The 71,596-nt window shown below is 44.1% G+C and overlaps 4 protein-coding genes and 3 long non-coding RNA genes across 11 annotated transcripts; 3 read left to right on the plus strand and 4 right to left on the minus strand.

Moving 5' to 3' along the window:
- Positions 1-405: 405 nt before the first annotated feature.
- LOC120677475 lies at positions 406-3,544 on the minus strand. The gene is made up of 3 exons (XM_039958630.1): positions 2,969-3,544; positions 892-1,362; positions 406-788 (listed from the first exon to the last, which is right to left on the minus strand). The coding sequence occupies exons 1-3, from the start codon at positions 3,048-3,050 to the stop codon at positions 772-774; spliced, it is 570 nt and encodes a 189-aa protein (XP_039814564.1). The 5' UTR covers positions 3,051-3,544; the 3' UTR covers positions 406-771.
- Positions 3,545-6,961: 3,417 nt separating this feature from the next.
- On the plus strand, positions 6,962-7,402 carry LOC120677992 (cysteine proteinase inhibitor 8-like). Its single transcript, XM_039959162.1, has one exon. It carries the CDS (start codon positions 6,962-6,964, stop codon positions 7,304-7,306), a length of 345 nt encoding a protein of 114 aa, XP_039815096.1. The 3' UTR covers positions 7,307-7,402.
- Positions 7,403-22,101: 14,699 nt separating this feature from the next.
- On the minus strand, positions 22,102-24,791 carry LOC120677721. Of its 2 annotated transcripts, XR_005676433.1 has the most exons (6): positions 24,555-24,791; positions 24,081-24,190; positions 23,832-23,978; positions 23,662-23,721; positions 23,156-23,253; positions 22,102-22,420 (listed from the first exon to the last, which is right to left on the minus strand). It is a non-coding gene; the product is annotated as an uncharacterized LOC120677721 (long non-coding RNA). The 2 variants fall into 2 exon arrangements; XR_005676432.1 differs by lacking the exon at positions 24,555-24,791 and having other exon boundaries at positions 24,081-24,270.
- LOC120677720 (glutamate-rich protein 2-like) lies at positions 24,126-35,028 on the plus strand. Of its 4 annotated transcripts, XM_039958889.1 has the most exons (3): positions 27,955-28,103; positions 28,194-28,288; positions 33,842-35,028. In XM_039958889.1, the coding sequence occupies exon 3, from the start codon at positions 34,119-34,121 to the stop codon at positions 34,599-34,601; it is 483 nt and encodes a 160-aa protein (XP_039814823.1). In that variant the 5' UTR covers positions 27,955-28,103; positions 28,194-28,288; positions 33,842-34,118; the 3' UTR covers positions 34,602-35,028. The 4 variants fall into 4 exon arrangements, with proteins under 4 accessions (XP_039814822.1, XP_039814825.1, XP_039814824.1 ...); XM_039958888.1 differs by lacking the exons at positions 27,955-28,103; positions 28,194-28,288 and adding an exon at positions 24,126-24,270 and having other exon boundaries at positions 34,087-35,012; XM_039958891.1 differs by lacking the exons at positions 27,955-28,103; positions 28,194-28,288 and adding an exon at positions 24,145-24,270 and having other exon boundaries at positions 34,103-35,012.
- Positions 29,168-31,538, plus strand: LOC120677723. Its single transcript, XR_005676434.1, has 6 exons — positions 29,168-29,337; positions 29,453-29,539; positions 29,755-29,823; positions 30,159-30,199; positions 30,280-30,425; positions 31,118-31,538. It is a non-coding gene; the product is annotated as an uncharacterized LOC120677723 (long non-coding RNA).
- Positions 35,029-38,821: 3,793 nt separating the features above from the next.
- LOC120677226 lies at positions 38,822-41,369 on the minus strand. The gene is made up of 2 exons (XR_005676228.1): positions 39,722-41,369; positions 38,822-39,630 (listed from the first exon to the last, which is right to left on the minus strand). It is a non-coding gene; the product is annotated as an uncharacterized LOC120677226 (long non-coding RNA).
- A 5,292-nt stretch (positions 41,370-46,661) lies between these two features.
- On the minus strand, positions 46,662-48,932 carry LOC120678647. Its single transcript, XM_039959898.1, has one exon. The coding sequence runs from the start codon at positions 48,804-48,806 to the stop codon at positions 46,887-46,889; it is 1,920 nt and encodes a 639-aa protein (XP_039815832.1). The 5' UTR covers positions 48,807-48,932; the 3' UTR covers positions 46,662-46,886.
- Positions 48,933-71,596: the final 22,664 nt, after the last annotated feature.

Consider the following 71,596-nt stretch of genomic DNA (forward strand, 5'->3'; position numbering starts at 1 on the left):
AGTCATTAGTGATGGCTATTCCCGCGTCACCAATGTGGTTCACATTAGTGACGAAAATTTAGTGACGCGCATTTCAGCCGTCACTAATGTGGGTCTACAACCGTCACTAATATGGAATTCTGACGCAGTGAAGTATAATAGTTTATCTAGATGGAAGAGATAGAAAGAAGAGCTATCTTTTAATTAAGAGATAGTCCCATACAGCTAGGGGCTAGTACGTGGATCTGTCTATATTTTAAGCTATGTGCGAAGAGTTATTAGATAATTAAAGAAGTTATATGCAAAGAGCTATATGCGAAGAGAGAGAAAGAATTGCTGTAACTCTAGCTCTTATGCTCCAATAATCTCTTTCCAAATGATGTTGAACAGTCCACCTTATTGTCAAATGGAATGTCATAGTACGCCATTAGCCACAAATGTTGGATCTGTCTTTCCCATTGCTTCCTAATCCCATTTGGAGTCTCTCTATATTGCCTTTCAAGAAACATGCATACATGAAGCAATGACCAACGTGCTGCGCTTGTTTGCATACAGGGGCGAAGCCAGGAAAAAATTTTGGAGGGGCTGAAAAAAAATGCTACAAAAGACATAACACCACTACGACATCTCAGAAAAGACAAATATAATAGTTTGAAGTAGTCTCATATTAAAACATCGATGGACAATGAAAATCACAAAATAAATCATGAAAATAAAGGATGCGGTTTATCCATACCGAAAAGCCAAATTACGAAACTAATAGACGCCACGCGTGACAGTGACACCCATTATTCATCTGAAGAAGCAATCTGCATAAATAAACATAATTGATTAGTCAAACATATATGAACCTTCAAGTTATGATTTAGAATAGAACAGAGCTTATCATCAATTTTTTAGGCAATAACATACGACGATTTTTCATCTCTTCAAATCTCTTTTTGATCTGCTCATTACCAATCTTTCTAAATATCTCCTTCTCATTATAGCAAATCATCAAGTCATTGAGCCATTCATCACCCATTTTACTACGCAAATCTGTATTTATGATGGACATGGCTGAAAATATTCTCTCAACTGAAGCTGTTGCCACCGGTAGTATCAAGGTTAGCTCAATGAGACGATAAACCAATCGATAAGATGTGTTCATATTAGTCTTGACCATAATTTCAGCAACTTTTCCAAGTTCATTATATCCAAGTAAATCTGGAGTTCTTCTAGCACGGTTGACGAAGGATTTAAGTTCAGTTGGCAAAACAGTAAGTTCACCAATATCAAAATTCTCAGAATAGATTTCAGCAAGTCTCACAAGTTTATCCACATCGAAATTAGAGAATGACTTTCTTGGGTTAAAACAAGCCATACATACTAATAACTCTGAACCAGGGTTTACATTTTCATTGATAAGCACTTTATCAGTCACCACCGGTAACGATAATCGCTGATAAATCGCCAATACCAGCTAATAAGGATGTCCGAATTCAAAAAATGATTATCGATTATTTATCAGTGATTATCGACAAAAACTGATGATAAATCAGTGATGTGTGCTGATAAACATGTTTTTTGGAGGAAAATAAGAAAACTAGATATTAATATTTTGCACTTGGGGTCTATACAAATATGAGTACATTAATTAAGCGGATACATGATACTCCATGTAAAGTTTCCTACATATCCATACAAATTAATAAAATAAGAGTCCATACAAATATGAGTACATTAATTAAGCGGATATATGATACTCCATGCAAAGTTTCCTACGTATCCATACAAATTCATGAAGTCTGAACACATTGCAATTTTCATTCTTCATCCTCTGCCTCATGGTGTTCATAATATTGTTCCTACATTTATTAGATGGAGTGAATATGATAGGTGAACAAAAGATTGAATAAACACACTTAAACAGATACACACCTGCAATCCATACGCACTTGGTAACTAAAAGGTAAGATGAATAGGTTGTTGCGGTAGCGGTGGTGGTGGCAACCTTCCCCTATACGGTGGGGAGAGTTGCAGATGCGGTGCGTACTTTGGAGTAGATCTAGCTCGTCTACCGCTTCTCATTTGTCGTTGTGAGGTGGGTGCACCATGATCTTGATCCTGTGTGGCATGGGTGAAATTTGTCTCCCCAGTAAACTGAAGGGGTGACACCTGACCACTACTCCCTCCAGCACCACCACTCCCTCTAACCCAACCACTCCCTCCAGCATCACCATCATCACTCCCTCCAGTGTCGTCCTCATCATCATCGTCGCCGTCGAAGCCGCGGCCTCCATCATCACCGCTAGGCTCAGGTGTTGTGTCGTCGCTCCTAAATTCTTCCTCTTCACGATCTAGGAACATGTAATTTGTACCAAACCTTGTTGCATTCCACTTCACCAATTCACCCCCAATAGCTTTTTTCATCATACGGTGCAAAGAGTTAGAGTTGTATAACCAACTGCAGATCCTCTTTGCATTCTCAATACATGCTTTGTGATCTGGCCACTCTCCAATGTCCTTGAGCATAAGATTAATACATGCTTTGTGATCTGTCACTATTTGGACAACATTCTCGGCGCTGACATGTTTGATGATTTTTTCGATGAGCTGCATTTATGTAAAAATCCATTAGCATGCTCCAAGTAATGGAATACAAAAATCGACCTTGCACAACTTTGACATATCTTGACAATAAAATTAGCATCTTGTGAGTGACCAGTTACATCAAATGACTTCCAAAAGTACATTGTACCTTGACAATATTTTTTTGACTAATTAAATGGAGGCTATTTTCATGGAGTGATACCATTCTAGGCCATGGAGAAGCTCTAGTTTTTTATAGAATTTTTCCTTCACTTTTATAAATTTTTTTAAAATTTTTGAATTTTGGACTGATTTCTTTTGAAAACTCAACTGAAAACCGATTTCAGTCTATGTCGGTAACAGTAAAAATCACTAATAATCATGAATATCGACCGATTTTTAAAACCCTACTCTGAACTAGTTTCACTAAACCGATGATTCAGCCCAGTCAAGATGGCATCAATGGCCACAAGAAAAATCTCAACATGATAGTAATGCATGTTTGTTAGCTTTTGCTTTCTACATCTGGATGTCCCTCTAACATTTATTTATTTATCCATATCTGGCACTTCAATCCCTCTAACATTTATGTCCTTCTCATTAGTATGTGGAGTTGAAGCACTTGAACTTGAAAAATATTTGTGTATAGTTTTTTCGACATTCTAAAGGCTGTCATACTAATTAAATATCAAATCATTGAAAATAGACATTGAATCATAGATTCATGGACAATGAGACAATAAACTAAATAAGCATTTAACCTCTCCTTGCTATCTTCTGCCTCGGAGTCCCGAACTGCTGCTCCTGCTCGGCCGCCCTGCTGCTGCTGCCCTGCATGGCTGCACCACCGGTTCACCGTGCCGCGGGGGCGTGCGGTGGCGCAGGCAGCAGCCTGCAGGCCGGCAGGCGCACTGGCCGCTTGCCACTGCCTGCCGCTGCCGACTGCTGTCGCCCCGAGGCCCGTGCCCCTTGTCGCGCTCGCGTGAGGTGTGCCGCAGCCGCCGCCCCTGGGCAGGAGCCCCTGTTGCCGATGGACGATGGATGGATTGGGATAATGGAGCTCGGGGATAGGGTTGAGTGGTTGACTATTTGTGCAATTGGGCCTTGGCGTCTTGGGCTTCAGATTTTGGTGGGCTGCCATATAACATTTAAAGGCCCAACTCGTGGCTTCGTGAGCAGCCCGACGCCATGTCGTCTTCAACCTCCATCCAGCCTACCCTACACTTGTATCTTGCATCTAAAATCCATGGAGGGGCTCTAGGGGGCTCCATGGCTTCCGTGGTGGTAGGGGGGCTCAAGTTCCCCTGACCCACTGCTAGCTTCGCCACTGTTTGCATATATATAAACCATTAACAATGTTACACCTCGATCGGGAGCCGGGAGGTACCTAGGTGGTGAGAAGCAATGACCAACTTGCTGTGCTTGTTTGCATATATATAAAACCATGTTACACCTCGCGAGCTACCGAACTGCTCAAAGTACCTGGGTGGTGAGAAGAATTCATTCTAGGGTTGATTTTTTTATAAAGCATGTTACGCCTCGGGAGGTACATACACCTCTCTTAGATGAGTGGCTGCTCAGCATTTATTAGGCCTGTCTGGCATTCGGGTAATACTGGAATTTTGGGTGGGTAATTCGGGCAATTAAAAATTTGAATTTTCTAAATTGTTACCTGAGATTCATCTGGGAAAGATGAAACCTGAAATTTTGGGTACCTATAAATTTGAGTTCGGCTATCGGGTAATTCTGATTACCTGAGTTTCCATCACAGCTCCCACCTCAGACTTCTGAGGCACAACACAAACACTAGATTCAGCGGCGCGGGAGCAGATAGGTGGTGAGCCGGCAATGGCGCGATGTTACTGGGGCCTAGGGGTGCCGGCTGCGAGCTTGGGTAGTCAGGCTGGGTGTGGAGGTAGGAGTGCATATGCCAGTATGCCACACGATGCGGTAGGCGGCGACATTGCACTGGCCTACAGTGCGACAGGTGGTCGTGAGCGCGGGCGGGATGGTTGGCGCGGATGCACAATAGGTGATTGGGTGCACCAGCGTCTGGCAGCAGCCCATGATAGGGGAAGATCAAGAGTCGGGTGGAACGAGAATCAAGAGGTGGTAACGGGACTAAGGAACAGAGAGTTTAGCTAGGGTTAGGTGATTTTGGACTGCCGGCCTGGAATGGACCAGGCTAGCTTAGGCTAATACTGAGCCTCATGTTGGATTTCGGGTATTTCAGGATTTTCAGGTACCAGGGATGTATATAGGAATTTTCAAAACTAAATTTGGGTTTCTCAACATCATACCTGAGATAGAGATTGGGTATATCGGGTTTGGTTATTCAGGAGCAGGTTCGGAAATTATGCTCGGTCCTAGCATTTATTTAATCAGTGCACATGAACGTAAAAAACGAAGCTAGTTTTGGTGGCCTTTGCTATGGTACACCCAAATAACTGTGGACCGTTGATCTACTGCCATATTACCTCTTAGAAGGTAATAGTTTTAATATTTATTCTATATATTTTAAATTAGAAAATAGAAGATTAGATCTAACATGCATGCATGATTAGTTGAGATCTCATATTTCTATTTTTTTTTCACATGATGTGCCGGCCATTAAATTGAGACAAGAATTATTTTTTATCCTCCGTGCACATGACATATATACCCAGCAGATTGTATGTAACGTTTTTTTTGCCATCACGGGTTTTAACATAAATACATGATGTATAGGCACAATTTAGATCTAACATGATTGATACGTCGATGGAGCATGTGTACATGTGTGAGTGTAACTTCTTTGTTTTTCTTGGGGAATGACACGAACATGATTGGAGCCTTTGCATACTTGAGTTTGCATCATTTTTTGTGACATATAAAGGAACCACCGTGAGTTTATAATGTTATTTTGTAATGATATGAGATGCATACCTTCAAGATCTAACTTGAGATGTGTATGACAAACTTGAAAAAAATATTTTTCCAAACAAGAGAGATCGACATGTAACAAATGTGTCTAGCTACCAACATGTAATTAAGAAACGTGCACACAATTGAATCCTAACAAAATAAGGGAGGTTATCGAGATTTTCATGCATGCGTACATGCAAATTTGCAAGCCTCTGCTAGATCCACGGAAGCAGCATGCAGGTAGTTAGGATAGCCGGCAGATTTTTCCTTAATTAATTAGTTATTTAGTTTTCCTCCTAGTATTCAAGGGCTAAGATTTATTTGAACTCTTACCTCCTAAAAGGTAATTGGAGTACCGTAGCAAAGCCCAGTTTTGGTGAAAGCAAAGCTCTACTTCTTCCTTCTCAACATGCACATCTAGAATTTACAATACAAGTGAAGTATGCTTAATTACCCAAAAGATGACCAACTTGATCATGGCAGCGGTAGAGGATAGTGATGCCAAACTTGTTGAAATCACTGCCAAATCGCTGGGCGCTAAAACCACTGACTGTTCATGTTGCGCATGGAGGAAGACACACGATCCCACTTGTGGCCAAAAAGGTATACCATCCCTCATTGACCATGTGCTCAGGCACACCATCTATAGATATTGAGTGCTGTCTATATGAGCAGCAAGGAAGCCATGGTCAAACCAGCAGGTACCATCTCTCTCACCATATTACAGAAGATATTTTACATAAAAAATCTGCAATATATTTTAGATAGTTTTTGAATAATAAAACCCATATACAATGGCCATACATGTGAAAATCTATGCATATAACGTCTGTTTAAAATTTTAAGAATATCATAGTAATATTATACTGTCACATATAGATTTTTGCCTACATGGAGTTTAATCTAGAGTTGTAGTCCCTAAACATGTCTGCTATACTTTTATGGCTGTTGACAGATTATATCGTCTAACTATAAACCTTTTTGTTTTGGTACCTTTTGATTGTGGAATGCAGAGGAGTAATTTGGCCTTTCTTCTTATATCCTCAATATTCCATTTGTGTCTATGATAAAAAAAATTACCACGCTATACTAAAAAAATTATCCTCAATCTCAATACTTCCCCTAGAGTTTTGGTACCTTTTAAATATTTCCCCTAGAGTTTGATTGCTAATGAAGAAGAAAATCTGAAAAGGAATTATTGTATGTATGAATAATTAATACGTGCATTAACATCCTGTTAACTTATGCTAAATCTTACCATTCATTTCTATCCTTTTTTTGTGAGGATTGAGCTAGGCATTTTAACTAGATGTTTATCCTATCAATTTACTCCAAAACTTCATTCATTATTTGCCCTGGTGCCAATAAATTTATCCTATCAATAACTAGATGTTCATCATTTCTATCCATTTATGCTGGTGACCCGCTGCTATTTAAATGCCCGGCCATCTCCATCTCAGGCTCGCAAATAAACGCCACAGATCATAGCAGGCCATACATCCCAGCCATGAGGGCCAATCTCCTCCTCGTCGCTGCTGTCGTCTGCACCGTTGCCACCACACCCACCACGGCAATCCTAGCTGGTGAATGGGCACCCATTACCGATATCAACGCCCCCTTTATCCAGGAGCTCGGTGGGTGGGCGGTGGCAGAGCACGTCAAGGAAGCCAACGACGGGCTCAAGTTCAGCAAGGTTGTGAGCGGCGATCAACAGGTTGTGTCTGGAATGAAGTACCGGCTCGTCATCGACGCATTGAGCCGGGATGGTAGAGGCACCAGCTTCAAGGCTCTTGTGTACGACCAGGAGTGGAGCAAAACACGCAGGCTCCTCTCCTTCGACCCTGCCAACTGATCGATCAGCGAGGACAGGCAGGAATATTTCATTTTAAGTTATTCGATCGCCTCCTTCCGATGTAATAAGAAGCAATAACGCCACCAATCTTTCAACTGGCCTTTGCTCTAATTAAAAAAAAAACTTTCATCTGGCCTTTCTCAGATATCAGGCTTGGTGATGATGCACGCACAGAAAAGGGAAAACAATGATTTGGATCAATCTCACCATATATGCACCCCACAGCTTGACCTCATGCACCCGTAAGGTTAGTGGTGGACCTAGGTAGCGAATGGTGCCTGGGCAAAGTCTAATACAATTCTCTTCCTATCTCTAACCGAAGAGGATTACAACTGTGGTAAATTAATTTGAACACTAGATGTTAGAACTGATTCTAGACTGATTTGGTCTCTATTCTTTTAATCAAATACATATATTTACAATAGAACGACGTACACACCTTTGGCATGGCAACATTAGCAGCTGTTAGAACTGATTCTAGCCTCTTGCAGGTTTGGCGATGGAGCCCGGGCCAGTGCCTAGGGTCGCTGGGCCCTGGGTCCGCCTATGCACAAGGCAGATGTACCCCCTCTAGACCCTGTATGAATGCAATTATAAGGCGATTCTTTATTGAGAGAAGCCAAAACTACACCCAAAAGTCTTGTTCAATTTTCAATTATTGGGATCCCGCTTACTTGGAAATCATCGAAACAACGTGAAGCCCGATTCCCCCCAACACATCCCCGAGCCCGCGTACCTAGTAAGCGAGGGGGTTTTTCCTCGCCTGCCCTCCGCCCCTCCCTCCAACGCTCCTCTCCCCGACGCCCCTCCATAAACCCCTCCCCGCTGTCCCTCTCCCTGTGCCGCCTCCTGCTCGGGCTTCGGCGCCCCCTATATACCCGCTGCCTCCTCCCCGACCCTACTGTGCATGTGGGCTGCCGCCCCTTCAATTTTACTCCTGATCCACAACGACTGCACCTGCCCTCCCCCAAGCAAAGCTGCACTGCCGCCCCTACCTTCACCCCCCCCCCCCCCCCCGCACCCCCAACACCGGAGCAATGGCGCTGCTAGTCCTAATGCAGAACAAAATCTCAAAAACAATTGTATATGCTTGAATAATTAATTCATGCATTAACATCCTGTTAATTCATGGTACATCTTACCATTAATTTTTCTTCTGTGATGTTTGAGCCAGCCATTTTCTATATCTGGTACATCTTACCAAATATGCATCCATTTATATATGCTGGAGGCACGCTGCTATTTAAATGCCCTCCTACCAGTCACCTTAGCGAAGAACAACCATCCCATCTCAGGCTCTCAAATAAATGCCACACATCATAGCCGGCCATACCATCCCAGCCATGTGGACGAGTCTCTACTGCCAGAAAGAGGGGTATTCGTCAATGGCGGTAATACCGGTCGGATATTGGTCTGGTACCAAATCCTCGATTTAGTACTTTTCTTTGCTACATACAAATACGAATGCTAGATACTAATACGAATATGTACATAGCTACGAATACAAATATGAATTAATTAAAACTAAAAAGGAAAAGAAAGGAAACATAAGCAAACACAAAGTAAAAAAAATAGAGCCGGTTGGTAACACCAACCGGTATTAAAATGCCGCACCAGACGCTCCTGCATGGTGATTAGTACCGGTTACCACCCGGAACTAAACTCGCTATTTAGTATCGGTCAGCCTGACCAGTACAAATACACACAGGGGCGAAACCACGTTCATCTACCATGGTGCTCTGGCACCAGAGTAAAGAAAATGTTACCACTAACCAAACTTAAATTCACCATGGTCAATTCTCAGCTAGCTTCGCCCCTAAATACACATGCATTTAGTACCAATTAGATAGTACCGGACGGGGAACCGGAACTGACCGGGTTCCCGCCCGGTACTAGTGTACATATTTCTAGCGAGAAGTGCTCTTCATGTTACCACCGTCGTCTACACCGTTGCCTCGCTCCACACCGGGCTTGGTGTATAGAATCAATTTGTATCTTCCATACTATGAATTTAGAATAGGCTTATATCTAAACTTGGGAAAGTGGTGGAATGTCAAATTCTAAACCAAATAGCCTAGTTTATTAAGTAGTTTTCAGTTCCTGTAAAATGAGAGGATCCAAACTGGCCCTCATTGTAATATTAGCATGACTGCGTGAGCTAAACACCAGTCTCCGAAACTCGGTCATATTTGGTCTGCTTCAACTGCACCATTATCAAACATAATTAACACGTTCTTAGATGTACTGGTTTCATTGTCACTGATGTGATGAAGTGATGATACGCGAACCTAACCTCACTACTACAGAACAGGCGATTTGTCCCGATTGGGAAACCCTTTTTGTCCCGGTTTCCCAACCGGGAACGTCAGGCCGGGACAAAAGGGGGATCCTTTTGTCCCGGGTCTGGCAACCGGTCCCGGTTGGTAAGGGGCTGCCAGCGCCACGTGGCTGGCGCACCTTTTTGTCCCGGTTGGTGTTACCAACCGGGACAAAAGGTCCTTTTTTTCAGTCCTCATTTCTTTTCCATCTCTATTATACTTTCATTTCTAAAATACTTTCATTTCAATTACACTAATAAATGTAAATATATACTAATTTGCATAATATTGGTCCCAAATAGTTTGCATATATAAAGTAATTCACAAATATATGCATACACATAAATAGAAATGCATTGACATACACATATATTTACATACGCGTCATGTTATCATATTACAAATTCACAAAGTGCCTCAAGTTTACACAATGTTATCATATTTGCTTTTATTGTTGATGTACGACACTCCATCGTAGTAGAATTCACCTTGTACGTCGAGGACCTCATCATTAATAAATCCGCACAAGGCTTCTTGAACCGCCAAAATCCTTTCCTCTGGTATAAGTTCATCGCGCATCTTCTCGACCTATGGAAAAATAGGAATATTTAATATAATTTTTTACAATAAGAGTTGAAATATTGATAAGTTTTCTACTTACTTCTCGCTGCCATTCTGCTAAGCTCTTCCGAGGACCAACTGCATTGTGCATGTTTTCGCAAACATAGTATGCACATAAATTGTTTTCATTGTGCCTGCCTCATACACTTTAAGAGGAAATAAATTATCAGGTATCTATATGAATATATATACTAAAAGATCTTTAAACGAGCAAAGAATATTCGAGTACGTACCGGAAAATCTGTCTTAAATGATAATGTCTGGTTGTAATTACCTTTATGATTTTGAATGAATTTTTTCCAAACTCTGTGCATGATTGAGAACAATTAGAATGAAGTAGAAAATTATATGAAAGTGAATAGTGCTAGAATTACCTTTTCAATATGTCCGTAAGGTCTTTGTATTGTTGTGGATCCCACCTCAATGAGTCCATAACAAGCACTACGCTGTAGTCGAGAATTATGACTAGTAGTATCCAGTGATCACTGCAAGATTATAAGGAGGAAGTGCATGGTAGGGTTTAAAAATTGAATTATACAAAATTAGAAAGAGTTAGTTGGTAGGAAATACTCACGCAAAGTTGTAAGGAAACAATATCTTGAACTTGTCGTGCTGGACGGCAAAGTACTTGTACAAGTTTTGGAATGTCTCGTCGGGGTTGTCTCTTAGAATCTTACAATTACAAGTAATTGGGTCCACAAAGCCGAGGTAGGAGTACCCTTTCCTCCTACAAATTTGAATCTACATTCTAAATTGTACAAAACAAAATAAGGGATCAGGTGCTTGAGGTTATGCAGTACAATATGTTATGATTAAAATATAATGAACACCACTTACAGAATCCACAAGCCGACCATAGAGACGTCGAGGGCATCCTGATGGTATAGTTGGTAAACTTCTTCCCAATTAATCCATATGATGGCCTCGCCCGAAAGAAGTCATCATCTTTAATCTTCGCGCCACTCATGAGCACTGGGACATCATGATCATGTATCGGTCGTGTAGCCTTCGCATTTTCGTTGGCATCAAAGACATGACTTCGGAGGGGGACAAGAGATGTGCCCAACTGAAACTGCCATCTGGCGATCACTTGGGCCTTTGGAATATCCTGTCCCCTAGCAACTTGAGCCGCCGTGAGGTTTGCTTCTTTCAAAAATGCAATCAAGTTTGTTTGTTTCGTCGTCTGTTCCACAATGAGAGGCTCTACTGTTTGGTTTTTTTGGGCTCCGAGCTGTGGAACGTCGGATGACGACGACCTTGATTGTTTCTGCTTCTTCGCGTAACTCTTCATAATTTGGCGGTCGTAGTGAGAAGGCGGTTCTCTCGGAATAATTTTTCTCTTATTTGCTTTGCACATTCCAATAAAAATTTTCAATTGTCCCGGATTTATTACTTTCTCCGGCTCCTTTTTCGGCTTCGGCTTGAAGTGCTCTTTAACACTTTCTTGAGTCATCCAGTCGCATTCCTCAAGGCTCATGTCCCAGGGTTTAATAGGAGCCTCCTTGGTTTTTTTCCTCTGTTCCTTCTTCTTAGGAGGCTCCTTAGCCGGTGCAGCTACCTTCTTTGCCGGCGGCTATTTCTGTTTCTTTGCTGGCGGCGGAGGGGGTGACCAAGGAGGTGACGGTGATGCTTGAGTGTTCATCGGCGCATGAGATGATGGTGATGGAGAATGTGCTGGTGAACCTTGCCGAGACAGTGCTACCCTTGGGGAGTTTTGTGGAGATGCCGGCCTTGGAGAGGCATGCTGAGATGCCGGTCTTGGTGTTCGATCATCCGACTTTAGGACGATGTAGCGCTTATCCCATAGGATGTAGCCATGAATGGCTTCTTCTAGTGTCATCTCCCCATCACCTCCAGGAATATCAAGCTCCAGCATCTCCCAACCTTGGCACACCTGCTCCATGCCAACTCTTGTGTATCCTGCCAGAATTTGCTACCCGTGGTACACGTCACCTGGTTAGGTTGGCATGGCGGTACCGTACGCAATAGTGAACATTAAGTTCTTGATGGCAGTCTGCAGGTCACAAGGTGTCCGCTGGGTGATCTCATCCACTGGAAATCGCTACAGGGCCATCGCTTCAACTACGGCCTGGATCCCTATTGTCTCGACGGGGACGTCTGTGGAAGCGCCGCTGCTTTTTTGCTGAGACAGATGATCGTCTGCAACATTAGCCTCTGGAGGCACCGGTTGCACTTGCTGTTACTGGCTCATTGCTATGGCCATTTGGCGTTGAACCTCTTCCGCCAGTCTTTTATCGTGTGAGATGAGTTGTTCCTCTAGCCTTCGCAAGTGCTCCCGCTCATCATTCTTTCTTTTTTGCTGACTTCTATATGATTCAATATAATCCCTAAACCCATACTTCCATGAAACCACGCCTTTACCTCTTGTGCGGCCCGGATGCTCTGGATTCCCAAGGGCGTAAGTCAACTCGTCCCTCTCTCTATACGGGTGGAATGTTCCCTCGGCCACTGCTTGTATGGCTTCCTATAGTCTCTGGGCTGCTAGCTGGATTTTTGGCCCATAGATGCAGGCCCCAGTCAATGGGTCCAAGCTTCCCCCGTGACCATAAAACCAAGTCCTTGACCTTTCAGGCTAGTTCATGGTCGCAGGTTGGATGCCTCTGTCAAGCAGATCTTGCTCCATCTTCTCCCATTCGGGTAATGCAAGCTTGTAGCCTCCTTGCCCAAGAGTGTGATGGTACACTTTCTTCGAGGCATTTTCTTTGGCCTTCTGCACCTTCTGAAGCCCAAGCTCTGAAGACTTGTATTAAACAAATGCATCCCAGTGACCCCTTAGCTTTTCGAGCTCGCCGGTAAACACGGGAGTGGTCCCGGTCTTGATATATTTCTTCGTCAAAATTTTCTTGAATGATTGCAGCTGTTCGGCCATCTTGCTCATGGTCCAGTGCTTGCATATCTCTTCTGATTCAGCTGGAACCGTGAAGTTCTTCTTAAGCTCCCGCCAGCACCATTCTTTTTCTCTTTCAGGTACCGCATCCCGTTCCTCGCTTGGATGTAAGCTTTCCGTAGCTTGAAGCTGATCGGGATGTGGTCCCTTAAAATACATCCGGATCGTCTTATGAATTTTTTGGCAGCAGCTTCTGGAGCGATCAGTTCACCATCTGGAGCAACTTCCGTTATAATGTACCGCCCTTCCAGTTTCTTTGCCGGGCCTCGCTTCGTCTTTTTCTGCTGCGACAATGATCCAGACGGCTATAAAAAACATTCATATATTTATATAGTATTCATATAGATTCCAATGAAAATATGATTTTCAATACAAGTATAGTTGTGATATGTACAGCGTCATCTTGCTTTGCAGCAGCGTCATCCTGAATGGATGGTACCTCAATTCCATCACCGGACATATTCAAATATATGTTGGTATTGCTGCCATCATCAGCTTGTTCGGGGGCATCTCCTTGTGCACCACCACCTTCGGCAATCATATTCAACAGGAACTGTTCGTCTTCCACGTCTGTTTGTTGTCGCGGGTCCATCGTAACTAAAAAATGAATACAAATTTAACCCTTAAGAAATTATTTGCTAGGAAATATTATAAACTTTTGACATATTTGCGAGGATTGGATCGGAATTCGTTTAGATGGATGAGATCGAGAAGGGGAATACGTTTGGATCGGACTACGTTTACATGGACGTTTAGATGGAAAATACTCTAACCATTCGATTGGAAACATGTCAGTAACGGTTGGAAACGGCCTTAGGAGAGAGCATCGGTGAGTGAGTGAGCGAGAGACCGACCGTAAGTTTGAGTGTTAGCACGAGTTTGCAAGCTCGAGAAGTAATATAAATGACACCTTTGAATTAAGAATGAAGAATACATGTAATTAAAGTCTTTGAATGACATAATTATATAATAAATACATGATAAACTAAAGTCTTTGAATGACATAATAAAATAATGAATACATGATAATTAAAGCCTTTGAATAACATAATTAAATAATGAATACATCATAATAGAAATTCTCTCTAATTCTCTATTTCCTTCTCTATTTCTGTCTAAATTCTCTCTAATTGTCACTATATCTCTATAATTAAAGAAAACACTATATCCATAATTGAATTCTAATAATATCTCTATAAATCAATTCTACTTAATATATAATAAAGAAAACACTATATCCATAATTGAATTCTAATAATATCTCTAAATCAATTCTACTTAATACATAATAAAGAAAACATTGTATTTATAATTGAATTCTAATAATATATCTATAAATCAATTCTACTTAATATATAATAAATAAAACACTATATCCATAATATAATTCTAAAAATATCTATATGCATAATTGAATTCTAGTTAATATAAAATAGAATTACTTAAACATAAAATTTTAAAAGAAAAAAGAAAATATTGGCCGGCGGCCAACTTACATGGCGGTTGAAGGGCGGCGGCCCTGGACGAGGTGGAGCTGGCGGCGTGGTGGCACGCAGCGTAGAGGGTGGCGGCGTGTTGGCGGAGACGGCCCTGGACGGCGGCGCAGTGGCGGCGGCCCTGGACGGCGGCGCGCAGTGGCGGCGAAGACGAGGTGGCAGAAGGCGCGGCACGGGGGAAGGCGGCGACGCACCGGTGATCGGCCTGGCGGGGTCATCGTCGAAGGCGGCCGGGGAGTGGAGGCGGCCCAACGGTACTCGGGCGGCGGTGGTGGGGCGGCGGAGCTCGGGCTCGCGGCGCTCAGGGACGGGATGGGGGACGTCGATGGTGCTCAGGGACGGCGGAGCTCGGCACCGACGGTGCGATGGGGCGGCGGAGCTCGGGCGGCAGATGTCGGCGGAGCTCGGGCGGCAGATGTCGGCGGCGCTCGGGGATGGCGGCGGCGGCGAGCAGGAGGAGCAGGGGACGATGGTGACGCGGTGCAGATCAAGAAAACCACCAAGTGTTGGGGAAGGGGGGGAGGAAGAAGAAAGATATAGGGGTGGGGGCCTTTTGTCCCGCGTGGAGCCATGACCCGGAACAAAAGGCCCTTATGTCCCAAGTGGTGGATTCAACCGAAACAAACCCCTTTTGTCCCGGGTGAAGCCACCACCCGGAACAAAAGGGCCTTTTGTCCCGGGTCGTGGCTCCACCCGGGACAAAAGGTGTTTTTTGGCGGACCGAGAAATTTTCCTGCCCGCAGCCCACCTTTAGTCCCGGGTGGATCTACCACCCGGGACAAAAGAGGCCCGTTTTCCCTCATTCCCGCCAAATTTTTCTCTTTTTATTTGTTTCTTTTTACTTCTATTTTAAAATAGGCTTTTATTAGTTAATTCAGTTAAAAAAATTATGGTTCCAAAAATTATGGAACAAAATTTCTTACCTCTATATAGACTTGATACACGCAACAAAAATGTTTAATTTTCATTCAAGTGATTGGGTCAATGAAATATCTAACTTTTGTCATATCATATTTTTTATTTTGACCATGCAAAAATATATTAGGTGAATAATTTTTTTCACACTTTTGCTTTTCGACAGAAAGTGGGTTCTTTCACGATATTAATGTTTAAAAAGTGAGTTTTACATAAAACTAAGCAATTTCATGACATTAATGAGTAGTGTGTGAGTTTGTGAGATAGTGTTTGTTAGTGAGATTGTGTGTGTTAGTGAGAGAGTATAGTGTGTTAATTTGAATGTAATTTCATGAACTAAATAGAATTAGTTGAGTAATAATTTCATGAACTAATAATTAAGTGAAAACTATAAAAATGATATATATATATATAACACATAAAGGATAATGGTACAGTACATATATAATAAATAAAAGTATTCGAATTGTCATTACTTTTTTATAGAATAATAGAAAATGATTCAAGTACATGAAAGATTAGTGGTAACATACTTTCTCTTGACAAATGTCCCTTGATTATGATCACGATGCAAGTATGGAGCATCATCATTGGCTAGCAGGATGCATGGATCAGCATTTACTTCGAAAGGTGGAATGGCAACAAAGTTATTATATTCTTCTGACAAGTCTGTTTTGTCCTCCACTCCAACGATGTTTCTCTTCCTTGATAGAACTATGTGTCACTTAGGCTCATCCTTTTGTTTGTTTATCCCCTTCTTTGGTTTGCTGGACATGTCCTTAATGTAGAAAACCTGAGTGACATCCTTGGCAAGGACAAACGGCTCGTCTCTATATCCAAGATTGTTGAGATCAACTATTGTCATCCCATACTCATCTTTTGTTACCCCTCCTCCAGATAGTTTAATCCATTGGCAACGAAATAGACGCACCTTGAAATTGGGACCGTAATCCTGCTCCCATATCTCTTCAATGTAGCCGTAATATGTGTCCTTTTTTCCATTATTTTTCGTGGCAGCCATACGGACACCGCTGTTTTGGTTGGTACTCTTTTTATCTTGGGCTATCGTATAAAATGTGTTTCCATTTATCTCGTACCCTTTGTATGTTAAGATATTCCAAGATAGTCCCCTAGCCAATAAGAACAGTTGTTCACTTATATCCAAGTTATGCATTAGATGCTTCCACAACCAGCTGCCGAAAGTGTTCATGTGCTCACGTGTAATCCATGCCTCAGACTTTTCCGGGAATTCGGAGAGCAGAATCTTCTTGTGTTCCTCGATATACGGGTCAACGAAGGATGATTGTTGAAGAACCGCATAATGTGTTTTCTTGAATGAGAAATCATCTGTGCAGACATAAGATTTCTTTCCTAATGTACCCTTTCCATTTAGCCGCCCCTCATATCGCGGTTCAGGGACCCCAATCGGTTTAAGGTCATCAATAAAGTTAACGCAAAAGTCAATGACCTCCTCAGTTCCGTAGGCACTGGCGATGCTTCCTTCTTGACGAGCTCGATTACGAACACATTTCTTGAGTACCCCCATGAACCTTTCGAATGGGAACATGTTGTATAGAAATACTAGTCCGAGGATATCAATCTCTTTCACAAGGTGCACTAGAAGATGTGCCATGATGTTGAAGAAAGATGGTGGAAATATCAGCTCAAAGACAACAAGGCATTGCACCACATTGTTTTGCAGCTTTATCAAATTGTCCGGGTCAATTACCTTCTAAGAAACTATGTTGAGGAAGGCACAAAGCTTCACGATGGTTAATCGGATGTTATCAGACAGAATCCCCCGCAGCGCAACCGGAAGAAGTTCAGTCATAAGCACGTGGCAGTCATGGGATTTGAGATTTGTAAATTTCTTCTCTGCCAACTTTAGGATTCCTTTTATATTGGATGAGTATCCAGATGGAACCTTTATACTGCTCAAGCAGTCAAACATCATTTCCTTCTCTTCCTTGCTAAGAGTATAGCTGGCAGGACTTAAGTATTCTTGTCCATTATCTCGCTATTGCGGATGTAAGGCATCTCGTTCTTCCATACGTTGCAATTCTTGACGTGCTTCTAGTGTATCTTTTGTCTTTCCGTAAACTCCCAAGAATGCTATCAGGTTGACGCAAAGATTCTTCGTGAGGTGCATCACCTCAATTGCATGACGAACATCTAAGACTTCCCAATACGGTAGCTCCCAAAATATAGATTTCTTCTTCCACATGAGCGCCATTCCATTTTCGTTCGGAACAGGTTGGCTACCAGGTCTCTTTCCAAAAATAACTTCTCGATCTTTTACCATGTCGAAGACATCTTTACCACTACGGTGCATCGGTTTTGTTCGGTGGTCCGCTTGGCCTTTGAAATATTTGCCCTTCTTTCGTACCGGATGCCTGATAGAAAGAAACCGACGATGACCCATGTATACAACCTTCTTACAGTGAGTCAACCATATATTATCGGTATCATCTAAGCAGTGTGTGCATGCTTTATATCCTTTGTTCGAATGTCCTGACAAGTTACTAAGAGCAGGCCAGTCATTGATCGTTACGAACAGCAATGCTCGTAGGTTGAAGTTTTCCTGTTTGTATTCATCCCACATCCATACACCTTCATTGCCCCAGAGCAATAAGAGTTCTTCGACCAATGGTCTTAGGTACACATCAATGTCATTTCTGCATTGCTTTGGGCTCGGGATAAGCACTGGTATCATGATGAACTTTTGTTTCATGCAGAGCCATGGTGGAAGATTGTACATACAAAGAGTCACAGGCCAAGTGTTATGACCACTGCTCATCTCACCAAAAGGATTCATGCCATCCGTACTCAAACCAAATCTTATCTTTCTCGCATCCAATTCAAATTCAGGGTACGTTCTATCTATTTTTCTCCACTGCGAACCATCAGCGAGGTGTCTCAACATCGAGTCTTGCTTGCGTTCCTCTTTGTTCCATCACATCAACTTAGCATTATCTTTATTTCTAAACAGACACTTCAAATGTGGTATTATAGGCGAATACCACATGACCTTCGCAGGAACTCTCTTCCGGGATGCTCCCCCTTGACATTGCCAGCATTCCCGGGAAAGTGGTCGTCAAAATCTTCTTCTTCATTGTCTTCCATGGTAACTCCCTATTCTCCGTGCTTCGTCCAACAAACATACTTCACCATGAAACCATTTGCAAAAATGTGGCTGTGTAGGATTCTTGAAGAGGAGTAATCCTTGTTATTCTTGCAATTAACACACGGGCAGCACATAAAACCATTCTGCTTGTTTGTCTCAGCCACAGACAAAAAATAATGCAAGCCTTCAACGAATTTGTTCGAACGTCGGTCAGCTTTGTACATCCATTGCCGGTCCATCTGCATTTTAAAGAAATCGATTTGAATTCTTTACACATATCAAATAAATAAAATATATCAAACCTAAATTAAACTAAATGTAACATAACATAAATAATTAAAATATCTGCAATATCCATCATACATCATGATTAATTAAAAGGAGTACTTAATCCATTACAGAACTTAACAAAGGAGTACTCAACATGCAACTTAAAAATTCGCACAACAATACATAAGTTTTCTACCGTCCTTGCGTGGGAACGCAGAATGCTCTGACGGATTTCTTGCTGGCACAGAAGAAGAATGCGGAGCTGAAACCTCCGAGTTTGGTGGTGACGAACAGTAACGCTGCAACAAATCCTCAAGATCAAACGAATTTTCCTCGCCCCTTGCCACACATTCTCTATATTCTTTTCCAAATAATGGAGCACTGCCCTATGAAAAGCGCTAGGTTTCTTGCACCGACGACCTATTGGAGTTGTGCTCTTCTCTCCAAAAGGACAACGATCACCCCACCGGCGCCACTCCCTCCAGCTGCTGATGCCATATTTTACTGGAAAACACTTTTATTTTTCACAAAATTATAAATTCTTATAATTACAATGCAAATATTATTTACTATTACAATTACAATGATCAGATTAATTACTCTTGCAAATAACAATGAAAATATATAAAAAAAGACGAAATCTCTAATTAATTGAAAGAAATCTCTATAACTCCTAATTATTTTGACACCCTTCAGTTCCAGGATAACACTCTTTTCAATATCCAGAAACCCTCTAGAAGAAAAAAAAACTTTATTTCAGAAAATGTATATGTCGGTAACCTCGACCCTGCGGTGATGACACTGCCTTTCGGGGGGACACGGTGTTGTACAAGTACGTTGCCAATAGGCCAGTCGCAACACCAACATTTACGGTTGATAATAACATAGCACTTGGCACAGGCAGCATGCTCGTTGATATGCTCTTAGTGCAACAACGGCCACGCTGACTATGCCAAATGCTGTGTTCGTATTAACCGCAAGTGCTGGTGTTGCGACCAGCCCATTAGCGACGTCCTTATAACACATCGTGTATCCCCGAAATGTAGTGCCATCACCGTTGAATGGAGACTAACGACATATACTAGTTTCGAAATAAAGATTTTTTAAGCTTCTAGATGGTTTCAGTGTGAGCATAAATGAATACATTACTAGAGTGACAAAATAATCCATTCATAATAAAAAAATTCTAATATACTCATTTCATTAATTCATTCATTAATACAAAAATCAACTACCAACAATATGGTCATATATACAAGTAAATCACATGAAATGTCTACACTCATTCTAAAAATTTCTACTATCCACATACTCATCTAAATCTAAAAGAAAATCACACATATATGCAATCTAAATGTCCAAGAAATGAGCTACACATTTTCTCTATTTCTAAAGCATGAAATGAGCTACACAAGCAATGGAAGAAGAGAAAAACAAGCCCCAAACCTTTAGAGCCGATGGATGGATGGGGGAATCAAAGATCTTCACAAATGTGGCGAAGAAATGAGCAAGAACTCCCCTCTGCCGAGTCAAGAACAGCAAGAACAAGTGAGCTGAATGGCTCGGGCGGGAGAGAGGGAAGAGGATAAGGGGGGCCAGGGCCTTTTGTCCCGGTTGGAGGCACCAACCGGGACCAAAGGTACCCCTTTTGTCCCGATTGGTGCCTCCAACATGGATAAAAGGTCCGCGCGGCCTTTTGTCCCGGTTGGTGCCACCAACCGGGACAAAATGGGTGCCTTTGGTCCCGGTTGGAAGCACCAACCGGGAGAAAAGGACCCTGTCCCCCCCCCTTGGCCCGGCTAGCCGTTGGACTCGGGACAAAAGCCACCTATTGTCACAGGCCCAAAGGCAGCCGGGATAAATGGCCTGGAACAAAGCCCTATTCTATAGTAGTGCCTCATGCCAAACATATAGCATACATTGACGGTAGTAGCTAGTTTAATAAGCAAATTGAGGAACCAAAGAAGAAGTCCATGTGTAAAGCCCCACTCCATGCTCCATTGGACAGTTGGGAACGAAGATTCTTTTCAAGCCTGCGGGGCATGTAATCATGCATATGCATTGTCAACAAGTTAGGATCAGTTTGTCATAGCCACAGATACACACAGGCAAACAGCACCAAAAGGGTCACTTTGTGGGAAGGGTACCATCCATCATATACCTCCACTTTGCTTTAATTTGCTTGCTGTTTGGACGTATGGGAGAGCTATATATGTTTCCATATTCTCCTCCCTTATTTACTGTGATCAAGCCATGTTTTAGAAAGTTTTGGTGAAACTATAGGAGTACTGAGACTTGTGTGGCGACTAAACAATGTTGGTGAAATTCGAAGTCTGTAGGATTACTACGTTATTGCATCTTCCAATGTTGATTTTACAACTGACCGTGAGTTCCCAAACTCACGGTCGATACACACTTCACGCGCCTTCTCCTCCATTTTCCCCCTTTCTCCTTCCCCCTCCCCCTTTATCTCTTCCTCGCCAGATCTCAGCCGGCCGGCGCGATCGCGCAGCGGCGGGGGGCGGCGACCGGAGCGACGGCGGGGGGCGCGATGCGGCGGCGGGGTGGCGCGACGCGACAGGGAGGCGCGGCGGCGGCATGGTGGTGCGGCACGGTGGATCTAGCGGGGAGCCCCTCACCCTTCCTCCCGGGGCCGGAGCAGGCGCGCACTACAAGAAACCATTTATTCTATGACGGAACAATTTCGTCATAGATCATTAAAAATTCGTCATAAAATTATGTTTGTGACGTTTTTAGGTAGCGTCATGTATTGAGCGTCACAGATTAAATCGGGTGACGTTTTCTTTAAAAACGTCACAGATTGAAGCAATCCGTGACGTTTCTTAATTGTCATAGATTAGGTTTGAGCCCGCGCAGCCCAACCCAGGCCCAGTATTTGTGACGAAAATAAACGTCACAAATTATGTCATGGATTAAATTATCAGGTGATGTAGTTGCTGACATGGACGGTGACATGGCAACTATTGCCGACATGGATGGTGACGTGACTGATGACGTGTCTGCTGACATGGACATTGACTTTTCATTCATGGCCCATTTATTAATTGGCCCAATTTAGAAGTGGGTCACAGGCCCAAAGTTTCAGCCCTTACATATAAAATAACTCATGTACACAGCCCATATAAACACAACAGATTAAATATTTCATTCATTACATGTAATAAGTTTTGATCCATCTCAGCATATACATACAAGAAAACAAGTTTTCATTCAGCATGAAACCATAGTCTTAACTTAAGTTTTAATCTAGCACAAGATCTTACAATAATTGCACCATGGCAATTTTCAACCAGTCCACTACGAAACTAGCAGCAACAGCATGCAATCTCAAAGACTACCTTACCCTGTAGCTTAAACATGCTCATATCTGACTTAGAACAAGCTATCTGACCCTACACAGTAGACGCAATCACCAAAGGTGCCTTGGCCACGATCTCCATCCTGAGGGAAAACATAACACAATTCAGTCCAGATCCCACTAAACAAGAGATTAATCATGAATATATATAAATGGTCCTCCCAGCACTTGTAGTTTCAGTATAGCAAAATAGTAGTTGAGAACACCTCTGATCCAAAGTTCTAAAAATAGACATAGCAAAGTCATGCAGGATCATATCTAGAAATATTTCTTAGATTCTATCCATGCTAAACCAGTCCATTCTATCCTATTAGTTTACCCATCATATTATTAGTATAGACCCTGCACATAGGAATACTAGAATCTCAAATTCAGAAACAACTTGGCGTAATCATGTTACAAGTATAGATCCAAAATATATATCAATGTTCAAGAACACTATCTGATAGTAATCTCACTCACTGAAGATAAAGCATGCGCATTTGATAGTGGCCATAAAAACATAAGGTCTAAAACAATCTATAGAAGTGGAGAAATTATTTACTTCAAAAGCCATCTATAGAAATGCTACAAAAGTGAAAACTGAAAAGTAACATAGGCTCAGTAACCAAATATTTAGATGAAATTGCAAGTTTACATCAAGGTCGCCTAGCTACCTAGTTACGGTTCAGAAAATTATCCACAAAAGTTTCAATTCTGAATATAAATATCAAGAAACGTCAGTTTTACTCTTCAGTAAGCAAATAGTTGAAATAGGATTAACAAAAGAGCACAGAATTTTGGGACAACATTGCAAATTCAGACTTAGACCATCTTACCCTGTAGCTTAAACATGCTCATATCTGACTTAGACCAAGCTATCTGACCCAACACAGTAGACGCAATCATCATAGGTGCCTTGGCCACGATCTCCATCCTGAGGAGAAACTTAACACAATTCAGTCCAGATCACACTGAACAAGAGATTAATCATGAATATATATGCAAATAGGTGATTGTTTTTTGAAATCTAAAAGAAACCAAGCCACAGATCCAAATCACACTAACAAGAGATTAATCATGAATGTATGCAAGGATAGGTGATTATTTTATGAATTCTCCAAAGAAGTCATTGGAACAGAGCATTTTTTATTTATAGTTCCTTTGGGCAAAGCGTTAAATTAGTTCCTTTGGGCAAAGCGTTAAATTAGTTCCTTTGGACAAAATCTATAAACATTTTTATGACAGATGACAAGTCACAAATAAGTAACAACCACAGTTATCAGTAGTGCTAACAAGATAAAAACTTGCAACTAAAAGGAATAAAACTGTTGCTACTGCACACCTGAGAGAAATCGAACAGTATTTGTAATTTTGCTGCCCGTGCACAAGCAGTCGAGCTGACCTACAGAGAAGAAATGCTCAATGCTAAATTGTGGTCACACTGCTGCAATACAAAACAATATGATCTGAAGACATCGAAGTTGCAAGCATAAGCCAACAAAGCATTATTACCTCAGCATGTGTTAATTTCAATTTGGGCCGTACGCTGCCGACAGAGAACAATGATGCAATATGATGACCAAATGCTTATCCCCCACCCAAACCAGTACGCTGCCGGCAGGTAGGAAGTGCTCAGCATGCTGCAGGGGTCTTCCAGGCCTGCAACCGGAAGGAGCTGAGCGTCACCTCACCTGGATAGAAAATCGAAGGGGAAAAAAGAAGAGACAAGAAGCAGGGATTCGAGAGGAGGAGAGGCCTCACAGGGAGTAGAGCAGGAACAACGGCACCTCGACGACGGATAGCGATGGGAGGCCTAAGAGGGAGACCCGCATGTCGTGGTTGTCCTCGCCTGGGTTCTCAACGAGGCCGGCCTGCACGCCTCCGTTGCCAAGGGAGGCCTCAACGCCCATCAGACGAGAAGCCATGACGAGCGGCAGAGAGAGAGAGAGAGGCCCAGCAGCCAGCCGAAGCTGACCGGATCTGGGAAGTGCACGCATGGCGCCATGGCTGTGGGCGGCATCTGCTCGGATTGGGTGATGGCGGCAGCGAATCCTCGTGGGGAGAGCCCATCGCCCAGGCGGGATCTGCGGCTACCACATGCCGTTTGTACTCCAGCCGCTAGATCTGGAGCAACCGGCCCCCGTGAGGTGGGGCTCCGGGAGGTAGGCGAGCGGACGCAGATCAGAGGGTGACAGCGGCAAGATCTGAGAAGAGGGATGGGAATGGACAGCTCACCCGGGGCGATGGACTTGAGGGAGAGGGGCGCCGGGCAGTCGCAGCTGCAAGGCGGGCGTGCAGGGGATGAGGACGCCGCAGCGGGGGAGGAGAGCGAGGCGGAGAACCCCTTCTTGTAGCGCTAGTAGAAGGCAAGGGCCGCGGCGTCGCGCGCACCGCGGACGCAGAGGAGCGCCCGCAGGAGCGCTGCCGCCCCGGCGAGGGGAGGGCTGGGTTGGGCGTTCGGTGGCAGGAGCAGGGTCCGCGTTCGGCGGCGGATTGGGGGCGGGGGCTGAGTGAAGGGAGAGAGGGGAATGGATCTGCGGAGGCCGGGAGGGAGGGGGTAGGGTTTCTGAGAAGCTTTTATAAATACTAACTACAAATTTTAATTCTGAATTAAAAAGAGAAAATGAGTCACACATGTATTGTTCTTCATCTCAGTTGGCGCAGGCTTTTGTTTGAGTAACGTAGAGTGTTTAAGTAAATTTGATACCGTGTCTAACCGCAAATCCTCTAGTAGTATAGTGGTAATGGAAGCTTACTCCATACCTGAGGTCTCAGGTTCGAGTTTGCTCGCCAACCTTTGGGCTTTTTTAATTTCTTTTATTAAACTTTAAGTACAAAAAAATTGTAATGTGCATTCCTACCACATGCATACATTTGGTGCAGTGGTAGTGTTGCTTGGACTTAAGCCTGTGCTCTGGAGTGCGAGTGTTGGCTCCATCAAATTGTTTTGCGAGCCAAGATTTTTTTTCCCAGGGCCGGACAGCGCGCCAAGATTGTTTTCTCACCTTGTGATACCTTTTTTCTTTTTTCTTTTTGTATTCTCACATTGTGCTATGACAATAATTCAAAATTTATTAATTGCGACGGATTTGCTAAAACGTCACAGGTTTTGGGCTCGTTCATGACGAAATCAATCAACTGTCACTGTGTTATGGGCTTTATATCCATAGTTGCAGATCTGTGACGATATCTGAAAACGTTACGAAAATTTCGTCAAAAATCGTCACAGATTAAATGGTTTCTTGTAGTGGCGGTGACGGCGCTGGGGAGGAGAGGCGGCGGCGGCTAGGTGGCGCGGAGCGGCGGTGAGGCGTGGCGGGGAGGTGGTGCGGCGGGTCGGGGGCGGCGCCGCCGCGCGGAGAGTGGAGGTGAAGCGGGCGGCGCAGCGGGGATGGAGGCGCGGCGCGGTCGGAGCGGGCGGCGGTAGGTTTTTTCTTTCTTTTCACTTTTTTCTTTTTTTCTTCTTTTGATACAAAAATTTTTAGCAAAAAAAATTTATCCGAGTTTTTTTTATTTTTGGATGTACAATTTTTCTCCTTCAATTTTTTCAGTTTATTTCATAATTTTCTCTCTGTCAATTTTTTTCTCGTTAATTTTTTTACTTCACCAAAAATTTTCTTGAAAACTTTATTCTACCTCACCAAGTTTTCACTTGAAAGGGTATCTGTCTCTTCAAAAAAATTTTGAACTTTTTTTTTCTCAGAAAACGACAAAAAAGTTACTAAAAATGAAAAAAAAAGTAGCGGTCGGAATATCGACCGTAGAGACCCCTCCCCTACGGTCGATCGTAAAATAGCCAACCCCATTGCATCTCTCTTTCTTTTTACCAAAAATTAGGCTAGTTATAAAAGAGATTATTTGCAACTACTACCTGCACTTTAAAGAGGTGAATCACATCGGCGCTTTCCTTAAACAAGCACATTCAGCTATAATGTGAAGAAACTATAGGCATATGGTGCAATCATGAATCAGTGCGGCACTCATATTTCGTGCATGTACTAGTGCTCACTTTACTCTCATGATTCTAGTCGCCGCTCATGATCCGTCTCAAGCGTGCTGCATGCATGCATGCATGCAAAAGTTGAGAAATAGAAGAAAGATAATAAAAGGCCGGGTTATTCGGTTATTCCAGTGGGAAGTCGATTTAATATGGAGAAAATTCTCCAAATTCTTTCCCGCTGAAAGATGGCAGGATCTTTAAATTTGGTTGCTTTTCCACTAAAATTACTCGTACTTCTTTTCCTTTGGTGCTACTCATTTTAAATGTTTAAATTTGCACTTCATGATAGAAACCAATCATGCATGCCCATATGCATGGACGACCTCCAAGTGACATGGATCCAGGCTCTAGTCCAATCTCACGGGAGTACTTGAGGAAAGAGTTGAATACCCCACTCCACACTCTGAAACTTTTTCTGGCTTCTTGGCTTTCGGCAATTTATTAGTCTCCTATATTACCGGCACACTTGATCTACCAGTAGATCAAGGCACCTCTTCTATCTTTCTTTCTTTTTTTTACTATGATTTTCTAGAAGATCATCTCTCGTATGCTTGGACATGAAGATACACTCTCTCCTTAGTGGCTCCTTCTTTAGTCACTATATTCTTTTGAAAATTTGAACAGATTGTACATATCAAATAAGTTAGGAGAAGACCTTCCTGTGCTAGCGCACATCACAGGAAGTTGACCCCAATGTTCTGTCTACTATCGGCCTGTTTTCCCATCCCCGTGTCGGCTGGCGGCATGCAACTTTTTCCGGTATGGTCACTATCTGGACTGACTTTTCAAAGCATCTAGAAACAGTTGAACTAAAATGGTGGTTCGTTTAGTGCACACGTGTGTTTGTTAAACCAAGTAGTACCTCGAGATGTACCTGTTATTGGACAAGGGGGGATTTAATGTATAGCAAGTTTTGTACGTTTCCTTCATCTGTCATAATACTGACGTCACCATTTTCCACTGTATCAAGCCCGGTAATCATCTTTTTTGGGGGAAAGATTCAATAGCTTTGTCCTACATAAAGACCAATGAAAGTTAACCTAAGCAGCTCAAGTTAGCCAAGATATTTTGATTCTGTAATATTTTTTCATTGATTCTGAGGAACAAGTTGTAAATTCGGGTTCACCATTAGATAGCTCCGATAATTGAAATGGACACGTGGATCATCGAAATCAGACTTCGGACATATGGCTGACGGAAGGAGACATGTATTAATTGCTACCACCGATTTATTTGGTGATTCTTTTTATTAGTTCTGAGGATCAAATTACACATTGGAGTTCGATTGGTTAGCTCTCGCCAAGGCGATAGAAATGAAAGTATGGATACTCCAAATCGAACTCTAGACACATGGTAGGCGATATATAGAAGGGGAGTAGTCTTAACACCAGTTGATTTGTGATTTAAGTTGATGATTGAGATGATGAACGGTGCTTCTAAAGAATTTTCATAGGGTTTCCTCTGCTTTCGCAAATTGACTCAGTGTTTCCTTCAGAAATAAGCATAGGCGGACCCAATAGGTGGGCCGGGTATGCCTTGGCATACCTAAATTTTCGGCCAACCTAGTAAAAAAAATTCCGATCCTATAATTCCAAGCACAAGCTGAGTAACCAGGTGGCCAACACTCCTTGGCTCCCTCCCCTCCCGTTTCCTCCCTAGGACCCTGGTCCTAGACACCGCCAGCATCAGGTGCTCCAGTGCTCTGGCGACCGGCGCTCCACCCCGACGCTGGGAGGGCCGGGGTCTCCCTCCTCTCGCCTTCCCCTCCGGCAACGCCTCCCCCGGTATGTTTTCCCCAAATTCTCCATCCGCCCTAACCCTACAACCGCCAGCCATGGAGCCTCGAGCAGATCTGATGCCACTTCTCTTTGCAGGTGGGCGCCTCCAGCTGCTCTGCAGGCCAGCACCCGGCGCCCCCTGCTGCCGGGAGGTCGGCACCCATTGCAGCCCTGCTCGCTGCTCCCTGAAGGTCTGTACTCTCTATTCTAATTTTCATTCTATATGATACATGATTTCGGCCACATATTAGCTCAGTAAGTATATCACACAACCGAAAATGACATAAACAAAACTTTCATGAGCATTAGAAATCGTAGACCAGAAAAGTAGCTTTTTTATTCATTTGAACTAGTATGTTTGAAGTATTTGTATTATAATTTATGCAATTTTGGAATTTAACTATTGAATTTAAAATTTGGAATATAATTTATGTGCTTGATAACCGAATTTTTCGGTGAAGTTTATATGACCGAATTATATATGGATCATATCGAATTACAAGTGGGAAAAATGTTATGGTATATCCTCTTTGAAATCCTAGGTTGGCCACTGCAAATAAGTTAGTGATTGTAGAGCATATTCTGAGCCAAGCCGATCACTACTAGAGAAATTGGTCATCGCAAACGGGCTATCACCGCCGGTTCAACACGAACCGGCGGTGATGAGGTATCACCGCCGGGTCCAGACCAAGTGGCCGTAGTGACCGTTGGAACCGGCAGTGATGCTTCATATCACCACCGGTTCGTGGTACGAACCATTGGTGATGGCCTGCGAGCGCATCACCGCCGGCTTGTAATACGAACCGGCGGTGATATGAAACATCACCAACGGTTCGTATTACGAACCAGCGGTGATATGAAACATCACCAACGGTTCGTATTACGAACCGACGGTGATCTGTCTTCCTATCTCCTCAGATTTTTTTCGTGCGTCCTTATCCTAGCTCCGCACCGATGCCCCTCAGAACCTTCTTCTCTTATCATCCCCATCTCCAACCCCTTGCCCCCCTTCTCCTTCCCGTCCCCGTCGGCGCGCGCAGCAGTGGAGGCGCGGGCAGTGGCAGCGGCGGCATGGGCTCGGCGGCGCGCGCAGCAGTGGAGGCACGGGTAGCGGCAGCGGCGGCGTGCGCTGCGGCCGCGGCAGCGGCGTGGGCTCAGCAGTGCGAGTAGCGGCTGTGGCGGCGTGAGCCGCGAGGCCGCAACTTCTCTTCCCCGCGCCGTCTCCGTCGTAGCGTTATCAGTGAGTCCCCTTTTGCCGCACCTTCTTTGCTCGCGAGTCCCTCCACCACCTCACCCCTCCATCCACAGCCCCTCTCGCGCCTCCCCTCTTCTAAAGTTTTGTGCAATCCATCCAGCTCCTCGTGGATGAAGCGATGTAGGCATGGATGGCGTCCGCGAAGGATGCGACTGGATCTGCAATGGAGAACCTGGTGGTTGCACAGGTGAGGCGTCGATTTGCCTTCCTCGCTCGGGCGCCGCTTCCCGCGGTGCTGCCTCACCCATCTTCTTCAGAGCTCGATGGCGACACACTGATGATTGATTTTGATGGATGGAAATTGGAGATGGCCCATCCCGTTGATTTTGATTTCCCTCTACTCTTCATGTTCCGTTATGATTGGTTTTGACGGATGGCTCACATCTTTAACTCTGGTCACAGATTATACAAGAAAAACTAGATGGAGGTGGCCTCCCTATTATTGTTGGCGGCACAAATTTCTACATCCAGGTAATTTTGATTTACTGGCATGCATTTCTGTATGATGAAGTTCATCTTATATTTATTGACTGCACTATCTGATTTGTTGTCGTGCCTTTGCCCTTCAATATTCTAGGCCCTTATTAGCCCAATCACGAGTGCTAGGTTTGGGGGCACTACCTTAAGTTGTGAATTTCCGATTAACAAAGATTGTGATTCAGCTGGCTAAAATATTTCTCTTATTTCAGTCTAATACATGTAACCTTGGTTTGGTGTCTAGAGAACCTTGTAATCTCATCTTTAGGCATATTTTGTAAAGAAATCTTTATTGTTTGCCTTCTCAATTTGGTCTGATGGATGATCAGGCTGCCAGGCATTCCAGCCCTTCTCCATTTAATAGGCCAAGGTGAGTCGTCTAGCATTTCTCTATTTTAATGATGAATCACCCAGGGTGTTGGAGGCTAACATAACACTGGAAATTTTTAGGGTTAAAGCATAGAGAAGAGGATGATATGGAGAACTGTCCGTATGTCATCTGGAAAAAGAGGGGAGATGAAAGAATATGATGCATAGCAGCGGAGATGTGCAAGTTTCATGGGCCAAATAATGTTCTGTCGACCAGAAATGCAGAGGTTTGTTCCTCTCTTTATTTGTTCCAGCATTACCCTGTTCTCAATATTGTTCAGAAAATATATATTTACTGTTATCAATTTTTTTTGGCTGGATAGATTCAATTTAGATTCTCTATTCTATGTCGAGGTACCATGTTCAAAAATTTTGTGGTGCAACTTGTACATCGAAATCAGTAGATGCATCTTTCGAGTTCCTGATATATGATCAGTCCCATGGAAAGCACTAAGAGCAGCTACATAATGTAGCAGCTTATACCTTTTCATTTTGTTCAACATGTGCATGTTCGTAGCATTTGCTTAATGAGAAGTTGTCTATCTTGATAACCAACCTTTTAGCTATATGTGTAGGGGATGTGTAACCACAAGAATGCTATATCTGAAAATTTGAATGCACATGATACAAGGTTAAACTCAATAAATATGCTGAAGCTTCCTATTCTATTCAAAGACTTTGCCTTCTTATTTGTTTGTGGCATCTCGGTATGCAATATTGTTTAGTAAAATTCGATGTTCATTCCATTGAAGTAAAACCATTCACCAAAATAGTTTTGTAATGTTGTTTTAAGTCTCATTCTTGGTAGATCAATGAGCTTCTCTTACAGTAACAATGGCCTTCATATTTGTGCCATTTCGTTGGTAATCGCCACTAAAAAGGTTGGATCTAATAAAGGGCTGGTTTATTATATGTGAAGCTCTAGCCGAAATGCGGAGTGCTTTGTCGGTTAATCTGCTGGTGTACGGCTTCTGAGGAGGTGAAGATGTTGCATCAGAGATGCTTGCTGACAAGGTGCACACAAGTCTTTTTTTGCAAGTACTGATACTAGGATCTGTGTGGAATGCATGAACTTAGTAGTCACATAGATTTGATTGTCATTTAAAAACATCCATTTGTAGCCTGTAAAATAGATTTGTGCTTTGTAGCCTGTAAAATAGATTTGTGCTTTGAACGGCCATTTGCTTCTTTTGTATTGCACATCAACATCATACAGAGAAGGCTGAGAGGTGATTGTATGGACTCTTTTGTTTAATCTCGATGTATGAGCTCATATGGTTGAATTCTGCTGCTATAATTATATATTATATATGTTGTACAAATGATGCAATATTATTATATGAAAATATTTTTTTTGATGGGAAAAAGGTCTTCACCGCCGGTTCGTGTCTTCAACCGGCGGTGTTGATGTCTCCATCACCAACGGTTCCAGATACGAACCGGCGGTGATGGGTGCACATCACCAACGGTTGTAGAACCGGCGGTGATGGCCTCACTATCACCAACGACTTAAATCCAACGCCTCCCGAACCGTTGGTGATACTCCTTACAAACCGGCGGTGATGAGGGGTGCTGGAGTAGTGGATGCCTATAGGGCATCACCGTATGAGTCGGTGATAGACCAAATTTGTACGTTTCAATCTACTTTATTGGAGATGTATTCTGTTTTAGGACGTGCTTATTAGTCCATTTTAAAATATTTATTCAGTCCATGAACAGAAACCAAGAAATTTGCACCGGACAAAGTATGCAGACGGGGTGAGATGGTCATCGAGCTTGGCCTTCCTTCCCCACACCAACAACCATACCCCATTAGTAACTTTTCCACCACGCATTCAACCACGTCCCAACATGTTCCGTCCTCTCAAGTGTCTTTAATGTTCTAGATCCACCAATATTTTTCTTCGCCATACTAATTCAAATTTGTCTGGCTATCGCCATGCAGAATGCTCTTTTGCACCGCCTCGACCCCTCGTTTGCCACCACCGTGCAGGGAGCCTGTTTAGACATCCATTTCATTTAAGCACATACTTCTCATTTATAGATGGGGTCAGCTAGGCCATAAAATACGCGGACCAATACGAAAGTAACGAAAACAGAGAAAGTTAATGTCAAAATAACTTTTTTATGAGCAAATTGCACTCCAGATCTCCAAACTTGTCAAGAAGTATTACCTAGATCTCTAAACTCTCGAATCGTCCATTTGGGTTTCTAAACCACGTTAAGTGGTTCATCCGAGGTTCCAAACGTGCCACGCGAGCTTCCGACGCCAATGTGGCATGTCATGTGGTGTTTACGCTGTCAAAAATTCACAAAGAAACCCCTCTAATTTCTATTATCTTTTAACTCAATATCCTCTTTCCTCTACTCCACTCTTATCTCTCTCCTCTGGTTGGACCTAGATCTGGTCGCCGCCGCAAGGGACGTCCGTCGTCCTCGGTCCTCCACCCGCCGCCACCCTCTCGCCCACCCCCTCTTCTCCCCTTGTTCCATCCTGTGCTGCCTGCTAGCCCACGCGGAGCCGCTCCTCATCCAAACTGGCTTCTTGACCTCCATCACCAATGACCCTTCACCCTCCATGTCCGCCCTGGCTCTCCGCCGCAACACCACCAGACCCCGGCGGCCGCCCCGGTTTGGCACGTCGATGCCCCCCGCAAGCCGGTGGCGGTGCAGCCATCCCGCTCGCTACCTTCCTCTCCTTTGTCGTCCCATGGCTGGCTCTGTGCTCAAGGCTACCACAGCACCTTGCCCGTGGCTGCTGCCCGCGCAGGCTGCTGCCACTGCGCCGGCCGTGCGGGTCACCACTACACCAGTCGTGCGGGTAGTAGCCGCACCTTGCCCGCTCCCATTGGTCGAGGTGCTTGACGGAATACAGGCAGAGGAGAGGGAAGGGAGAGTAAGTGAGAGATTGGAGGAGGGAGAGAGGAGCAAATTGGAGAAGATAAAATTATGCAGGGTCTCTTTATAAATTTTTGCTAGCATGGAACCACGTAGCATGGCGTCGGAATCTTGCATAGCACGTTTGGGACCTCGAATGAACCACTTAATATGATTTAGGGATCCAAATGAACAATTTGACAATTTAGGGATCTAGGTGAAACGTTGGGATAAGTTTGGGAACATGCAATTTACTCTTTATTTTTTTATAAAATGGATACATTTCAAACCTCTATAGGTGGGCAGAACCTGTTTTCATTTCAAAGTTCTCAGTTATCCAGGTAGCATTAAGGGAAACATAACATAAAAAATTAGTTATACTATTAAAGGAAGCAAAGTCTATTATTAATCCTCCATCCATTTTAACGAATAACTACATATCAACTATCTACAATTTCAAGCATAGTGAACAAATATTTTCCCTTCTGCAGCCACACCCAAAACCGCAATAGTATCTCTGTTTTTTTTTTCAAATAGCAGCACCCACACAGATAACTACTTTATTTCCCCAAACGCCAACTTTTTACAAAAAAAATTGACCTTCATGTCCCATTGATTTTCAGTCTTTTGTTTGGACTTGGCTGGAGAATCAGGTCGAGTTTCCATGTATTAATTATTTGTAAATATAGTCAAATTATGTATTCTTCCGATGCTTCTATATCAACGTCATCTAGAGACCGACCTCGGGTGTACCTTACCTACGCAGAAAGCAAAGGGGTCCAAGGGTTCTATTCAACGACAAGCTCGATGACTCGATCAGCTAGCCAAGCCACAAAAGGCACCACCAGGCACTAGCCATCACGGCATCTCTCTCCCCCCACTCTTTCTAAAGCATCTCTCTCTCTCTCTCTCCCCCCTCTCTCTCTCTCTCTCCAATTCACCACAACACGCCCTTCACACGACGCACAAGGGCACACACTCCTGAAGCTCACATACACTCCTGAAGCTCAGAGAGAGAGAGAGAGAGAGAGAGAGAGAGAGAGATGGGGCCCTCTCTCTCGCCGTCGTCCGCCGCCGCCGACGCGTGCTCTCCCGACGACGCCTACTACGAGGACGACGACTTCGAGTTCACGCCTCTCCTCCCCAGGCCCCGGCGCCGTCGCAGCGCGCGCAGCGAGCGTCCAAGAACAACCGTCCAGGCCGCGGCGGCCACGCCCGCCCTGCCGCAGCCTCCACAGCAGCGCGCGCGCCGCGGAGCGCCAGCAAGCACCTCGGCGGTGGCGGTGGCGGCGCCGGCGAGCAGGAAGGTGCGGTGGCACGACTTGGCGTTCGGGTCCGTGCGCGTGCCGGCGGCCATGGACATGGGCGAGATCAGGAGGCGCCTGCACGCGCGGCAGCACGGCGCCGGGAACGAGCCCTCCTCCGCCGCCGCCGCGGGGTGGGCGCCCTGGAGGCTGATCCGGTCGCTGAGCTGCAAGGGCGTCGAGGCCGTGGCGGCCGCCGCGGCGCCGGTGAGGCTGGTGTAGGCGAGCGTGCAGAGGGTGGCAGCCCTTTGTTGCTGATCGAGGCTGGCGCCGCCCGTGAAGGTCCCAAGGCAACGCCGGCCGGTGAGGCGGTGAGCGCGCACGGTGGCGTCGTCACGGGAGTGGCGCCAATTGGTTGGTGGAAGTTGAGGGGCACAGGAGCGAAGCGGTGCCTATTAATGTTCAGTTTCAACTTGTTTTCTTCTTCTCCTTCTGCTGTCTTGAATAAAACTTTTTTTTTGGTTTTAAACTTTCTTTCTGTTTGGTGTCTAATGTTAGGATTAGTTGGCTAAATATGTATAGCTGTTTAAGTTACTTGTATATGTGCTGCAATATGTAGGGTCTTGAAGATCATGCTCAATGTGCCTGATGCCAAGATGTTTATGAACAAAATATATTCTAATATCTGCGCCATGTTGAGTAGTCAAAATATATATCCAGTGTTTAAATACTCTTTCGTTATAATTTCCAAAAATACTTTACACTTTGACTAAAATTCAGTCAAACTTTTGAACTTTAACTGTTAATAGCTTCTAAAATACTTAGTTTGGAGATGTAAAAATATTTTTATATGCTTGTATTGAAAATCGTAATACATATATGCTAGTGATAGGATGAAGATATGATATATATTTGGGATAAATACTCGGTCAAACTTTTGCTACCAATGATTCGATATAATGATTGCAAATGTAAATTTATCTTCAAAAGGTACTTTATCCGAATTGATATGAATACATACTCATAATGGAAAATGGTGGTCAAAGTCATACCTAAAAACAGTGAAAATTCAAAAGTATCAAACACATTTGATGTGGGAGCATATATATATATATATATATATATATATATATATATATATATATATATATATATATATATATATATATATATATATATATATATATATATATATATAATTCTAGCTAATAACTGTAAGCAAACGCACCTTGGATCTTTTACACACAAACACAATTACAGAAAGAGAGAGTGTGTGTGTGTTAAAGTGTGCAGTTTGCACGCACCTACATACATAGAAAAAAAGCGACCATGCATGCACAGTACAGTTTTTAATACAACGAATATACTAAGCCAAAAACATGAAATGCTACGTCAATTATTGCTCTTGGCCTCCGCGAGATATCCAAATCATCTTATTAATTCAACACTATAACATGGCTAAAACTTGTTGCTGATGTAAGCGGGTATGATTATCTCAGATGATTTGTGTATGCGCATGCACGCAGGCATGACTCGCGTGTGTCTCGAGGAAAAGACGCAGCCGCGCGCCTACTATGTTACTTTAGCTAGCTAATAAGCTGAGGAAAGGCCGAAAGGGCCTCTCTTAGTTTCCAGAGTGAGCCCCAGCCTCTATCTAGTTGAAGGCTGAAGCTAAGCAGACATGACCGTTGATCCATATCATTAGCAACGTGTTTCGGAGAGCATCAACACCTTGAGCTTGAGCTTAGTTGACTGCTATAGAGGAGAGGACCAATTGATGCCTTGTTGAGAGGATAATCGATCTAATAACACTACGCAACAGCACTTAATTACTTCAAGCTGGCATTGGAAGTTCTGTATAAAGGGGAAGTGATAAGAGAAATAAAGGGGAAAAAAGCAAAGGTTAATGGGTGGAAAGAAGAAAGACGGTAAAGAAAGGGGAATCAATCATTCCTCAGCCAAAGCCAAAGCTACGGTGAAAGTTAAACCAAGTAAGAGTGTTTTATACCTCACAGCTAGGGATGGCAACGGGTCTAAACCCATCGGGTTTTGCCATCCCAAACCCAAATCCATGAAAAATATTTGAACCCATTAGAAAACCCATACCCGTGACGGGTTTAAAATTTTGCCCAAACCCAAACCCATCGGGTTAGCGGGGTACCCATGGGTTACCCATGGGTCTACTTTACTATACAATATTTTCTCAAGATCAATAAATTTAACATAGTAAATATCATTTGTAACGTATTATGAGTAAGAAATCTATGTTCACTAAAAAGTACAAAAGAAAATAATAATAAAAATAATAATAACAAGCTCTATATTGAAATGATCATAATATCATACAAAGTCACAAATCCATCATATTCATATACAAACACAACAATTGCAAAGCGAAAACACTCATACCCACCACTTAAGGGTTCACTAAAATAATAATTAAAGGAAAGAGATATTAAATTCGTTATAAACTCACAAATAAAATGACAAATACTCTATGTTGGATCGGGTTTAAAAAACTCATGGGTTCACGGGTTCGGGTATTGTAGGAACAAACCCGGGCCCATAAACCCAACGGGTAGGACTTTGTGCCCATTAATAAACTCACGGATCTAAAAGTTGACTCAAACCCGTACCCTAATGGAACAAAAACTCATCGGCTTTCGGGTACCCATTGCCATCCCTACTCACAGCTGCCACAGCATCGTTTTCACAACTTTTCGGCTTGTTTCAAAAAAAAACAACCTTTGGACTTTAGGTACTGTCCTCCATAGCAAGCAAAGGAACCCTCAAGCTCCCCTTCCTTATTCTTTTATATATTCTCCTGTTCAGGAAAATTCTAACTTCAGGACTCTCGTGAGTTTACCGAGAATTTCTATCAAAATGGCCCTATGCCAAAATGGTGCAAATACGGAGTTAACCGCAAGTAGTATGGGATCCGATCCGTCGGCTTCTAATGCAACTAACCAAACATGTAGGGATACAAACAAAATTAGACATGGTTATATCCGAATTGTTATCGATGTTCATACTATCTAGGTATGTCTTACGATATTTTTAACTCCAAGATCGGAAATACATTATTTTTCAATATATCCACACCCTATTTGTCACCTTCAGAAAAATTCGGATCGGAGCACGATGATTCAGAAATGGCCACATGCCATCTGCTCAGGGAATAAATTCTCCGTTCGTATGCAAGCAAAGGTTGTTTCAAAAATAACGGCAGTTAGTACGTCCACATAAAACAAGCAGATTAGTACTCTTTCTGATCCATACCGGCCGGTACAAAATGAGGCACCGAAGTTTACCTCTGCAGTCTCGTCTCTCCCTTGACACTCCCTCTGTCTCGACAGGGGGCTTCGACGAGTCTCGTCACCAGAGACATTGCATTGGATCGCTGAGCATCGCCGGAGTTTGTCCCATGCTGTTAACCGCATGTCCGGGACGGTGACGCCGCCTGGCCTGGCCTCGCCTCTGTAGGGTCCGTGCGGCGAGACACGTACCGTCCCGTCGCCGACAACACGGGGGGCAAGCGACACCTCACACCAGCTGCCGCTCTCTTGACACGTCCTTCCGAGCCAATGCGAATACGAGCTACCGGCCAGCAAGCTCGTGCCCGAGTGGCGAGGCGTGGCAGGTCACCCCCTGGGTACACGATCGTCCGTGGTCGCGGATGGTCGACGAGCACGGACTGTTGCACGAGACGCGATCGACGGCGTTTTTCCGATCCCCCCGTGTGCGTGTTGGCAAGTGACCATCAGAGGCCAGGCGTGCGTGGCAGATCAACCTCTCGATTGAGTCCCATCGTTTTCGACTGATACTGTACAACAAGATCTGCCGAGCGAATGACAAATCTGCAAACATCCCTGTCCAGGCGCACTGGACCGCACGATGCTTGCTTGCGTGCGTCGTCGAATGCGACCGTCAGATGGCGACCAGTGACGTGAATGAATGTTTTTAGAGCTAGTAGAGTACAATTTTCAGACCACTTTCGTCGAGAAATCAACTCGTTTTACTCGAGCAGACAATGTGGTAGTCATATTCGATCACAGGCTTTTTTTAATAAGTACTCCAATAGTCCGAGCAATTCAATTTGTCGGCTTGACCCTTAGCAAAATTTCAACTCGTGTTTGACTCCACAAAAAAATGGCAAATTTTCTTCTATATATGTTTCTCCATGTATAAATTGGATTCCAACTTCAGAAATTATAGGCTTGATATATGACATTTTAGACATGATTAATTTTAATCCTGTTTTTTTTTTACTTATTCGCCATGCATTTTTCATATCTAGAGGGTTAAAATAGTGTCAAACGCTTCTAACTTGACATGGCAAACAATTCTGGTACATTTTTTTAACATTTGAAAAAAAAATAGTTTGAGTAAAGCCAAGCAATTTAAATATTCAAAGTTAAAGTTGATATTTTAAGATTGGGACTTATGTGACATTACAGGGAAAATATATAGACCAATGGTTTACTTCAGACTTAAAAAACATCTCAACCGAAGTGTGCCACTTTTATACATCTCAAATATTGCTGCGACGCTAAGTCCAAGTGCTAACATTGTGCTACAAAATCAAGTCTGCCTGCATAACAGATTGACAAGCAGGAAACCTAACTGCCAGATGTTTGCCTTCTTTCCTTGTCATCATTGCAAGAAAAGATTAAACAACAAGCAGGTGAAGTCCACGTCAACAAACAGGTGTTTATCCTTTGTAATTACATGGTTGGGCTCACCTGTCCAAGAATCTGTAAGAAAGATCTCCGACTGCACTTATTATAAAGCTCCCAATCAGAAAAATAAGGTGCATCTCCTGTCAAGAGTTTCAATCCAGAGATACAGTGGATCCATGTAGAGTTCAGACACTTGGAGGAAATTCAATCTGCAAATCATGTTCCATATGACTACTAATCCCAGCTTGTAACTACAAAGAAGCACATGTTTGATCAATTTGAGAACATTTACCTTGAAGACCCAAAGCCCTAGAATTTCACAGTTACAGTATCAACAAGAAGAATATTCAGAACCTTGATACAGATCTGAGACCACTGGCATTGATACAAATTGAGTGGAGGTACGCAGTTGCCATGGCAGTTTCAACTGCAATCCTTACTCTATCTTTCCTAGCTATGATATGGGAGCTAAATATGAAGATGGCTGAAAAGGCTACCATTGGCACTAAATCATAAACAAGTAGTGGAACTCTGCCTCAAGGAAACATCCAAGAATTTTAATAAGTAGCAGGTTTATTTGTACAAATGCCATATATCCAGAAGGGTGCGCCTTTGTCAATATCTAATAATAGCTACAGGGGGGTAAAAATGTTATTTAGTTTAGCGACATAATAAGATTCTATGGCAACGTTAGTATTACTTGTTGGGATTCAAAACATGTACCTTAGCATCCTTGGGCAAGGCATGGATAGTTGGTAACCACTCCAGCACCAGCAAATGTATCCACCGGTGTAGTTGGGGAAGGGATACCAATGGTGCTGCATAGGCTGTGCTGGCTGCGACAGGCAGTGCTGCCCAGATCCTTGGATCATGTAGTAGGGTTCCCAGCACTCAAGGTAGCTGAGGCTGAACCTGACAGGTAGCACCCGGGGCTGATGCCAAATGGGCTCATGCCCTGTCAGATGTGCATAGTCCAATCTGGTCCCAACACCAGGAGCGGCAATGTCAACACCAGCCCGCCACCATAGCAGTGGCCTGCGGCAAGGGGCAGTGGTGGCTGTGTATCCTCACTGTGAACTCGAGCATGACTTCGCTTCAAACTGCAATGTCCACAGCTGATAACTGGGGACTCGCTCCACATATGTTGGCAGAGAATTGACAGGCAAAACCCATGCACGCAAAAGGATGACCATTCATTGATTCTGCCATTACTCCTTTACACCATTGTAAAATCCACTGGCCAGCTAGCACCACTTGTTACTACTCTTTGGATCATTCAACTTGGGTGGTTAATATCTGGGTGGTGCTTCCCTGCTTCTACGCATGCCATCTTCCCTCCTGCAGCTCCAGCAGAGAAATCACAGCCTCACAACATGCCGAGCCATCAGCCACTTTCTGCCCCATTCATTCCTCTAAGCACAACCAAACCCACATAGAATCTGACCGAAAGCCACAGCGTCGCATCAGCAGCCATGACATGAAACTGAAGACGACTTGACCAAAGGCCCTGCTGTCAGCATGCATGGCTGCAATGATCCCTGACACAGCACAGTATACGGCGCTGCAGCAGTTGCCAGCCAGATTCAGATCAAAGATGTCGATTGAGGAGCTTGACTTGGCCACAGGCATGCAACCCCGCCCACATCCTTCAAACCATAATTCTGAAGCCCGAATGACATGAATGGGCTCTCTGGCCAGACACTGTAGCTCACAATCCAAAAAACAGACGGGTTCTTATATGCTCCATCTGTGAAGAGTTGCACAAAATCTGAACCAAACATAGCTAGAATATCCACAGAACCACATGCATATCCTGAGGGCACTTATTATCGGCAAAACGATGCATTCTTCACTTCTACCTCTTTAGTGTAATGATGAAAACACATGCATATCCAAAGGGCACTTATTATCGGAAAAAGGATGCATCCTTCACCCTCTCTTTAGTGTAATGATGAAAACTTTATTTGCAGAAATAAAGTTGGAACTGAAAAGTGAATCATCATGAGAAGAATGATATCAGTTGACATAGTAAGTTGTAACAACTTAACAAAAGGTATAATGGGCTGTAAAGATGATTAACTTAAATCTGCTAAAGGAACAAAAGGAACAAGAGACTTTCAGAGCAGGAAGGGGGTGGAAATTAACTTTATGCAGTCGCAGCTGCACATTTAGCAGTAATAGATATAAGGATATAGAAAAGTATCAGAGACAAATCCAACTGGATCACCTCGCCAGAAACTTATATCCAATAAGCACATACAAGATAATGGACCACATGGAAAAATAATACAGCTACATCATTACCTCCTCTGCTGTGTCCTTTTGAAAACTTTTACATTGCTATAAAGCAATTCATGAACAGCTGAACCAATCTGACGACGACGACGACAACAACAACATAATCTTTTTTTCCCAAACAAGTTGGGGTAGGCTAGAGATGAAACCCGAAAGAAATAAGTTCAAAGTTCAGGCACATTGATAGCTAGTCTCCAAGCACTCCTATCCAAAGCTATCTCTTTAGAGATATTTCAATCCTTAAGGTCTCTCTTAACCGACTCATCCCACGTCAGTTTAGATCTACCTCTACCCCTCTTTACATTATCGACCCGCTCAAGAACACCATTACGCACCGGCGCCTCAGGAGGCCTTCGTTGGACATGTCCAAACCATCTCAGCCGATGCTGGGCAAGTTTCTCCTCAATTGGTGCCACCCCGACCCTATCCCGAATAATTTCGTTCCGGACTCTATCCCTCCTTGTGTGCCTGCAAAACCACCACAACATCCGCATCTCTGCTACACTCAGTTGCTGGACATGTCGCCTTTTTGTAGGCCAACATTCAGCACCGTATAACATCGCCGGACGAATTGCTGTCATATAGAATTTGCCGTTTAGCTTTTGTAGCACCCTCTTGTCACAAAGAATGCCAGAACTTGCCGCCATTTCAACCAGCCAGCTGAAATTCTATGCCTAACATCTTCATCAATGTCGCCATCCTTTTATAGCACCGATCATAAATACCGAAAAGTATCCTTCTGGACCAATCTAACTAAGCAGACAATTTTATACAAGTTACTCTTTTTATTTGAGATAAATGAACGCATGCTTAATCATTGAAATAGGAGATATCAAGTGTTAAGAAAAGAATGAGGCCTGAATGACAATGATGACCGTACCACATTAGCATAACTAGTCAGGTTGGCGCGCTACGCGTGTCTGTACTAAAAACGTGGACCTAAAATATTAATAGAAAGATATTATCCGTTACTATGTTCGAAGCAACATTGTATCGGTGTATTGAGTTAGATCTAAAAATTACAGTAAAGCGGCATAGTAGTTTTGTGTCTGAGAGCGCGTCAATCTCAAATATTGTAGTATAGAGGTACAGGTAATTTTTCCTTAGGAATTTTTTTAAAATGTCAGTAGGTATAGTTTAATTACTTTAGTAGGAAAAAAAATAAGATTAGAAATGAATGAACAGTTTAATTATATTTTGTGGGTTTACGGAGGAAAATCAAAACCCAAGAAGTAGTACAACTACCACATGTCAGTAGGTATTTAATTATATAGTAATTAAATATATTTTGTATTGTCAAATAATAGAAGGAAAATATTTTTTTAAGATAAAGAGACTAATTTAATAGAATCGTGGGCCCCACGTGAATAGTACATGGATCCCACGTGGGTCCCGCCTGAATAATACGTGGGTCCCACGTGGGTCCCGCCTGAATAATACATGGGTCCCACGTGAATAGTATGTGAGACCCCGCATGAACAGTGCACAGGCCCCACGTGGGGCCAGAACTCACGGGAGGCCAGCATTTCTTGGCCCGATAGTATAGTTACTAGGCAGGTTGGCGCGCTTTGCGCGCCTGTAGCAAAAGATTTGATGTAAAATAATAATAAATATATATTATCGTATATTACAGTTAAAGCAATATCGTGCTGATATATTTTGGCAACGTGTTGATGTATTGAATGAAGTGTGATAGGTATAGTTGATAGATTGTCATATAATTATATTTTGCGAGTTTATGAAGTGGAATTAAAATCCAATAAGTAGTAGGGGCTAGCACGTGTAGACGTAGTGTATGAAATATGGTTATTGTTTTCATGTAAATAAATAATTAAATATATTTTGTGGGTGGATTCCAATTGAATATTATGTGGGTAACACCTAAATAACACACAGGGCCCATCCCTGTATAAATAGTACATAGAAGAATTTATTTTGTGTATGTTAGTAGATATAATTGATGGATTAGCTTACACTAATTATTAATTTTGGTAGAAAAAATGATAGGGTTAGAAATGAATGTATGATTCAATTATATTTTGCAAGTTCACAAAGTGAAAATAAAATCCAATATATAATAGAGGTAAATGTAGTATATAATTTTTAATCCATACTACCCATCAAAATTTTTGACCAAAGAAAAACATGGAAAACTATTGCAGCAGCCAGCACGGTTGTGATTCCTGAAAACCACACTTAGTGACACAGGCACACAGAAAATAATCTAATTACCACATTAAAAATGATATAGAGACATCAAGTTAACCCAGCTAAGATGTATCAAAAAGCCTACTAGGTCAGTATTCCTTTTAATTTATATCCAGAGTGAATTATCAGTTTCATGGTTTCCCAAAACCTAAAGTAAAGAGGATAACACAATAAAACCATGTCAACTCGTGTAGCATTTCGCAAAGGTTACATGTCAGATCTCCTCTTACCATTTCAGTAAGGACTAAGGACCGCAATTTGAACTTGTATCAGTCCACATTAGTTGGTCTGTCCACTGAAAAAGCAATTGCACATTGAATTTTTTTTACTTGCTGAGATCAATATAATATTTTTGAAAAAGAATCAACCACTGCTCTCCAAACAAAATAATGTTGGACTACTTAATATCAAAAATATTAGTTCAACTATATCCATATTACAGACCATGTCAAAGAAGCTGCAGTACATCTCTCAAATTATTGGCAAAAATGTAATTTAACCAAAAATACATCTATCACTTGTACCACTTCCATCACTAAAATACCCATACTCTACTTCATAGCTATTTCCTATTTTTTTAGTTTTTATATTAAACATAAACTCAGCATATGAAGTTACAAACTTTTTAAAGCCCTACCATCAAGAAATTTTAAAGCAGTGAGTTTAAATTTAAACCTCTGTTTTGGTTAATTGATAATACAATACTTGACTCCAAATCTCCAATCATGACCTTGATCTGGTGATACATTTAAACAGTGTTTTAAAAGGCGACAAGGCAACCCAAGGAGAGCTGGGTACGCCTAGATGCCCAGGAGACGTCTTTACAACACTGGCCTGGATACCTGGGTGATGCCTAGGCGACAAGGCGTGACTGTTGCCCAAGGCAAGCTGGATCCACCCAGACACCTAGACAATGCCTTTGAAACACTGCATTTAAATATCTTTTATGGATAATATATAATATTTTTGTTCTTTATATAAACATGTCTCATTAGTAAGACAATTTTCAGTTAAGAACGTAAGATAGTAAACAAATGATACCATGTGAACCAATGTCGCACAATTGAATGTAAAATAATACTCAACAAATAGAGGAGTGCAATGTTTTAAATTTCAAAACAGATAACTCTGAGTTGAACAACAAGAAACAAACAAGGTGATCTGAGCTATTTGTTCCAAAAGAAAGGTGGGGAAAGGAACACAGACAAAAGTATCCTGAATCAGTTTGCCTCCCAGCTGTAAATAAAGTTGTAATGCAAAGTCTAAGTGTACCCAAACGATTAGCAACATACAAAGTAACTCACACATCTACAAGGAGTCAAGGGCATAAGAAATAAAACATTACCAGACCAAAGAAATTAGTTATACCCACCACAGAAACACATACACAAGGTTTTGTGTGTTTGAGTTAAGAGTAATATAAGAGCGCTTCAAAGAAAGAAAAAAAGCGAGAAATTCAATAAGATTACAGGCCCGAGTAGGAATCTATGTCATCAGAATGTCAAATCAATGCCACAAGCTTGAAACAAGCAGATAGAACAAATTTCAATTTTCAACTAATACACACGGGCTAAAATGCCAAGACAAGCATGTGTACCGAATGGAGGCATATGTCTTCTCAAACATACATCCATGTTTGAATCAGCTGCGTATGGGGATCTTCAAGTAGTGCAAACAAATAAATTTTCAGGACATTGCAGTGGATGAAGAAAACAAGAAAAGTCAAGTAGAATTAGATAAGAACACACATTTCCATTATGTAAAAATTATGTAAAACAGTGATTCAGAACAAATGAATAAACATATTATTTTGTTTGGAATGATATTTTTAGAAACAAAACTAGAAAACAAATTGTTCTCTACAATCGTAAGACACTGTTTTCCCAAGATCAATATTTGACAATTAAATGTAGCATAATTTGACCACAATACCATTGCATTAGTACCCTTGGGAAAGATGCCACGAGTTGGAATACTTAGGATGAAGGGAACAAGCAACTACTACCTTCCGTAAAAAAAATGACTACCACCAAACAAAAGTTCAGCTATCAATTTCTATGGCAATGTTTTTAAAAACCCTCATAACAAGATATATGAAGAGACTTTTTAAATATACTAAATTCATGCCAGTTTTATGTAGCCATGTTCATGAAGATAGAGGAGAGAAAACTTAAATTATTCGAACACAATTGGGAGACACCACTTGTTTTTAAACAATTGTACTAACTGAACTCCTATTGTCCACATTCCACAATAAGCTCGAGATAGTCTCTTTTGCTGCAACATCCATGTAGTGTAACAATCTATTCATGGAACGAATATTCATATACATGTGCCGGCACAAACAAAGCCCAACAATAAGTCAACATCGGTTACTGCAAAGTGCAGACAGCATAAACTTTTATCATCAGTATTGATACAAGCAACATTGAGACTGCAATAATGACTACTAGAACAGAACACAGGATCTCAGTTAAACTTGCATATCAATGAATCAATTGAAGCAATAATTAGTATAGGCAAACATTAGATATAGTTGTCATTAGGAGTTCAGGAAATAACATTGAAGAACAAATAACATAAACACTAGTTTCTCAGCATTAAATAAGTGGCAGTTGCAGTAACAAAGATGAATGCACAGCCCTTTTCATTCACTAATGATCAGATGGGGACCCAATAGTAAGACAAAACATGACCGAGCTCAACACCATTATCATAATCACAACTAGATAGTAACTTAGGTATTTGCTGAAGTGGTATTCATATATGAAAGGATGTGATAAGGGTATCAAATATATAGCTGTATTAAACATTGCCCTTCCTGTTAGGTTACAGCTCTAGAGAATTCTTTCTTCAAGATAAAATTCTACGGTGGATATTATACACAAAATAGTGAAACTTCAATCTAATTTGCTAAACATGTATTCCAATAGTACCATCAGCCTAACTTTAACTTCATCAACAAGGATAACAAACATTAAAAACGGAGAATACGCACTTCAGCCTTTTCTTTCATCTTTCATAAAAAAATCGATTAGTTGTGTTGCCGGAGTGGCTAGATTTCTTCTCATAGTAGCTAAATCCAACGATGTGCTCTTTTAATAAGAAGCAGTAACATCTTAAAGTAATGTGTGCCAGGAAAAGAGAAACAATAGAATAATAATTCAAAATAGCAGCACAATGTTTCTTCATATGAATATTAAGTAGCTTTCATGAGTAATCAGTAATCACAGTTGATGTATCAAGAACAAAAGATAACTCAAAACATGATGGAATTTCAGCCCTCACAAAAACAAACACAATTTGCTACATACAATAGCATTTTCACACCAAACAAATGTAAAGAAACAGGTAAAGAAGCACCTACAATACAAGAAGGTACCTATCAGACGCACAGGTAACTCCCACTGGAAAAGGTATGCCCAACTTCATTAAATTGGGCAATGCCATCGGTGGCTGGACGTAGTTTGATGCCAGACAATGTAAATGGCCCTTGGTAAGCAAACTTCACCATCCCTACGACCTCTAGCTCACCATCCTTGGAATCTTGATCAACAGGCATTCGTGCCCTGAGCCTTCCAGCTGGACCTTTCAGGGGAATGTCTGAAATGTGCCATCTCAGCTCCCTCTCCGCCCGGTTCAGCACAGCCTTGGGTGAAACATTGAGCAGAGTGGGGTCCACAGGAAGCTTAACAATGAAGGTTACATTGCTCAGCGGCTGCGGCAGCATTGGGTTGGATGCATACTGTATCATCACTGAGAGCAATGTCCCACTATGGCGCTTCACAAGGCGCATCCTCAAAGGTAGAGGCGAGTGCTTCGGCAGGAAGCTGTACTTCATAAGGGGAATGGGCTCCTCCTTTGACACAGTTCTGACATGGAATAGCCCATTCTGAAGGTTACTCAAGACATTACTCTGCAATGCGGCCCTCTTCATTCCTAATGTGCCCTCAAGACGGAATGAGAACTCTGTCTCCTTCCCCGCTGCCTTGTTCAATGGCAAGGTTCGGAGGAAGATTGTACCCTTCAAACCAACCCGCACAAGAATAGACTCCTTGAATTCTGCATTGATCTCCTCTGCAATGAACAACTCAGGAGCGGTCATTTCTGTGCGCTTTGTCACCAACAGATTCTCCAATGGAATACCAGTAGCTGCATTCGGTGGCTGCCCACTGGTTGCTAATAGCTCAAGACCAGTTATGGCCCTGTCCTTATGATCCTTCTTCGTCGTGGTAACAAACTCAGAAGCATCCAGCCCACCACCAAATGGCGCATTGAACCCTTCAAACGCCTCAGCAAGTGAAGCCTCCTCGTTGCCAAACTCAATTCCACCATAGTCACCCTCAAACCCTTCAACTCCAATAAATGTCGGCTTAGTTGCCTCAGCTGGCGGCAAAGTTGTCACCTCCAACCCAGCAAGTGCAGCTGCAGGATCAGCAACCACGAGGGCAGTCTCCTTGTTCTTCTTGAACCCACCAACCAATGCCTCCTCTGGCTTGTTGTTAATCAGGTCGCTGGCCGCGAAGGGATCCTTCTCCACAGGAGCCGCCTCCTCAGGTGGTGGCTCATCCCCAGTAGCAACTGTGGTCGCAGGAGCAATGTTAGACGAGAACTCGTCACCAGCAGCAAGTGTCTCCTGGGGAAGCTCGAATGAGGCGCCCGAGAAGCCCTCCCTCGCGGCGTGGCGATCCTGCGCGAGGTGCTCGACAGTAGGCCAGGAATCCGCGCCACGGGCTCGGGCTTCGGCGTCGGGGGAGGAGTTGACCATGCGCGCGAGGTTGTCGCCATGGATGGTGGCGAGGATCTGGGAGAGGCGGACGGAGCCGACGCCGTGGAGGACGAGGTCGAGCGCGAGGTACACCTCTGGGTACTTGCGGTGCACCTTCTCGGGGGTGACGTCGACGCCGCGGCAGGCGGCGACGACGACGGAGACGGCCTGGTTGACGGCGTCGGCGACGGCGAAGGCGTGGACGGCGGGGGCGGCGTGGTCGGAGCCCGCGGTGGTGACGCCGAGCACGTAGATGGAGTTGACGAGGCGGTACACGACGCGGTACTGCGACTCGACGCCGACGACAAGCTGGCCCGATCCGGCGGCGAGCGGGTCGTCGCCGATGGCGTCGAGCGAGGCGGAGGAGGAGGCGGCGGCGGCGGCGGCGGACTGCTGCTTGCCGCGGGCGAGGTGGAGGCGCGCGAGGCGGAAAGCGGAGACGGCGGCGAGGGCGCGGGAGACGGGGAACCAGGACCGGGTCTGGAGGAGGATGTCCGGGCCGTTCACCGGCTGCAGGGAGATGGCGAGGCACGCCATGGCGCCGCGGACGCCGGCGGCGGATCTGGGGCCGAGGGCAGCGGCGTGGATCTGGGGAGCAGTGGGATCTGGGGGAGTAGGAAGAGGAAGGGAAGGAGACGGGTGCACGGGGCCAAGGGTGGACTCGGTGTAGGAAAAAGCGGCTCGGCTGCGGGGTTTTTTTTTTTGGTAACCGGCTGGAGCAGCTGCATCACCATAATATGCTAACTCTAATATTTCATCAGGCAAGAATAATATACTTTATGGCTTGTAGTGTGGATCTAAAGTTTCATTTAGACAATATTCTGCAAAGTCTTCAACCTCTAATGTTATTTGCTTGTATATTTACTCTAGTTTTGCTTCACATCAATCGGTTTTGTTTGCTTGTACATTTATTCTAAATTGCTTCGAGGTTTATTATGATATGCTTTCAATTTTTAACAAAAGTGCTTTTGGAATTTTAACAAAAGTGCTTTTGGAATTGTATGAGAAAAATATTATCGAAATATATTATAGTGAGATCTTGTTTTGGTGTTTTTGTTGAGGCAACTCAATGGTGCTGTCGGATTTTAATTTTGATGCACAGTCGTAAAAATACAGCTTCCTTAACTCTGAGATTGTTTTGTATGTGCCGACATCATCTTTTTTGTCCTTAACCTGCTCTATAATGTAGTTGCACTCCGCCTTAGAGAAAAGTGAAGCGAGTAGAAGTTTTTTTGCCAAAAAAAAACTGATAATAGACTGTTAGAAATGGAGCCATATTGCCAGTCATATGTTAGCCAGGTCCTTATGTACTTTGTTTGTGAAAGTGAATTAATTGTTTGATACATTCTCTTCTACTCTAAAAATACCAAACTTAATTCTGTTAGTTCGCTTATTAAATGCTCTTTCTAATGCAATTCTTATTACTGGAATTCAAATGTTTATTAGAATTTAAGATTTATATAATGTTTTTCTTATTGCATATTTAGAAGGACGGGCCTGGTGCAGCGGTAGAGCCTACCGTCTGTAACCGGAAGGTCCCGAGTTCGAGCCTCAACCTCTGCACATTTGTGTGGGTAAGGCTTGGGGGCTTAAAGACAACCCTTCTCCAGACCCCACACAGTGCGGGAAGCCTACGGCACTGGGTACGCCCTTCTTTTTCTTATTGCATATTTCATACCTGAAAAATGCTAAAATGGCAAAACCATTTTTGTTAGCCTTGTTTCTCATCTAGTTCTTGTGAGAATTTTCTGAAACTTCTTTGAAGTATTTAGCATATCTTTTATGATTTATCTTTTTTAGGGTGACGTAATTTTCCTTATTTATAAATAATTGTATATAATTGCTTTTGTTGCAAATATCCAACTGCATGACTTCTTGTTGATGTCCTATGTATGCTAAATTTATTTCATAATTTTTGCTTGCTCTATGATTTTATTTGTTCCAATATTTGTTTAGGGCTTTTTATGCCTAATGGAGTAGAAATGCTTGATCGTCGTCGTTACGCTCTTGTTGTGCGGCTCAATGCTTATTTATGCCATTCATCATTCATACACAAAATCATGGCATACGCTGATGCATGTATTCATTTAGACATTATTTTAGTGACCATAATGCCAAAGAATGAACCCGTTGAGCCCATCGAGACTGCTGAACCCGAGCCTAGCGTTGTGTTGTTTGTTGTTGAGCCGCCAGAGAAATACCAAGACAAACATCTAAGCATCTTGCGAAGGGCCTCACAGTGCAGTGGCAAAGGCCTCTGGTCGGGGGGCTCCCGCCCAGGGTTCAAAATCCTGGGTGACGCACCTAATTAAGCTTTAGGGGTTTCCCTTAAAGTATTTCTATCAAAAAAACATTTAAGCATCTTTTGCCAGCCTAAATTGATTTATCTTTATTTATATCATTTTGGTATCCAGAGGCTATGTATTATGTTTATTTACTGTTACTACCCATTCTTATTTATTATCCTTCCTTGAGTTGTTTATCAATCTCCTTGTCACATCTTAGTTGGTTAATTATTTAATTTAACTAAATGCATAGTCATGTTTAGTTTATTTCTATAACTTAAAAGGAAAGAATGGAACATGATTACATACACTCACTTGGTTATCCTTGAGCATACTTGTTCAAAATTTTGTTTAAGATGGAATGATTTCGTAGTTTGGGTGGAATGATAGGGAGTCTTGAGGGTATAGTCCGCTCTGATAGTTTAAGGTCCGTTTGTGGATAACTTTGGTTTTGAGCATTTTACTGTGCTACTACATACCCCATCATGGTATGGATGATCCTATCACCTCCTTTGTTTTGATTATTGAAGGAACATGGAATTTTATAGAGGTCCCCCGGTGAACCTAGGAGGCTCTCTGTGTAAGTTAGGAATGGTCTCAATGGTCGAGACTTGTTACGGGCGGTTGCTGGGAGTACCCCTTATCCAACTTGGCTGGTTAGACCAGCTGCATGGTTCTTCCATCATGTGGGTAAAGATACACCTTTGCAAGCTTAATAAATCAAATCCCATAAATTCTTCGTAGAAGTATCGTGTAGGCTGGTTATGATTCTGTTAGCTTTATGATTAATTGTTTGTTACTTCTTTAATCCACTAAAATTTATATTATGGGTTGGGCATGATAATTAATTTGTTACTAGAGAGCTTGTTAGATCAGAGAGCTCATGCTTATACAAAACTACTTAACCATAATGCCTTATTCTTGCTTTAAGACTAACATTGCATGATCCTTGTTTATATAATTGGTAAGCTGTGCGAGTACCTTTGTACTCACGGTGCTATTAACCTAAGTTGCAGTAAGCTGTTGCTTGTGTTTGGCCACTTCTATGCTGTCGATTCCGTTGTGGAACAGGAGTACATTTTTGTGGCCACAATGGTGTCCTTAAGCAATGGCGCCATTATTTTATCACATTTTTGTTGTTTTACTCATTGTGTATTGTGTAGCTAGACTTTTCTGAGAGCATAATGGATCGGATTAAACTTTAAATTCATGCCTCTTTGTTATGTTCATTCAAAAAATGTCTCTTTGTGATCATTGGTGAACCCAAGACTTGTGTTGTGAACTTAATCTCTTATTTTTAGTTTTGAATATTCCTTATTATGAACTTGTAATTCTTAATAATGCTGTATATTGTGTTATGTAAAATTTGCTCTCTATGGTTCATATGGTGATGTGCAAATTGTATCATGGTACATTCTCATAATCTTGGACATATGGCAAGCACGTACCGAGACTACTGGATTTGAGGCGTCTTAAGTGAACAATGTGTTGTTTGTTGAAGTCTCTAGATGTGGATTAAAACATGACAAGCTCTTGAGTGAATATAGCTATCATTTTAAGCATAGTGACTGATAGTTTGATTAAACTGGTTTTAAATTGGACGGTTCTTAGAGTGTCAGCAGCGCACATTTGCCACCGATCGCCGCTCCGCCTCTGCCCCTACCTTCTTGTGTAGAAGTGGTGCCCTCTGGTTGGCCACGCCAGGGGCATGATCTATCCCTGCCACTGCCATTTTTGTACCTGGCTGGGCATCCAGCAGAGGCAATGCAGAAAAGGGCAGGAAAGCTAGCCGCCCCAAGGCATGACGCGGGAGCACTTTATTTCAGTTCCAAATTGAGAGCATAAAGTTTCAGGGTTGGGATGAATTAGGAAAAATTAGTTTAACGATCTTGCCAGTTTACAACAGTGGTACTCCCTCTGTTCCAAAATGTAGGTCGTTTTGGCTTTTCTAGATTCATAATGTTTGCTATGTATCTAGATATAACATATGTCTAAGTACATAGTAAAATATATGAATCTAGAAAAGTCAAAACAACCTACATTTTGGAACGGAGGGAGTACAAAACACTAGAAAACAGTGGTACAACCAGGAAAACAAAAATGACAGCAACTAGAATATTAATCAATCAGAAGTGATAAGTTTGATTACAGCAACGGAGGTCTACAGATATCGGCACCATCATTTAATTATTGCTAGCTCCCGTCATTCACCCTCAGCCTCTTGTCTCTGACGGAAGAAAGTAAAGTAGATGCCAATGCCAATTAAGAAGGAACCACCCGCAAACACTCGTCTACGCCTGCATAGAAACCATGCATACCAAAAATCAGTAAGTATCTAGAATAACAGAAAATAATAAGGTAAAAGCATATATATGTATATATATCGTTATACTAGTATACCTTATTTCACGCTTCTTCTTCTCTTGTAACGCTATTGTTGTGGGGATTCTAGGGGTACCCACAGCCGGGTGGCGGAACGCACCCGCCTATTCCCAGTGAGGGAGTACTCGGGGAAGTACTAGGTGATGGGGCTGGATCTACGCTGAGAAAGGGACTCAAGAACACACGATTTAGAGTGGTTCGGGCCGCCGGAGCGTAATACCCTACGTCCACTGGGAGATGTATTGTTCTTGGTTGTGTGTATGAACCTATCCTCTGCTGGCCTTGGCTCTTGCCCAGCCTGAGGTTTTCTAGCGGCGCCCCCCCTTTTATAGATCAAGGGGGAGCAGATACATAGAACGTTGGTGCCCCGACAGGTGGGCCCAACGTGACTGTGGCTACAGTGGTCGCGAATCTTTCCTCCGATATGCACACTGCTGCCCTTCTGACTCAGGGGGGGTCTTTTCTTGTCCCGTCAGCTAGGCGCCCGTTGGAGTAGCGTAGCTTGCGGCGTGGCCTCCTGAGGCTATTATGTAGCGTCATAATGGGCGAATCCGAGCCGTCGTATCCATCTGTCACGGCAGGCTGGCAGATGCGGTATGGGCGGCGCCAGCGGCTTCACTGCCTTGGTAATACGCGATCAACAGTGTCCCCTGGTCAATGAAACGCCTCAGCTTCTGTCATATCAATGCAGACGTCCACCAACCACAATGAATGCAATGGTGGGTGAACGTTAGTAAGGAAACCCAAACGGCCATATCTTGCAGACACGTGGCGTCCCCAGACCACCCCGACGCGGGGTGCCGATTTCTTCCCTTAGTGAGGGGTCCGGTTACTATACAGGGGGTCCGGGACCCCATGAGGGGTCCGGGACCCTGCGGGGGTCCGGTCTCTTTGGGAGGTCCGGAGCCCCGACTGCTTGCGCACGAGTTCCTGCCTCTTCCGGGACACGTGGTGTCTCCGGACCTTTCCCAACTGTGGAACGGTCCGGGCCGCTGCTGGGAGAACAGGACTGCGGACCGCAGGGGTCCGGCTGTTTGGATGTAGTTAAGGATAACTACAAGATCCTTGCCTGGACACAGCAAGAGGGGGTACCCCAGTCCTGGGGTACCGACAGTGGCCCCCGGGCCCACCTCGGGTGAGGTACGAACCCGCAGGTGGGGCCACCATCGTGATGTGTTCCTACGCAAGTTGATTGCGTTGGTGTGCTCATGGAGAGAGCGGGCATCCGGACCCCTGAGGCCGGTATGCCTGTTCCCAGGTTTAGGTACTAGAGTGCTCTCCATTGGGCGACGAAGGTGTAGGCTTAGGGTGCGGAACCAAGCTAAGCGGCTACACAGACTTCGGATCGCTCAGGGAGTAAGCACCACTTCCCGGACCCGGCTCTTGTCGACCGTGGCGAGCGGTCTCCGCCGGAGCGAGCCACCGGAGTGGACTTGTAGCGACCGTGGCGAGCGGTCTCCGCCGGAGCGGGCCACCGGAGTGGACTTGGAGCGACTGTGGCGAGCGGTCTCCGTCGGAGCGGGCCACCGGAGTGGACTTGGAGCGACCGTGGCGAGCAGTCTCCGCCGGAGCGGGCCACCGGAGTGGACTTGGAGCGACCGTGGCGAGCGGTCTCCGCCGGAGCGGGCCACCGGAGTGGACTTGGAGCGACCGTGGCGAGCGGTCTCCGCCGGAGCGGGCCACCAGAGTGGACTTGGAGCGACCGTTGCTGACAATCCGATGAAGCATGTTACCGGACCTCATAGTACGGTGCAAAGAAACCAAGCCTTATACTAGAAGAGAGCCCGGGACCTCTAAAGACAGCAGTCTTGGATACTAGAGTACTTATAACAGGGTAGTGAAGTACGTAAACTTAGGGTACATTACCAGGCTAAGCCACGCGGAGCTTCTCTACCCCAGGATACAAATACCACTTCCCCAGAGCAGGTCCCTAGGGGTCCGGACTGCCTTCCAGCTAGAAGGGGTGTCTTCTCCTGACCACAAGCCAGCAACTTAACTTGGATTGTTAGCAACAAAGGTAAACTCCGTTCAAGAGGAAAGAATAGTTAAACCAAGGCGAATAAATGTAATCAGGGTGGAGCCTAGGTAAAACCGAGAAAGTAAATCTCCTTTATTATTGTGGTTGTCACGGTATACATCAGAGGTCGGGATTACGAGGTCGGACCTCCACCGCTCCGGACCGTTTTTTGCCTGTTTGTGTGATAGGGCCAGAGGTCGGGTTTACAAGGTCGGACCTTGACCGCTCTGGACACACACGTAGGCGCCACGTTATTACAAAGGAGGAATTCTCTTAGTCTTTTCTTAGGAGTAACATACGGCTGCATGCTATACAGCGTGTTCTTCGGAGGTGAAGGCGCCCTGGACGTGCCTGAACCGCATCATCCAGCATCACCTCGGGAGCTCGGGGGACCCCTCCTTGCCTTAAGAGCTGTCACATGCTTACATGGCATGAGACAAATTCTTTGGCTTTGAATGGGAGAGGCCCCCAGCCGTCGTCGTCGTCTGCCGATGGAAGCCAGACGCCCTTGCGCAGCAGATGGACCGGACGTGGAGCGCGAAGGGGTGCGGTCGTTCACCGGCTTGTCCTTGGTGCTGTCTGTAACAGCACCAAGAACCTCAGGCGGCGCCGGACACGACGACACGGCCAACTTCCTCCGGGATGGCCGTCGGCTCTAGGCTCCATGTTGAGAGAAAGCCTTGAGCCGACACCATGCCACCGCAGGGGAAGCGTGGCCGTTGCTTGAGAGAAAACCTTGAGCCGACACTGGGATGGCGCGGGGCGGCACGCGACAGGCGTCGCCCCCGCGCACCAACGTGCCAGCTCTGAGGCGTCGCAGTGGCGACGCACAACAGGCGTAGCTGCCGTGCACCGTCGCACAGAGGGCGCTGGTGCCCCAGTGCCACAGCATGCGGCGTGGGTGACGCCCTGCCTTCCTTCATCTTCTTGTTCGTCTTTGCAGAGGATGAACACGGCCCCAGAAGCCTGAAGATCCAGTCAGCGCCTGTTCTTCCCCACGGACGGCGCCAAAATGTTGTGGGGATTCTAGGGGTACCCACAGCCGGGTGGCGGAACGCACCCGCCTATTCCCAGTGAGGGAGTACTCGGGGAAGTACTAGGTGATGGGGCTGGATCTACGCTGAGAAAGGGACTCAAGAACACACGATTTAGAGTGGTTCGGGCCGCCGGAGCGTAATACCCTACGTCCACTGGGAGATGTATTGTTCTTGGTTGTGTGTATGAACCTATCCTCTGCTGGCCTTGGCTCTTGCCCAGCCTGAGGTTTTCTAGCGGCGCCCCCCCTTTTATAGATCAAGGGGGAGCAGATACATAGAACGTTGGTGCCCCGACAGGTGGGCCCAACGTGACTGTGGCTACAGTGGTCGCGAATCTTTCCTCCGATATGCACACTGCTGCCCTTCTGACTCAGGGGGGTCTTTTCTTGTCCCGTCAGCTAGGCGCCCGTTGGAGTAGCGTAGCTTGCGGCGTGGCCTGCTGAGGCTATTATGTAGCGTCATAATGGGCGAAGCCGAGCCGTCGTATCCATCTGTCACGGCAGGCTGGCAGATGCGGTATGGGCGGCGCCAGCGGCTTCACTGCCTTGGTAATACGCGATCAACAGTGTCCCCTGGTCAATGAAACGCCTCAGCTTCTGTCATATCAATGCAGACGTCCACCAACCACAATGAATGCAATGGTGGGTGAACATTAGTAAGGAAACCCAAACGGCCATATCTTGCAGACACGTGGCGTCCCCAGACCACCCCGACGCGGGGTGCCGATTTCTTCCCTTAGTGAGGGGTCCGGTTACTATACAGGGGGTCCGGGGCCCCATGAGGGGTCCGGGACCCTGCGGGGGTCCGGTCTCTTTGGGAGGTCCGGAGCCCCGGCTGCTTGCGCACGAGTTCCTGCCTCTTCCGGGACACGTGGTGTCTCCGGACCTTTCCCAACTGTGGAACGGTCCGGGCCGCTGCTGGGAGAACAGGACTCCGGACCGCAGGGGTCCGGCTGTTTGGATGTAGTTAAGGATAACTACAAGATCCTTGCCTGGACACAGCAAGAGGGGGTACCCCAGTCCTGGGGTACCGACAGCTATTGCGATTTGCTTGTAGATACCACCAATTTCGCCGTAGTTACTGTTTATTTTGTCGAGTTTCATGGAGATGTGCTCTTCAATACTATTCATCTTCTTCGCCAGCTGATGCCCCGAATTTTCGAGTGTTGCAGGAGGGTCCAAGGTAGAGTACTGGAACACATGAAGCAGTTTTCTTTTATTAGAATTCAAAATTCTGATGATGTACATGCCATTAATAAGCACGCGCTGCTCTTGTTTAAACGAAAATTAGTTACCACTACTAGAAAACAGGCCTTCGGCACCGGCTGAGAAGGGTTAAAGGAACCGGTTGGGAAACCGGTTCCCCGCAACCGCGATCAATGGCCTCGCCTTTTGCAAAGGACTTGCAATTTTTTTGCAATTACCAAAATACCCCTACTTTGTACTGAATATTTTTAGATATCACACAAAAATAAATACCAAGTTCACACATTCAACTTTGATCCAGAAGTTAGAAACCTGAAGTGTCACAGCCTACCCCCTTAAAAGAATCCCATCCCGAGATTCCAGATTAGGAATGGATTGGGATACTAGGTACCTGGATTTGTTATAAGAAAGTCTGGAAAATTTCATTGGAGATAATGCTCAGTTTTCCAAGTAGTTTCTTCCTCAGTATGATGTTCCCATTGAATTTTGTACATCTTAATTTTTTCCCTTTTGGTACTTCTTTCCTTACTATCAAGGATTTTCATTGGGTATTCCACGTATGATAGATCTAGCTCTACTTCCAGGTCTTGTTGATTAATAATTTCTTCAGGAATTTTCACACATTTCTTGAGTTGAGAGATGTGGAAAACATCATGGACAGCTGCTAACCATGATGGAAGTCGGATTCGGTAAGCCACTGGTCCACATATTTCAAGGATCTCAAAGGGTCCAATATAGCGAGGTGCTAGTTTTCCCTTTAAACCAAATCGTTGAACACCTTTTGTTGGAGATACTCGTAAATATATGTGATCCCCAACTTCAAATTGCAATGGCTTTCTCCTTTTATCTGCATAGCTTTCTGTCTAGATTGAGCTGCTTTAAGATTTGCCTGAATAACTTTCACCTTGTTCTCTTCCTCAGTTACTAGATCAGGTCCAAAAATTTTGCGTTCTCCGGTCTGTGACCAACTCAAAGGAGTTCGACACCTACGACCATATAACGCCTCAAACGGTTTACCCTTTTGGATTGTCCATCAGTTTGAGGATGATAACCATATATTGGATGACACATGCTCTGAGCATATCCTCAAGTATTTGGTTTACTCTTTTGGTTTGTCCATCAGTTTGATGATGATAAGCAGAGCTACGAATCAACTTAGTTCCAAGAGAAGCTTGTAATTGCTCCTAGAAGCGTGCAACAAACTGTGACCCACAATCAGATATGATTGTTTTGGGTACACCATGAAGACGAATTATTTGATCAAGATAGATTTCTGCATACTTTTTAGCAGAGTAAGAAGTAAGCACAGGAAGAAAATGAGCGGTCTTGGTCAATCTATCAATGATCACCCATATTGAGTCGTGCTTCTGGGATGTGTTGGGTAAGCCAATGATGAAGTCCATACTAATGTCCTCCCATTTCCAAGATGGAATTGGTAGGGGTTGAAGTGTGCCCGCTACCTTGAGATGACTGGCTTTAATCCTCTGGCAAACATCACACTTGGAAACATACTTAGCTATTTCCCTCTTCATTCTGGTCCACCAATAATGCTATCTAAGATCCTGGTACATCTTGGTACTACTGAGATGAATAGAAAACTTGGAGAGGTGTACTTCATCAAGTATTTGTTTCCATAGTTGACGGTCTTTGGGAACTACAATGCGATTGTCGAACCATAAAACTCCCGTATGGTTTGTATGGAAACACTTATACTTTTCTTCACCTTGGGCCAACTTTTGTTTTATAATTTTAATACCTTCATCATGTAGTTGTGCCAAGATGATACTATCTTGAAGCGTGGACTCCATTGCTATATGATTCAAACTCCCTTGTGGAACCATTTCCAGGTTCAATTTCCTCATTTCATTGCATAGAGTCCCGTTGAATAATTCTGCCTCTACACAATGGCAATGTTACTTGCGGCTGAGTGCGTCTGCAACCACATTTGCTTTGCCAGGATGATAATGTACCTCAATATCATAATCCTTGATGAGCTCTAGCCATCGTCTTTGCCTCCTGTTCAGATCAGCTTGTGTGAAGATATACTTGAGACTCTTATGATCAGTATAAATATTGCAATGCGTTTCCATAAGATGATGCCTCCATATCTTGAGAGCATGAATAACTGCTGCTAACTCAAGATCATGAGTAGGATAGTTCTTCTCATGAGTCCGAAGTGCTCATGATGCATAAGCAATTACTCGGTTTTCTTGCATATGTACGCATCCAAGTCCGGTGCCAGAAGCATCACAATAAACATCAAATGGCTTGGTATTATCTGGTTGAGCTAACACTGGAGCAGTAGTTAATTGTGCTCGAAGGGTGTGGAATGCTTCTTCACACTTGTCATCCCAAACAAACTTAACTCCTTTCTTTAGTAACTCCGTCATAGGTTTAGCTATTCTAGAGAAGTCCGAGATGAAACGGCGATAATACCCGGCTAAGCCAAGAAAACTTCTGATCTGATGAACTGAAGTAGGAGGCTTCCAGTCCATTACTTCCTGAACCTTACTTGGATCAATGGGTACGCCTTCACTAGAGATAGTATGTCCCAAAAATTTCACACTATCCAACCAGAATTCACATTTTGAGAATTTAGCATATAAACGATGATCCCGTAATCTTTGAATAACAACTCGCAAGTGGTTAGCAGGCTCCTCTTTATTCTTGGAATAGATCAGAATGTCGTCAATAAAGACAACAACAAACTTGTCTAGTTTTGGCATAAACACCAAATTCATGAGATACATGAAATAAGACGGTGCATTGGTAAGGCCAAAGGACATAACCAGGTACTCATAAGGTCCATATCTAGTAGAAAAGGCCGTCTTCGGAATGTCACAAGGCTTAATTTTGATCTGATGGTAACCAGAACGAAGATCAATTTTAGAGAAAACCTTAGCTCCGGCTAACTGATCAAACAGAATGTCAATGCGTGGAAGAGGATACTTATTCTTAATGGTCACCGCATTGAGGGGTCTATAATCGACACATAGCCTTAAGCTATTATCCTTTTTCTTCACGAATATGGCTGGGCAACCCCAAGGCGAAGCGCTTGGTCGGATGAATCCCTTGTCCAAAAGGTCTTGAAGCTGGATCTTCAATTCCACTAACTCCTTTGGTGGCATTCGGTAGGGTCGTTTAGAGATAGGGGCTGTGCCTGGCTGTAGCTCAATCACAAACTCAATATCTCTATCAGGAGGCAGTCCGGGCAAGTCATCCAGAAAGACATCCACATACTCGCATACTACCGGGATGTCCTCAAGTTTGATACCTTCCATGGCAAAGGTACAAGAAGTGACGTACTCTTGGGATGGAAGATAAAGAGTAGTGGCTCCTTGGGTTGGTGAGTCAATCTCAACAGCTCGGGAAGAGATATCTAACAGGACTTTATGTTGGGTCATCCAGTCCATACCCAAAATAATATCCATACCCTCTAGGCTTAAGGAAATCAAGTTTGTTTTAATCAACTTGCTACCCAACTAAATTGGCACATGCCTAAGGATTCGCTTGGATGCCACTTTATCACCAGGTGTGGTAATCATGTATGGTGCCTTGGTATGATCAGGATCCAATCCTAATCTTGCAACACATTTAGTACCAATAAAACTATGGGTTGCACCAGAATCAAACAATATGATGACAGGCTTATGATTAATAGAAAAGGTACCCGTCATAATTGGTGCGCCCTCCGGGAGTTCAGCAAGAGTAGTAAAGTTGATTTTCCATTGTTTAACTTGCATGACTTGCTTTTTACCCTTGCCTTGATTGTTCTGATTAGAATTCTGACCTTGGGTAGGCTTCTGATTTCGGGGGCAATTCCTAGCAAAATGCGCAGGACTTCCACAAGTGAAGCAACTGTTATTACTATTCACCCGGTTGGGCTGTTGAAAGCTTGGCCTTGGTCAAGATTGTTGCTGTTGAGGCATAGGAGGCCTAGCTACTCCTTGCTGCTGGGGTGGCCTGAAAACCCATCTGCTAAAAGCCTCAAACATGACATCAGATTGATCCCTCGCCTTCAGATCTTTGCCAAATGTTACTCCTGGGTGGAGAAATTGGTTTCGTAGAGTAGTAGACAGTCACCGAGCCACTTGGGAGCAATATCACATCAGCCAATATCTCAATTTATCTCTGTCTGAAATGGTTAAGAACAAGCCGATGCTCATATCGGCTTCCTTCTTTTGGTCTGATGCCGTAAACGCCTTCTTGTTTGGTCATGGCCCAATGACCCCAACCTTGCTAGATGTCATGATGCTAACTGGTCTGAATATCACTGCCTCCGATAGAGCTTTCAATTTTCTGGACCCGGCCTCTTTTAAGATAAAGACTAGAGCCATTGGTGGCTGGAGCGGATATGTCACTGAGAACATGAAAACCGGCTCGGTGTCAGTCAAAGAACACACCGCTTTCCTCAACATGTGGTTGAAAAAATTCATCTTCTGTGGCAAAACAGTAGGCCCAACCAATAACACCCTGAAAATGGCTGAAACTTTGGCTAGTGGAAACCCGGTGCCCCTTGGCAAACACCTTCTAGGATCAGTCTACCACCTTCTCCACCAAGTATCGGCCAAATTAAGGGCCGATCAGCCAATCTCCAATCTGGGAGGTCCCTGGTGGTTTATCTAGCTATGGTTGAACATGTATATGCACAAAACCATGGGTATCAGGTTGTTAGAACTATCTTTCCCATCTGAAGAATTTGATGAAGAGGAAGATCCAATCACTCGCTGTTGCACTTTCTTCGGCGAAGCAGCTATTATGATTGCCAATGACTCCAATGTCTTTGGCAAAACTGATTTCTTCAAATGCTTCTACAATGGCTTCACCGAAGACTCTACCATCTGGTTTGCATACCATGATGATAACAAAGAGTACGAAAATCCTTTCAAGTTCAATCATGATTCTTGGAAAAATGACGAAGAAGCCACAAACATGATGAGAGAGGCCATATCTCCAAGAATTCTGCCTGCCAACTTCACCTCTGGCAAGAGTGCAATTGGCTATGAGTTCTGCTATCCATCAGTTGTAGCCAGGCAACTGGGATTCGTTCAAGTGCCGCCCCTTTTCTACTTCGCCGATAAAGTGCAGGCGAGAAACCCAATCGGCACTACTCTCACATATAATCGGTTGAAGAATTTGGAGCCTATCATCGACATGACACAGCTAGCCAATTGGCAAGTAGCGTCGCTTACCACCATCCCTTTCACACAATGGTGGTCAGAATGGCAAGAGCACCTCTTCGGCGGATCACTGAAGGTCTACTGCATTGCCTTAGATGAGAACTACCAAGGTGCTGATGATGAGGTAAACACAGAAAACTCCTCTTGTCGCATTCTCATATTATACTGTTTTTCTGTATCTTGATAAACCTCCTTATCAGGTTGATGGTACCCCACCCTCAATAGTCAGTAGAAGCGGACAGCCGATGAGATATACTCCACCAACTGACTATCCTCTAATCGGCTACAATGCACCAACCCTTGCTGATGTGGCTGTTGGCAAGAAGCGCAATATAACCAGTACTAAGAAAACAATCCAGAAGACTTCAGGCTCTTCCAGTCGAACCCCAACCATCGCATCGGCACCAAATGCCAATGTTCCAGTAGATGCTACTCCTCCTCGTTCAGAAGGTAATGAATAACTTTATTCGTTCTACTGATTGTAATTCATTTCTTACTGACCTCGTCATTCGGCATACTCAGACATAGCTGCCGAAGATACGGAAGAAGATGACATCTAGGAGATTGCCTCCCAAACATCTCCGATTTTCCAGGTATTCTTCTTACTTATTCATAATCTTCTGACAAACCCTTGGTACTTGCATTATCATATCAGATTCAGCATCTTCCTTCCAAGAGTGCCAGAACAACTGCTTCACCAATCCAAGTAACGCAACCATCTTTCTTTTTCTGATCAAATTATGCACCTAACATTGATCCCTCTTATTCAGCAAACACCAAGCATTGTGCAAGAGCCACCAATTATCCCTCAAGATGCCCTTCCTGACTCTGGTGTTTCAACATTACCACTCGCATCTTCTTCTGCACCAATCACTGATGAAGTTTCACGAATTCAGGTAAGATATCCCATAATTTTTAGAAATTCGGAAAGAAGTCATCTAACTAACATTTCCATCTTCCTGACTAGGCACAAGACAGTCTAGACAACAGTCTGTTCTCTTTTCAACTTGGGGCAGTCGGTGCAGAAGATGAGGTGACATCATCAGCAGAATCGGTTCCATTATCTAAAGAAACCAAGGCCAAACTCTAGGAAATTCTACAGTTGCTGAATCGAGATATTGGCCAATTGGTTCAAGATGCCGAGTCGATTCGTACCATTCTGAGGTCTCTGAAGGGTACTCTTCCTGAATCCCTTGAAGAAGCACTGCATCCCTCTACCAATATTGAGAGTCATCAGATCTCAGTCCTCAAAGCCCAGAAACATCTCTGATCGGCTTCACCAAGAGCAAACGATCAAACAAAGAGATGACCTGAAGAATCTCGTGGACACAACCCGAGGAAAAATTGCTTCTCTGACTCAGTCCAAGGCATCTATGGAGCAATCTAAAAGAGATCTAGAAGCCAAACGGGATCACCTCATCAAGGAACTGGAACATGTAACCAGGAAATTACTGATGTGGATAACAGATTATCCCAGATTCCAACGGCTCTTCAGCAACTCGAAGCAAAGAAACAAAAACAAGCTCATCAGACCTACCAACTCCACAAGAGCATCAAAACAGTACCAAGCTCTACCGAGACCGACATCCAAGAGATCCAGATTGCTGATGATATTCGCCTGCGTGCGATCTCTATAATCCAGAATGCCCTGGGACCCTCATGAACTGTCACTCATTCTTGTCGTGGTGGAAAACTTTAATCTGATGCATTGTAAATGACGCTTAATCTACAATCTCCGCTTCTGCCCAATACATCATTTTCTTTTTGGATTTTATTGCTCTAAGGTCGATACAAAAATCATATCGGCCATCCATAGCCAATGTTATCACAAAATCACTGGCTTTTCCTTATATTTTTTGTTCTAAAGGCGACACTTGTTATGTCGGCTATACTAGAACCTAGCCGATGTTTACACCATCAGCTTTTACAATGTCACCTAAGATTCATAATTGGCGACTTTTCAGAAACTCTGCTTCCCAAGCTTGGCCAGAAAAACACTTTACTCTTTCATAATTTTCTTCACAAGCCTCTATCGATGCAATACTAAATGATGAATCAGCGGCAACAACCTCAATAACATCACCGATCCACTGTATAAGGCATTGATGCATAGTAGATGGTATGCAGCAATTGGCATGAATCCAATCTCTTCCCAACAGCAAACTGTATGATCCCTTCCCATTGATAACAAAGAAAGTAGTAGGAAGAGTCTTACTGCCGATGGTTAAATCAACGCACAATGCTCCAACTGCCGAAGACACGACTCCTTCAAAATCTTTGAGCATCATATCTGTCTTGGTCAGATCTTCACTACCTTTTCCGAGCTTGCGTAATATAGCATAAGGCATTATATTTGCTGCTGCTCCTCCATCCACCAACATCTTCGTGACAGGTTTACCATCAACAAATCATTTCAAGAACAGAGCCTTAAGATGCTTGCGTTTTTCATCTTCTAGTTTCTCAAAAGTAGTTGGTATAGGTTCCAAATTTAACTGAGCCATAGCCTCTTCCAAGTCTTGGTCCTCACAATCATTATCTGGAGCCATGAACTCACTAGGTAGCATGAAGACCATATTAATAGGTGCGGGCATTGACCCTGATGGTCGCTCTTCATCAACCTTTGGCTTGACACGCCAAACTTTAGATTTGACTCCCCTCCTAAAAGCCTATCTTCTTTATTCTTCCTCCAGTGCCTCTGTCTGACGTAGCCTTTGAACTCACCTTTTCTGCGATCTGGTCAGGTTTCCCGGACACCATCGAGGCCGATCAATGTTATCATCCATAGGCACTCTTTCTGGATTGCTGTGGTGTGGGTATTCATCAGGAACTTGAGCAGCAGCAGCTTGTTCAACTTGCTCATCAGCAGAAATCCTTCCTCCTGCAAGATCACGTAGCATGGTCCTGCCCCCCAGCCGATCATGCACAGAAAACCTTGCCCCCCAGCCGATCATGTACAGAGACACATCTATCATCACCTCTCTCTCTAATGATCGGCCCCCGAGGCCTCTGGTCGAAATGTGGCTTCTTGTACGAACGGTCTTCATGATAGAAACCATTGCACTCTAGACAATTATCCACCGTCGGCAAAGTCAACCTTTCTTCCCAACAGTACACAAAGAAAGGACACTTCCAATGCCCTTCACGTTGTCATGCAGATTCTTCCTGGTATTGTCTTCTTTCTTGATCACACTAGAACTTGTTCAACAGCATCTGAGATGTGACATTCTTCTTAGGCACCGCTGATTCTTCTCTCTGTTGTGGCCCTTTGCCTTTAGCTTCGTCAGCCGCTATCTGTGCATTGGGATCAACAACACCAGTCTCCTTGGCCGATTGTGATGTAAGCATCTTTGTTTGTAAAGCATTACCCTTCTTTCCAACATCTACCATATTTGCTGGAAAGGAATGCCCATCAATCTTCATCGGCTTTTTGGGTGTCTCAAACTTGAGCCTACCCTGCTCTATAGCCGATTGTATCTGCTGACGAAACACCTTGCACTCATTGGTATTATGAAACGTTGCATTGTGCCACTTGCAGTACTTGGTATTCTTCAACTCCTGATCTGTTGGGATTTTATGGTATGGCTTCAGCTTGATCTGCCCCTCTGACAGCAACAGGTCGAAGATCTTGTCAGCCTTGGTAATATTGAACCCATACTTCTCAGGTTCTTTGTTGCCGAAAGGACATGAGATTGGCTTCTTATTATTCTGAACCCATTTAGCCGATCCCACCATCTGATCATCATCTGAGTTTGAAGTATCTGAGCAGTCAACAAAGTTGACTTTCTTCTGGTAGTTGTTTCTCTTCCGCTTATACGGTTTTGCCTCCCCTGTCATCCTGGTAGCCATCTGACTGATGCTGTAGAACTCCTGAGAAGCATACCTCTCTTTGATTTGTGACAGGAGTCCTTAGAAGGCAACCTCTGCTAGCTGTTGATCAGATATAACCAGACTAAAGCACCGGTTCTTGACATCTCTGAACCTCTGAATGAAGGCAGCGACCGATTCATCGTTTCTTTGCCTCAGGTTGGTCAAATCAGTCAGCTTCATCTCCTCTACACCAGAGTAGAAGAACTGGTGAAACCGCTTCTCCAGATCGGCCTAGTATATAATAGAATTGGCTGGCAACATAGTGAACCACGTAAAGGCCGATCCAGACAAAGACATAGAAAACAAACACACTTTTAATGCGTCTTGTTGAGCTGCTTCTCCACACTGTACAATAAATCTGTTGATATATTTCACGGTGGAGACTTCCCCCTATCCAGAAAACTTGGTGAAATCTGGAAGCTTGTACTTGTGGGGCAATGGCAGTTGATCATAAGCAGCTGGATATGGAGTTCTGTACATTAGATTCTGCTGCTTTGGCTTCAAACCAAACTGATCTCTCATCACCTCAGCAATCTCGGATGTCCAGTTGATCTGTTGGCCACCAGCTGATACTGCCTGTGGTGCTGGTGGAGTCAATGGCAAGGCTGCCAATGCTGGTTGGACATTTGGCGAGGTCATTGGCTGAGCAGCTGATGCAGTCTATGTAGCTTGTTGAGGGGGTTGATTGGATGGTGATTGGTACAACACCATCTCATTGCTATGATTGCCCTGTGTTGCCCTCTGACCAGGCTGATGCTGTGTAATATTAGGTACATTTGGCACGTCCACATGACGCAAGCCGCCGGTCGCAAGATCATGGAAAACCCAGGTGACTCCATTGGCGTGATGAAATCTATTAGCCAGGACTTCTGTAGGAGACTTGGGTTGCAGCATCATCGCCAGATACTATTGTTGAGATGTCACCCATGGAGCTGACACGTTGCTTGGGCTTGCTGGTGAAGGTACTGACGCAGGTGTAGCCGCCGGTTGTGATGCTGGTGCGGTATCTTGAGGCTAAGTCAGCTGTGAAGCTGACGCATTGACTTGCTGATTCATCGGCTGAGAAGCTGATGTACTTGGATGCTTTGATGGAGATGGGATCATGAATTCCGGAGGCATACCAAGTCCAGTAGTTGGATCCCAACCAGCTAGGTATACTGACATAAAGTTCCCCTATGCATATGTAGCCATCGGCGTAGAATTGGTGTACATAGGAGGAATCTGAGTTGACACCACAGTACTAATCGGCTGTGCATCTATGACACCCTCATCAGTCGGAGCCTGAGGATGGATCTGTGACGTTCCAGAAGCCAATCCAATAGGAGAGAAGACCATCTGACTACCCTGATAATAAGCTGGTCCCATAAAGCCAGGTGTCTCTCTATCTTGTAGCGTCTTGAGCACAACATTGTGGATGTGGTTGACCATGAGTGGAGCATGATTCACGAAAGCATGTCCAATCGCCTGATTCATGTGATGAATCATTCTGTCCTCCTTCTGTGACTCTTCATGTGATACAAAAGTGGGAAAATCGAATTTCTTGATTACCTCTCCACTTCTGTTGGTGCTGAAGGATAAAAGGCACCGTTGCTCAAAAGCATCTGTAATTGCTTTAAGTTCTGCCTTGTATTCTTCCTTCAACTTTTCCTTATCGATCGGGATCTGATTCTGTTCAGACACCTCTGCCTTCTCTGACATCTTGATGTTTCTTGTCCCACCGGGCGTGCCAAAAGATGTGTTGACGCGAGATGATCACACACCAAGCCCAGGAGCCCCATACGCCAAGCCCGGACTGCACTGATTTGAACCAAGGCATGCTAGTCAATTCGACCTATAAATTTACAAGGTAACAGCAAACCGTCAAATTCAAGAGTGTATCAGCCGGATTTCCGAATCACTCTTACGCGGGGTATTGGCAAAGCCCAGCCGATTTAGAAGGCGACAAAAGATCGTGTAAGATGAGTGTGTAATAAAATCAATCTATTACGATCGGCAATAAGCTGCCGATGCCGATGAGCAACCGGGACGGCTAGATCTAAAGCCGACGCATGCCGAGTAACAATGTACAAACACATGAATGTATGGATCTGGACAAAGCTAAGTTTATGATTCAATCTAATCGGCTTTACAAGGTTTATCGTGATAAACAAGGAGCTTACAGCTGATTAAACAGATCACTAAGCCGGGTAGTTTGTGAATTAATCTAAACGAGAAAACAGTGATGCGCCCAGAGATCAAAGCTTAGATAAATTCGGTAAATTTTGAGTAGATCTGAACGAAGTAACAGCGATGCGCCCGGAAGCTAAAGCTCAGATTTACTCGGTAAACGAAAACTTACCAGCAAACCAAGTCGCTCGAATGTGAGACGTCCTTGATTGGCTTGAAAGAGCTCGCGAAAAGAAAAGAGATGGCGAAGTCGCCGATAAGAAAGTAAATTGCGAATAGTAAAGTTTGTTTGTTTGGATGTGTATCAATCTTTACAATAGTCCGGGGGTCTATATTTATACCCCACGCTAACACAGTCCTAGCCGATTACGGCAAAGTATTGATTCTATCTAAAGAAACTTATTCTAATAAACAAAAAATACCACCTTCCAAACCGAGACCATCCCGTATCAAAACTTGCTTAGAAAATGCTGAGACGTCTGATCGGCATCAAACTGTGCACGATCCTCTCCTTCCGTGTACCATCATTTTTTCCAACCAGGCATTTCACTATTTTACCAATCCTTTGACACGCGCTAAAAAAACAGTGGCAACACTTCTAAGAAAAGTCAATCCTAAAAGCTACAACGATCTAGAAATCGTCGAGGTTGCCAACTGAAGATTCACTGCCAAAGGAAAGGTCATTGCTATGAGCTTTGGGCTCTGAATCTTCATGCTCAGAGTCAAGATCAGAAACTCCTCTGATTTCTTCTGGATCTTCTTCATTTCCAACAGGCTGTTTCGGGACATCGGGTGGCATCGGGTGTTCTTGGAGGTACTCGATATAGGCATAAGCATCCTCAAGCTCCGAAGTGAGGTCCTGAGCTTGTTCCTGAAGGAACTCTGTCACTGTGTTGCATTGATTGAGAATAGTATCACTCTCGACGATTTGGTCCTCTCGGTGGCCTATCGTCTCCTCACGTTGAGCTATCACCTCGTCTCGGGTGGTAACTGCTGCTTGAAGCTCTTCCGCCTGAGTGATCTGCCTATCCAACTTGCTATGAACCCGGAGATTCTGGGTTAGGAAACTGGAAGTTCCGGGTTTGGAAACCAGAAGTTCCGGTTTTGCTCTGTTTCACCTACTCCGGCGCCCATACCGGTGACTGTGCCGCTGGCGACGCCATGCGTCGGCCGTCGCGGCGAACTTCGCCCTCCGTGCGTGTTGCCTCTATCCTTCTCGAGCACGGGAAGCTTCTCCTCCCTTCTATCCCTTTCTCCTTCCTCACACTCACGCCGAGCCCGACGCGAGCAGAGCTCGTCGCAGGCACCCCTCCGGCCAAACCCTACCGCCCCGCTTTGTTTCTTCGCGCCCCAAGCCACGCAGCGTCACCCCGCACCTCCTCCGCCCCATCCTGAGCTCGGCCGAGCCCTATCCCGGCCGAATCGGCCCCTCCTCCGTCGACCCGCCATTGCCGTCCCCGTCGAAGCTCCGCCCCTCACGCCGACGACCCCTCTCCGGCCGTCCTCCGCTTGATTCGAGCCTGTGGTGAGCTTTTCCACGAGCCCCTCATCCTCCCCGACCCTTTTCCCCTTCGATCCGGGCGCTGTCGGCGTCGGAACGCCGCCGCGCCGCCGTGGCTGCCGAGCTGTCCCACCGGCGCATGCCGCAGGCTGCTCCTGCGCAGGCTTGGCCGCCACCGCCGCAAGCCCCGGGGCCGCAGGGCTCCCTGGCCGCGGGACTGCCCCGCCCGCAGCTGGCCGGCCACGCCGCCGGCGGGGAACGCAGAGCGCCGCCGCCCCTGCCCTTGCGCGCCATGCGCCGGCCATGGCCTTGGTCTGGCTGTCCCCAGTTTTTGCCCCAAAACCGGAACTTCTGGTTTTGGAACCCGGAGGTTCCGGTTTCTAGTTAAATTCCAGTTTTAGTTTTGTGTACTGATCTTGTAAAAATGTGTAGTAAATAGTAGAAAAATGTGAAAAATGCAAACTAAATTTTATTAGGTTTCTAAAATCAAGATCTTCAGAGGAAAAATAGTCATGTGTGTGAAATGCAATTTTGCCCCTGCTAAAGTTTTAGTTTGTCCTTAAGCTAGTTTATTTTGTGTCTATTTTTCTGTTGGTCTAAAAATCATGAAATTTTTGTGGTAGACTACTCCTTGCATGTGTAGTTCACTGAAAAATTTTCATGAGCATAGCCTATGTACAATTTTGTAGATCTAATATTGCTTGATTTCATTCTAAGGCTAAATAAATGTTTTCGGTCATCAATAAATGTTGGTAAATTTTTGTTGCCTGTTCTTTCAATATCTTGGCTTACTGGTAACTTTTGGGTTGCTCGATTAAGTCTGTAAGCTAGGTTTTGCTTTTATTTCGTTCCTAGCTGCATCTTTTCTTTTTGTGGTTAAGTGAATCCTTTTATGCGTTGGAGCTTTCAGTATTTTGTGATCAGTAGTAATTGATGCTAGTCATGTCTTCCTTTTTAATTACCTCGCATTGCATCGTGAGTACCTTGTAGCTTTTTCTTGCATTGTTTTAATTGTTGCATGGTATCTTTCTTTACATATAGACGTCACGAGGGAAGCCGTCTACGAGTTGGTCGCTGAACCGATCCAGGAGCCGCAAGCCGGGGAACCACAAACCGACGAAGCAGCCGAGCAAGCTACGGAGGATATTGTTAACCCCGCTGACCTGCAAGGCATGCCCCGGAGCATAACCCCTACTTTAAAACTTATGCAATGTATTATTTAAGTACTTGTGCATTAAGTTCTAGGAGTTACTTGGAACCTTAAATGCATTATCTTTAGGAGACCCCGGGCTTTTACTAGCATGATAGGTCGATAGCACTGCCATGCTTAAGTAAGATATGGTAGAAGACGGGTGATTTCCTATCACCCGCGAGATATAGGTTTGGTACATTAGTATGAAAGTAAGAAATATTGCTATGAGAATGGAAATGGAGACCGGGCGGAGGGAAAGTTGGACATAACTATGGAATAAAGGAAAGTTGAGTCTCCGCCAGTGTCGATTGAGGACCGTACCGTTGCTGGCCGTGCTGACCAAGATTGAACATTACTAACCACATGCCGGAAGTAGGAGGTAGTCAAAAATGGTAAGCTAATTACCTAAATTGCGTCGAAATCTGATTCTCGACCAGTGGTGCTGGGCAAGGGTTGACGGATGGTGAAGTCGTCCACGGGTTCACCGGGTGTTCG

This window comes from Panicum virgatum, chromosome 6N (genome assembly GCF_016808335.1).
Source record: "Panicum virgatum strain AP13 chromosome 6N, P.virgatum_v5, whole genome shotgun sequence".
Lineage (NCBI taxonomy): Eukaryota > Viridiplantae > Streptophyta > Magnoliopsida > Poales > Poaceae > Panicum > Panicum virgatum.

Coding starts and splice junctions, on each gene's coding strand:
- LOC120678647 (XM_039959898.1), bottom strand. CDS start 48,806: ATGGCGTGCCTCGCCATCTCCCTGCAGCCGGTGAACGGCCCGGACATC.
- LOC120677992 (XM_039959162.1), top strand. CDS start 6,962: ATGAGGGCCAATCTCCTCCTCGTCGCTGCTGTCGTCTGCACCGTTGCC.
- LOC120677720 (XM_039958888.1), top strand. CDS start 24,150: ATGTCGTGGTTGTCCTCGCCTGGGTTCTCAACGAGGCCGGCCTGCACG. Junction 24,271..34,086: donor CGGCAGAGAGAGAGAGAGAG/GCCCAGCAGCCA, acceptor CCTGAAGCTCAG/AGAGAGAGAGAGAGAGAGAG.
- LOC120677475 (XM_039958630.1), bottom strand. CDS start 3,050: ATGCATTACTATCATGTTGAGATTTTTCTTGTGGCCATTGATGCCATC. Junction 1,363..2,968: donor TCATCGGTTTAGTGAAACTA/GTTCAGAGTAGG, acceptor ATGTAAACCCTG/GTTCAGAGTTATTAGTATGT.